We start from the raw sequence: 70,748 nt of genomic DNA, 5'->3' as shown, positions 1-70,748 counted from the left end.
TTCTGCCTGTTGGCAAGCTCTGACCAACCAAGTTCACAGTTCACCTGCGTGTCAATAGTAAGTAAACAAAATTATAAACACCAGTGTCTCTAAATGCATAATGTGGAATTAGAACCCACTGCCTCTTACTTTAATACCAAGCACAAGACCGCTAGGACACTAATTAGCAAAAAAAAACAAAACAATATGGATAATAATAGGATACATATGATGAAAAATATAACAAGCAGTTGATTTCATTATATTGACAAAACTGACGAAGCAACAAATTCATATGCATAGTCTCGCATCTGATATTTTACACGAATATTATCAACCAAATGAACCAATTTATGTTTTTCTGCAAAATACAGACACATAATAAATCGTAAACAAAAAAATGTCAGAAAAAATTGCCGATAATAAGCAAATTATATTTGTAGTGAATGGATATCTCATTCTTGCCAATCGAAAATTTGCAAAGGTCAATATGTTAACCTCAAATTTAAATCTTTCTCAAGATCTATCATGCAAAGAAAAAATGCAAGTTCACCTTCACAAGAGCAGTAATTAAAGCAGCACCGAGTCCCTCACACACACAGTATGTTATGAAGTCTTTCAGTACAGGACAATCAAAACCCACATGGAAGACTGCTTCTAGCAACAACCCCATTCATTCAACAACGACATAGCAATACCCATTTAAAAATCAATCGAAGTCAAATGATCCATGACAGGAAAAAACACGTTTTCTGTTTCAGTTAATGTTGATCCAGGGCAGAACAAGGAGAATCGATTCAGTGCATACCTATATCTCCAAGAGAAACAAAAGAGCGCGCTAAGTAAAAACCCTTCCGTAGGAGCAATTTGCGTGTTCTTCAATTCAATCCAAAGGGTCTTTTTTCAAACAGTGTAAACTTGGCTTAGATCTGTTAAAATGGAAAACTAGTTTCTTTCTGTTGATATTTTAGAGGCTTAATTATATTCCTTAATTATATTTATAAGTTAAATTGAATCCTTTGATTATTAAAATTTTTAATTGACTCATCTAATTATTTAAAAACATACATCTAATTATGCGTGTGTAAAATAGTAAAATATTTTAAAAAAATATATAATTTCATTTAACTTGTAATTTTTCAATTTTTTTAATACACCTATTCATGTATTTTAAAATTATTTGATAGAATAAAAGTCTAAATCTTTAAAGTTATCTTTGTAAACTAAGCAGTATATTTTCATAAGTTCTGTTTAATAATATTAAATTTAACATATTAAATAATTATTAAATTATTAATTTAAGGTAAATCATTTTTAAACTAATATTACATTATCTCTTATTTTAGTAAGATATAAAAGATAATAATTATAAAAAAAAATCATTATTTTAAAAATTAATAATTTTCCAATAATGTTGTATATCATTGAATTAGATCGAGAAATCAAAGTTTTGATTTAATGCTCTAAAATATTTAAGTAAAGTTTACAAAGTTAAATTCGATCAACAACTGTTTTAAAGCTAAAGTTTTAATCCAACTACTCTACCAACTCCAAGTGAAGTTTTTTTAACAAATCCTAACTTGCTGGTATTAGTAGCTGTTAACCTCTGTTATAAGAACATAATAGAAAACTTAAACAACATAAATTTATTCAAGAGGTCTTTAGTCCAAAAGCACACTATAATTTTTATGAGTTATCAAATGGGTCTATAGTTCAACAAATGTTGTGAAAGTAAAAGGACCTTGTTAAAAACATTCGAAGTGTAGAGACATTAGAAAATTCAACAAAACTATTTAATTTTTTTTTAAGAACTAAAATAATTTAACCTCAAGGTATAAATAACTCTTCAAATGGTTAAGATACACTTTGTAGAGGATAATGAAAAGTGGATAGTAATTAATGAAAATCAATGGTAGCAAAGTTCAAACAACCGTTTACTAATTTATGAAATTGCAAAAACTAACTTCCTCAGCTTTTTTTCATCATACTAGGCCGTATAAATCTTTAGTTGGTGTAGAGATATACTATGCACTTCAATGATGCTCTTTTGGAATGTCAAGTTCTTTAAATATTGGACTGTCAACTCCAACCCCCATGGCGTTTAGACCATTGTCAACATATATAACAGCACCTGTGATAGCTGATGCCAAGGGTGATGACAAGAAAGCAGCAGTGTTGCCAACCTCCTCTGTTGTAACAACTCCAAAGTGTAAGTAGTTGCAAACAAAAAGGTGGAGAAAGGTCATTTCAGAAAGGAAGAATCTCAAGAAAAACATTTACCAGCATGTAGTTCTTTCTGCAGTGGTGCATTGGTAAACGAATAGTCAATCATCATGTCAATGAAGCCAATTGCTTTTGCTGCACGGCTTCCCAATGGACCTAGCCATTGAAAAGAATTCAAGTCAACGTGTTTATCAATTTGTACTGAATTCACTGACATGCAAAAATCTACCTTGAAGGAAAGAGTTAACTTGCATTTAGAACACTAGTAGTGACATAGTGAAAAAGGGTAAAAGGAGATCAAAACGGACATTAGAGAAAATTATTAAAAGAAATCTCATGGTGAATAATATTTCAATGAATTTGGTTTTTAACCAAGCCTGATCTATGTAGCCAACATCACCTTGTGGGATCAGACTCATGTTGTATCAGCCCATAATTGGGTCTACTTTTAGTAAATTGTGTGAATTATGTACTTGAATATAATGTAGTAAAGCAGTCTCCCTTACGGTCATTCTATTTTGGAGGGAATTACATATCAACAATGTTGATAATATGACAAAAGCAGGGCTTAAAAAAGATTTTACGACACTTTCTTCTTTTCCATGCAATTGGCATCACTTGCGCCAGATCACCGATTTATATGCTGTTACATGGAGAAAAGGAAAGCAGACAAAATCATTAGCTAATGAAGTCATAAGAAGCCATCAATACCTGCAGATATAGTATTGACTCTGATTCTTTTCTTTCTACCAGCTTCAAAAGCAAGCACCTGAAAAGGCAGAAAACTTGGGATATAATTTCAAATATTCAAAGGGGAAGGGGAGAAAGGAAAATGAAGGTGACAAAAATAAACATATCTATTCGTGTAATATAGTAGTTTGAAAAAAAGAGAAAGAAAACTCACTCTTGTATCACTTTCTAAAGCAGCTTTTGCAGAACTCATACCACCACCATATCTGCATATAAGGCATTTCAAAACCTTGTCAATAAAAGAATGTAATAAAAATAAACATGTATATGAGATTTTAAAGCATATCCAACACACCCAGGAATGATCCTTTCTGAAGCAATGTATGTAAGAGAAATTGCAGATCCATCTACAACCAAAAGAGAAAGGTGAGAACAATACACTGAAGGATGAAGCAATAAAATGCCAACCCTCTTAGGTAATGAACATGCCTGGGTTCATGATTGGAAGAAAGTGTTTGAGTAAAGAAATATAAGAGTAACTTGATGCAGACAGGGCAGCAAGATATCCTTTCCGAGATGTCTCGGACAATAGTTTGCTGACCTAAAACAAAGTTGAACGTTAGTTAAAGCTAAAAGACATGAGGCAACAAGAAACTTCATTATTGTAATACCTCTGGTCCATTAGCAAGCGAGTGCACAAGTATGTCGATAGTGCCAAAATCCTTCTTGACAGATTCAGCAACTTCCTATAAGGTAAAACAAATCACAGTAGACTGAGTACAGCTAGTCTTTAAAACACAAACTGAGACACAGATCACAAAGTAAATGCAACTAAACAATGCATCCTGTGTTTCAAACATGAATTGTCTAGAATTCATCTCCATTATGAAAAATTAATAAATAAAATATAAAACAAAATCAATTAATTAACTAATCATATGAAATAATCATCAGGCTTGGTCAGAAAATAGTCATCAATTAATTAACTAATCATTTGAAATAATCATATGATTTATATATTCAATAAGATACATGAATAATTACATCGTGAAAGGAATTTATGATTAAATTATTCATGCATCTTATTGAATAAATTAGAAAAGCTTCAAGTCAACAGCCCAGATAAACTTTAGCATAGACATTGACCAGGCCATACACGAGTAGATTGTATCTCTTTGTTGGTTTACAAGCTTCTGGTGTACATGATTTTCAGATATATGAATAGATTGTAAGACCTTGGACTATTTTCTCTGTCTCCAGTCTTCACCAAAGAAGACGTTCTAAAATTTTCTTGAATAAAAAAGCTTAATTATGATTTCTGTCTCAAAATATATGTCCCAAATGTGAAGCGGTTTAGATATATGTCTTTCAACATTGAATTGGCCCCAATGATGTCCATTACCAGCCAAAGGATTGTTCTTTAGAATCATCTGATGTAAAGCTAATATGCATTCCAAACTGTATTAAAAAATGAAATATTCTTCGAATTGAACATTAATTACATGTTATAAGTCCTGCTTATATGGATTTTTGAAATATGCATTTATAATAATGGTTTCTGGTAACTAGCGATGTACATTTGTAATAACTTAAATCAACTTAGTTTAATAGCTTATTTAGCTAACAATCATTAACTCAAGAAAATATGAGAAAAGAAGCTGATATCCAGTAAGCTGCTCTCCTACCTAAGTCCATCTTAACACAAGAAAAAATTCATTTCAATATTTATGGCGCCAAACAAGCTGAGCTATTAGCTGAAATCAAATTCATACATACAAGTAGACTACACTGACGATATATTCAATGTTTAAGATAAATTTATTAAAAGCTCTTTAGGGACGAAATTGCCACTTGTTTCACAACAAAGGGATTGAAAGGGTATTGTAACAGTTGAGAAATACAGATGACAGAATAATTAATCTATACCTGTACAGTCCAATTTGTGGCTCCAGCATAGCGCTTGTTAGCTTTCACCTATACAATTTTCCACCAAAAAAATAAAAGATGATAAGTTTTGTAAATGTACTTTGTATATTTTGATAATTATTATGTACTTCTCTCTTACATCTTCCGGGACATCTTCAGGACTGTCATATACTGCATCCAAAGGATACACTTTAGCAATCTCCATCAATGAACCATCTTGTAATCTGAAAAATGATGAGTTCCTTGTTAGCAAAATAAAAGAGTTTCACATTTACTAACAAATAAAATCAATAGCACCAAAAGTTATACTTGCGTGACTCGTCAAATTTTCCACGTCGTAGACTGGACTCAAATATATTTAAAGCCTGCATGAAAATGTTCGAAGTTAGAACCTGACCACTTGTATATTACACAGAGATAACATGATTTCAGGGTAAAAGTAAACAATGTGCAAACACACTACACCAGAATCAGTGATATTTACTTACAGGTACCCATGTGCCGACAAGAATTTCAGCTCCTGCTGCTGCAAGAGATTTTGCTATTGCCCAGCCATATCCATTGTCATCAGCCACACCAGCAATGAAAGCCCTTTTACCTGCACATCACATAACATTCAGTGGAATGCCACAACGAATCAAAGATATAAAAAAGGTAGTAAGAAAAAAGTTACACTTGGCAATAACAAATTTATGAGAAAAAGGTAAATACTTAAGACATTATCATTGAGTTGTTATATTATCATACAGATGCTGCAGATGCAAAGGACTCCTTTCAACAGTTTATGGATACAGTCTAACAAGCAAAGCTTCTTATACTTTATCTAGTCTAGTAAACCAACTTTCAGCAAAGTTGATTTTGGAATGGGTAAACTCTTGAATAGGGAAAAGAGGCTATGTTATCACAACACAACACTTTTGACATTACTTCAGAAAACCATGGGAAGGTTCATTAAGGGCATATATTCTTCAAATCGTAAAGTAAAAAAAAGAAGATAGATTACAATAAAGATTAAATAAAAACACAGTATATGATGTTTGGACATCCTACAAACAAATATGTAAGTAAAAGCAGAATAGAAGTGAAACCTTTCAAATCAATTGGCAATCCTGCAACTTCCTTGTTTGAACTAGACTCGGACATTGCCTTTGTTATGATTTTGTCATATTTTACAGCACCTGATGTCATTGTCAACCCCTGCTGGAAAGGTTGTGCTGACGCAACATGACAAACACTTGCCAGTTTATAACATGAACCAACCTTAGATCTGGCTCCAAGAAGTGCAGGACCTACATTTGCAATCCTTTGTGATGAAGGAATCTTGGGTCTTGACATAGCAGTTGGCAAGTTGGAAACTGTTGTTGCCATCTTGTCCAAATGAAAAATGATGCAGAGAACCTAGATCTACACACAAAACTAACATTAGGAACAGCATATACTAGTATATTGAGAAATGATTAGTGTCTTTTCCATTTGTCTAAACCTTGTACTTAACAAACTTATGTTAACAAATAAACTCCGGATTCCAAATACAACTTGATAAAACAATTCAGAAAAGAGTACAGGTAGATAAAAAAATTCAGAAGTTAATACAGTACAAATGGTCATCAATTGAAATTTTACCTGCCTATCTCATACAATATTTGATTACAGACTTTGGTCCAACTTTTCACTAAGCATATCATAATAAAATTATCACAAAATAAATCTAGGAAGTTATCACTTAGCTTAATAATGCATTTAACTTTGTCTTTAATTGATTCACCAGTTAATGAGGAAAATTCTTGTTGTATCTTAATCATGCCTTTCTTGGAACCACTAACCATATCAGAAGTAATTTGTTTCGATGATTTGCTGTAATCATTAGCTTTCTTAGTTACTATAATTAAGATTAAGGTATAATTAAGATACAATCTAAATTTTCCTCATTAAATGTTTAAAACTGTGAATTATACATATATTTGGTTACTTAGAATATTTTATATAAGAAAACAAGTAAAAAAATTCCTAACCAATTAAAAGCATCAAACACAAGAAAGCCAATGGTTCTACCAATGGTCAAGCATGGTCAAGTGATTAAAACAAATCCAATTTCCTCGTTGATCAATTGGTTCAAAAAGAGACCAAGACCAGGAAAGAAATAAATAAAGGTAAGCTTTATATTGAATCTATATAACTCATCAAAAAATATATTGAATCTATAACCCCTCAACATTAAACCCCTTTACAACATTACTCTCAGACTCCAAAACCGTTTTTTTTCATCAATAACAAGAAAACATGAAAACACCACCTCAGTCCAATTACTAGATCCGTCCCACAAATCTCCACCATTGACCCACCCACATGTTTAAAATTTCCATTTGTCACTGTCTATTATGACAAAAGCCGTTACTTGATCGAATACCAAATGCAGAAAACCAATGGCAAGTCCATAACAAAGTGCCAAAAGCATGCATACACACACCCCATGATCAAATACAAAAACACAGTAACATTCTTCATACAAATTGAATGATTGATCAAAGCCTTGCTTCTCAAAAAATTGATCAAATACAAACACAGTAACATTACTTGACCAAATTGAATGATTGCATTGCATCTACCTCGCCTTGTAGAGACCAAACAAACAAGAACAAGAAGGTGGCCAGAGAAAGTGGGGGTGTTACCTGGAGAGAGAAACGAGAGAGAGTTGTAAGTGCAAATGCAAGAGGCAAGACTGGGCCTTGTGTGTTAGCTTGTGGGTAGATAATGGGGGCAGTGGAAGTGGAAGCCTAGGAACAACTGGGTCGATGAAAACAATGTTGTTGTGGTTTTATGTGAAGTAGGTTAGAGTAGTTGAGTTGAGCACTTTGGAACTCTCGAAATCGAATGCAATGCAACATTGCAACAACAGGCTCCTATGGGTTTAATTACGGAAATGGGTATTTTTAAAAATAAATTACCATAATAAATATTTTTTTTAAATTATGAAAATGAATAAATCATACTTTCATATATGATAATAAAGAATTCATATATCAAAGATTTTATTTTTTATTTGATTAATTTTTTTATAAGAATTAAAATTATATTTTAACATACAATTTCAATTTTTTTATTACTGAAAGTTAAAATCATATATAAAATACCATTTCAACACGTTTTTTTGTTAGTTGTTTAAAAAAAAAAACATGCTGTTCATATATGATTTCAACTTTTAGTGTAAAAAAATTTTGTAATGCAAAATCATATTTTGAAGCACGTTTTCTTTAAAGTAAAATTATATTTCGATTTATTTTTTTTTTGTATTTTTTTAAATTTATCCTATGGTAATTTTTTAAAAAAAATTACACTATAATGGTGCAAGAGCGTGCTCCTATAAAACCATTTTACTGTTGATTCTTTAATTAATAAAACCTTAATAAGCACTACATTAAGTAATTCTTTTAATGGAAAATGAATTGCTGAAAGGATTTAATTAATACACACCAAATGTAAATATTTTTTTACACCGTCAATCAATCATAAAATACCACATCATTAAAAATATTGAGTCTTATCCTAATTATCTTAAAATTAGGATAAAATATGTTTATTCACTGAATTTTGTTTTTAGTCTCCAAACTATTACATTTTGTAATATAGTCTCCAAAATTAAAGTAACTGAATTTTATATAAAAAGAAACAGCACTTTTAGTCTTTGGGTTTACTTCCCAATTTTTACATTTTTTTAATTTAAACAAACAAAAAACATATTTTTTTATAAAATTTAATAAATTACACAATATAAAAGTCTAAAGTTTAAAAACAAGATTCAACAAAATTACATAAACTAAAAATATATTTTACGCTACAAATTATATATACACTATTCATGAATTTTGGATTGATCAATTAAGAATGAAAAAAAAAAAAACTTTACACTGCAATTAAATTCATTTCTTAATCTGTTATCAGTGTTAAATGTTATACTTTTCTTTTTTTAAAAAAAAAAAACTATTTGCAATTTTTTAAAAAGGAAAACTATTTGTAACTATTGAACAAGAGTACATGATTAGCATGAACCATGAAACGTATCAGACCAGAGAGGAGAGGTCCAATGGACATCATTGGCCTGCAAATGGCATGTAGTAAGTAGTAACGTAGTATATGGAACCAAATACTTCTACGATCTATGCAATATAAAATGGAATGTGAATATAAAATTTTATAAATATAATTGATGTATACAAAATATTTTCTATTAATTCAATGGTTGAATTTTAAAAATATGTTACTTTATTCATTGGAGTATGCTATCTCATACGGGCATGAGTTTTTTTTAATGCATACTTTTATATGGTGATGAAACCATATTACAAAGTAAAATAAAAGATGATAAAGTCGCATGTGTTACTATTTTCCCGAAAACATCACTGTTAGTTGCAGTCTCCTATCCCATTTGAGCATGAGTTATTCTATGTAAACAGGAAGAAGGTTTGGATATCCAAACAGCAAAAAATGCAGATCACTGCGGATCCCATATCCACTATCTTGCTTAAGTCCGAAATAAACGTTACCTTATGGTCTATATGTAAGTATCTCTTAGAAATGCTATTTATTACCATCAAGCATAGTTCTTGTGTTATTGCTGTATTATGTAACTTATCTGCATTCTGAGGTTTGTGTAACTTGTCTCTCCGCAGAAATTAAACGAAACTTGCTATGGAAGATAGGGCATGTGCTTCCTAAAGAAATTAAACATTTCAAGAAGCATTCTACAGCATTGAAATCTCATATGCTGAAAGTGGAGGTTGATTTGACTGTGGGGTAGCCTCTCCCTCACGTACCCGCAAGCACACATGCACATGTATACACTCACATAAGAGAAAAATACATATACACTTCTGTTATGCATGTGTATCAAACTATCAATGTAGTTCTCAAGATGTTCTAGCTGTAATCAATGCCTTGTTAAGTAATTTTAGCCTGTGCTGCTAAGCTGCTTTTTATTTAAGGATTATTAATTGATAAAGAACTACTTTTGGGTGTGTTATAAAACAATCCCTAGCTTTAAGTTAACTTCTGAGAATAGACATTTTGTTTAAACTGAGAATTTGCAAATAAAATAAAATAACTTCTCATAAAACTTAAATTACGTTTCTTTTTAGAAAAATAAGTTGTTTTTAGATTATAAACATATAAGTTTGTTTATATAAAAACATAATTTCAACCCCAATTTGTCGTTGGGCACCAGAGGAACCCATCATTTAAGGCTGTTGCTACCTGCACCTTCGACTTCAACATGGTTGGTGGATGGGTGTGCAGAAAGGGGGGATGTGTGAAATATCAAGGGTATTTTGGGAGTTTAATTTTATTTTAACTATTAAGGTGGAAAAGGGTGAGAAATAAAAAGTGCAAGAAGTAACAGCCCTAATTCTATTGGGTCAACATTACTGGATGAGGCTCGGCTAAGCACGGGCTATGGGCCTAAACCGCTCACCTGACATAGTAAGGTTAGCTGTTCCGAATTTTTAAAAAATAATTATTTATTTTTTAAAATCATTTAATAAAATTAATAAAAATAAATTAAATTAAAGTACACACTAATGTATTATGCTTGGATGGACAAGGAGAATGAGATGTACTCCAATTTAGCGACATAAGGTCATTTATATAAGGCTTTTTTAAAACATTTAATCATTATTCATATAAGGCTGCCTAAGCATTTTTTATGGATGAAAGTAGATAGATAGAAAGGACATTCACAAGGATCCAAATTGATGGTTAGGTATATGAATAATTGGATATTCTTTGCTTCTTTTACCCCCTTTACATAAAACAAACATTTTACCCCATACTAGTATAACATCTTTGTATTGCATAGCAAAACTATGTTATGTCAAAATTTAAATTTTAAAAAAAGGATTAATTAAGATCACAAAAAAATTAAAATTCAATTGATCTTTAAAACAAAGGTTTCTTTAATTTGATATAATATTTTAAAATTAATTTTTTTTAATTAAATTAAAATTAAGAAATAACATTTAAAAAATAAAATATTACAAATGAAAATTAAAATTCAATGTAAAAGAAATAATGTAATTTAATAAAATTGAGAATAAATTTTAAAAATACTCTTGTTTAAGAATGAGAAATGAGATAATTTAGCATGAGAGTAGATATAGATTGAGAAACAACCACCAACAAATTGAGCATCTACTCATTAGCGATTATTGTCCTTATGTTATTATATTAGGGACCTATCATAGTTGTGAGCCAAGTAGATTTTTGACATGAGTGGAACTAGACTTAGCATATTGTGTTTCCTCTTTCTACTCAATTCAAAATCCAAATCAATGAAAGAGTATTCACAATCTGAAGCCTGATGTACTGGATAATTAATTCATAGAACCAAAGCATATATTCTTTAATTATTCTCATTTCTCAGTGTTCTGCTCCATACTCAGATTACATCAAGTATTAGTCACGTCTGCAGGGCTATAGTTTCTTAAAATAGACACATAAATGGCAAAGCCAAATTAGAAGAAACCCAAACAACTTATATCATATATGGAAGGAAATTCAGACGATCTTTTATTTTCCTGAAGACGTATTCAACTCTGCATCATGATGGTGATTGCCATCTGCCCATCTCAGTATTCTTCATTAAAGACAATATATGCTAGCCAGAAAGCACAGATGCAGTAGTCATCTTTAATTGCTGAAATCATGCATAAAAAGCAATGCTTTCAATTTTTGAAAATAAAAATTAAAAAATATTTTTAACTTACTAAACTAATCTGAACAGCATCCCCGGAGTAAAACGTAAAGCTTAATGGATTATAAGGTGATGGTGAACTAACTTTAATGTAAACTCAAGCTAATCACAGTATCATTTGTTACCTGTTGACTGGTGTATATGGTAACATGTATTAACTAGTTTTTTGAGGATAAGCCAATAGATGAATTGAAATGCTTTGAGTTATGTGAATCCATGCATGCATAAAACCCTATTGCATTAATTTGGAAAGATAGTAAATGAATCTGATTTGTTAAAACAATTTAAGTATGAACATTATGATAAAACATTTAAGGATAAACGATGCACAATTATAGAATGCTGATAACACATGTAATAATTACAAGCTGATAAAAAAATTAAATAGTTACAAGAAGGTTAGAAATTAAGTATGTTCTTGAAGAGTAGATGGAAACCATGCTTATTACCTCAACTGAATCACTAACAAATCAGTTATTTTTTAAGGTAAATAATTTATTATTACCTTGTGAATTTGTTAACAGATCAGTAAGTTTCTTTTTTTTAAAAGGATGTAAAATTAATAATGTATAGAAGTTTAAGTTTAAATTAATTTTTGCCTTAAATATGTTTTTAATTCTCTAAATTTAAAGGTTCTTTTTTAGTTTTTAAAATTCACAAAATATTCCTTTTAGTCTTTCTGTGTGAGTCAAACTTGGAATAATAGATTTATATTTTGTGATAATCTTTTATCATCAATTTTTTTTAATATATAATTTTTTTTATTTTATATTAGTTGCTGAATTTAGTGATCAAACTTCAAATGCTAAAAATAGTGACCGATAATTTGGTGGCAGACACAAAACCTAAATAGCCACCGAATTAATTTTCTAAAATTGCCACTGAATTAGCCTTCCAAAATTGCCACTGGATTAGCAACGCTAATTATATTTTTAACTTAGCGACAGACGATAAAAATAGTGACTGGGGGATTCACTGCCAGATTGAATATTTCTGCAGCTGCTATTATCAATCGCTAAATTTTTTATTTAGCGACCGACTAATGTTCTATTTGTGACGGATTTTTTGCTACCGATGACATGGGGTCACTAAATCTGTGACAACAATGATCAGCGACTTATATAGTCATTTTAGCAACCAGTTCTTCCGTTTCTAAATTTAGCTCTATTTTGTAGTGTAAAAAATCATTCATTGCTTTAATTTTTTTTATTGACTTGATTATTATGACAGTTTTAAATCATAAGAAAATTAAACCTTCAAATATAAATAGAAAATTAAATTCTAATTAAAAATTGTCATAAATTATAAATTTTTTATTCTTTATTTGACTCACAATGTGCAAAAAAATTAAAAACAATATTTTACGAATTTCAGAAAATAAAAAATAACTTTAAATTTAAAGAATTAAAAAAATTATTCAAATTTAACGGATTAAAAATACATTTATAATTCTTATTTTTTTGTATGTTTAACAAATCCACCGTGTGACTTATGAAAGTCTCATTTTTCGTGTTTGATTTTACGCTCAATAAAGGAGTTGATTTCAGGGTTATAAACATTTCAAATCAAATTTATTTTTGTGCAAGGTTAGCAAGTGCGTTTCTGCATGTTTTAAGTAAACTAGTCTAATTTTTAAGAACAAATCATGATGTTTTGGACACTTATAGATAATAGACTGTTTAACACCACCCGACCTTGCCGACAAAGTAAAAGGGCACGATTTGTTAGAACGTCTTTCATAGATTTGATATGATAGAAACAAACATAAAGGTATTTTTTTTCTTTTCTGAATAGAATAATATTAACACAAAATAAACAAGGGTAAAGTAATTTTGGTGGGTGGAAATACTGACATCATTTAAACAGTAGAATTGACTTTATTTCTGGATCCTTTTGCGTTCCAAAACAAAGGGCAAGGGGGCTTCAACTCAAATTTCATGAATCCATTGAATTCTTTTTGTCAAAACTTATCCAACTTCGTTTTAAGGGCAGTGGACGTGTGAGACATAGCTTTCAATATTATTTGTGCCCCACTCTTGAAGGTCCTAATAAGCATATTTTCTTCTTCAGTTCTTAGGATATCAAAATAACTCAAATCGATCGACTGGTCTTTCGAGTTTGGTACACCACTAGAAGAACTTCATATATTAACCATCACCCATTCAAGTAAAGTGCCCTTAAATGTACTTCAACCCTTGTTCCATGTCAATACATTTTTTTTTCTTCTCTTTATTTTCTTTCAACTTTTGAACTCAACAGCACATGTTACCATAAATACATGACATTGCATGATAAAAAAAAAGAATATATGACATTATTGGTGTTGCATATGACTCCAACGAAAACAAATTTTGAGGTGTTATCCTTTGATGAAGTTCATTCTCTTGGCAATGATACAAGTGCATTTCATAATTATTGTCGAGTCGTATTCTTACGGGCACAACAAAAGAGTTTGGATGGAATGATCATATAGGCTATATACAATTGAGAACTCTAATCATGAAATTTTGTTTTATTATTATTATTATTGCCATCATCAAAATCCACACACATGTAGTATTTTTCAACCATATCAACACATATGTTTCTGTAAAAAAAAGAGTATCAACAGATATAACATATAAGACCATAATTTCCTAAATATCCTTATATTGTTAATTGAACATTTTTTAATATATTTAATACTAAATTATAGGTAATAAAATAAATATAAATATACAAAACATATATGTATCTAATAATGTTTAAAAAACAACTTCTTAAAAAGCATGTCATTTGTTTTATTTGTACTAAATTAATTATCCGTTTGACGCAATATATTACTATTTTTTTATGACACGCAAGAGATTACTAAGTAATAAGCCTATTTATTAAATCGTTATGAATATATGTGTGTGTAAAATTTCAATTTTATGCAATAAAAATATATGAATTATAACCGTCAGGCTCAAGCAAAGGGGATGAAAGGCAAAGATCCAATAATCCAGGGGCATGTGCAAATGAGGCCACGCGCACATCTTTCAAACAATTGCATCAGGTGTCAACTCATCTTTATACACGTAAGTGTGTTTAGTTGAGATTATATTTTTAATAATTTTATTTACTAAACAATAAAAAATAAATATTTAAAAATAAGTTGATTAGGTGAATTAATTAAATATACATTCAAGTTAATTTGCATTCATCAATATCTTAATATAATTCTTAATTAAAATATGAAGGATATTTATAAATTTTATAATTTATCGAGGTCAATTTAATCATGCAAATATTCATTATGGCACAATTTATCATGAATTGAAAATATTGAAAAATAAAATTATATAGTTGATACTATAAAAATATTCATTTCGTATTAAACCTTTACTAGGGAATGATATAGTGAGAATGCTTATCCTCTTTATGACAAATATTCATTTTTTATTCACTTATGAAAAAAAAATATTGAATGTGAAACAAATTTTATAATCACATTAAATGAGAGTATTCTTTTTTTCAACGGACAATAAAATGCTATCTGATTAAACTAATAATTCCATTAATTGATATACAAAATAATTAATTAAATACTCAACAAATTATGCATATAATAAAAAATGCATATTTAAAAAAATTTATTTATACTTTAGGATGTATTCTTTAATTAATCAATTATTTCAATTTAAACAAAGTTATTTAATTCATATTTTAAAAATCTTATTGAATTAGTTGCTTATAATGTTAAAAAGAATTATTAAATATTTCTAGTTCACATTTTAATTTTTATTTCTTTTTTAAAAAAAAAACTTGTGCAATACACAAATACTTGCTATTTTGCAAATATTTCAGAGGTATAAATTTTAATAGAAACAATTAAACATGCAAGGTTTTTCTCGGTTAAATATTCGTACATATTTTGCATCCGGGTAAATGTTCACACATTTGTAATGTAACACATATAAAATTGAAGATCTCCTGAACAAAATGGCTACTTAAAGTTAAAACCTTAAAGGTAATAAAATGATTTTTAAAAACATGAACAAAAATAAGAGTAAATCATATTCTCATCCAAAATTTGCATTCACTGTCCCGGGCCATGCAAGGTAATAGCACACAAAGCCGAACCGATTCGGTTCAGTTCGACCCGGTTCGCTGCGCTTAATGCATGGGCCGGTCGACCCGGTTCTCACATTACTGCTCACACATTAAAATTATTGATGGAACCCATACGTCTCCGTTTCCCAGAATTCTTGTCGGAGAATGACACGAATTCGCCACGTGTCCTCATCCTGCAACCTACGTGTACAACATCGATAACTCCACCACGTGTAAATGCGGGTGCAGCATTCGAGCACGATAGCCGAGCGTAGCGGAACAAAACCCTTCGGAGCGAGAGGCGTACGACTGTAAGAAAGAGGGTACAGTATATTAGCGTAGTACCGGGTGCAGCAGATCGCGCCCCGTGGCGAAGACGAGTACAAAACAAGTTTTACCAACGCGGCGTGCCAGCTGTAAGGGCCGTGAAGTCCGTGATTGCGTGCAGGATGGGCCATGGGGACCCACCTATTCCCTCAGTCTCGCTACACTACACACTTCCCATCTCATTAATCATATACTAATTTATCTAATGTTCCAAGTATTATTACTATTTTTTATTTTTTAAAAAATATGAGTTTTTGTATGCAGATGGATGAACTATCACTTACCTGTCATGCTGGCCAGTACCCACTTCCTTCTTGTCAGCAATCTCACTCAATGATATACCTTTAAATTTTATTTTTCTAATATACAGTGTTACCAGTTTTTATATTTTGTTCTGTTTTATTTGTTCAAAGGAAAATTAGTTATTTTTCCAGTGAAAACATGGTTTAACTCAAATGTCTTCTTGTTTGTTTTTAACACGGGATGTTTTTTTTATATGTTTTAATATAAATTTATGGAAAATTTAGTTTATATTATGTAGTTACAGTTTAATTTTTGGGAAAATTCTATTACTCAGCATTTCTATCATAATCAAATAAAGTTGTCTCCAGCAAAAAAATACTCTTGTTCTATAACAGAAAAAAAAAATGGTTTGAATTCAATGTTCTATTCAAGTTTTGCAGGTGAACATTTCTGTATCTTCATAAGCAGGGTTTTAGATTTTATTCGACAAGCACGCGTGCTGAATGAACTTTCATTAATTGTTAAAACTAAGTTATACCTAATGTTTCTATTCCACCTTTGTTGGTGAACATTTCAGTTTATTCATATGCAGGGTATACATTTTTCTTTGACAGCCATGCTTGCTGAATGAACTTTCATTAACGACAATATAGTAGTTGAATAACATTTCCAATGTTTCGACAAGACGTTATATATGTTACCGACACCATTAGCTTATAGTCACTGTAAGAGTAAAGCTATTTTTCCAACCATTGAGGATAATATATATATATATATATATATATATATTTGCACAATGTAGTAAAGAAATCACATTCCTTTAAAAAGATATTATATTCCTTTAAGCAAGAAAAGCTTTCCATTTATAATGATATAAGCTCTATTTCTTTATCCAATAGTGGGTTTTTTTTTCAGAACCAATAATGGGTTATATTTTTTAATTTTATAGAGCCATTTAACAATATACTTACTAACTAAAATGTGAGGTAAATAGAGAAAGAAAATGAAATATTTGTACTACAAATCAATCGCTTAGTTATTCGATCGTTATCAATTGGTTGACTAAAAATTATGTAATAAATGTTATTGGTGTTTTTCAGTTTTATTTGAAATTGAAACTTCTGCCACAGTACATTAATTGAACAATACGCGTTCCATTCTAAAATCAACATTTCTTTTTATATTACCATATAATCATAATTATATAAATGAACATTAAAATAGTCAATAAAATAATTTAATGATATGAAATAAGTGATGATCCAAAAAAAATTATGTGGTGACAAAATTTCTATAAATAAATTTGTGGGAGCAAACTTATCTTAAAGCAATTTTTTATAATTTATTTTATATTATGGAGCAGTTTATAACTACATATATATTATATTAGTAATTTTTAAAACTTTGTGGCGGCAATTGCCCCATTCTTATATAATTGAATCCGTCTCTCGGATGGAATTTATGTAAATTGCATAGAAATTCATTCTTTGTTAATTAATTTTTTTCCTTATAATTTTTTGTAAGAAAAAAGAATTATTCTAAAATAGTTGTCATTTTAGTTTTTTAATGTAATATTAATTATCTTGGTATATAATTGTCCTATTAATGGTGGATAATCTATAAATAAATTAATAATAATATAAGGTTAATTTTATAAAATTATCATTTTATTTTATCTATTTATTATTTTTTCTTTATCTATGTAAAATAACTTATTAGGATAATTATTTTCAGCGGAGGGAGTGATTATCAGTCAATTAGTAGTATATAATAAAATTTAAATATTTATTATAAAATCAAAAGTTAATAAAAGAATTAAAAACTTAACTTACGTATAAGAGTATCTTAATCCATAGTATCAAATAGATCAATAATTTTGTATTTATTCAAATTAAATTTTTCCATAATTCTAGTTTTAATTTTTTTTTACGCAAGTTTAATTTTTTTTTAACATACCATGAAAATGTAATATCGCAACTCAAATATTTAGATACAAAAAAGTCCAAACTATTAATTACACTTCATTTGTTATTTTGACAGATCGCCAGTTATAAAACTAATATGACATTAAATTTTTATATGAAGTCAAACTTGATGACATTATTAAATTAGCTTTTTCCAAAATAACTTAAGAATAATGGTCAATTAAATAGTTTTATTGTATAACTATTTTCAGTTTAAATATAATTTATATTTAAATTTATAAAAGTATAAAAAAATTATTTAGATGGAACTTAAAATTAATTTTTATTCATTAATAAGTACTATTTTATGTGAGTCTCCTTAAATAATTTGGGTCCACTTCCTCTTAATTAGGCTAATAGTAATGCTTAATTAATTATGATAACATAGAGAGTATTAAAAGTAAAATGCGTTATTGACATTGTCTCTGTCAATTGTAAGAACGAAAATGCTAAGTCTTTTGGAAAAAAAACTACTTCTTTTAAACATATAATTAATTAAACATATAATAAGAATGAATTATAGATTACAACAACTGATTAAACTCTTTCACTCTGTAATCTTTAAGTAAAAAATAAAACACCTTGTAATTAAATTAAAGATTCCAACCTATAACTAATTTGCAATATTTCTTCCTTTTTATTGAGTAAAAATATAATTTGTGTCGTTTTAATCCCTAAAATTGTTTGTTTATATAAACTAACTTTTCAAAGAGATGAGTTAGTTGATAACTTCGAAAGAAGAATTTCCTTGTAAAATAATAATCGAGAGTCAATTTGCATAAAGAAACACTGATCTTGATGACCAAATAGTACAATTGCAGTTTCTAAGAGACCAAATTACACATTTTTTTAATTATTTTAATCTATAAGACACATGATCATTTTTAATTAGTAAATCAATAAAATAAAATAAAATAAAGAGTGTTCGAGAATATGCTTGATATCTTCAGTTTAAAAAAATATTTAGTTTATTTTAAAAAATTTATTATTTGTTTGAAATCTTTAGGATATGATATAAATTTAAAAATATCATGAATTTGTTTAGATAAAAATAAGGATTTGATCTTATCTTTTTAGAAGATTAAGAATTTGATTTTAAGACTAAGATAATGTTAGTATTTAAATTTTGTATTACACTTTTTCTCTACATATACAACTCATGAATAAAATTAAATATTCTAAAAACTTCTATACAAAATATACCTACTTCTTTCTTACAAATATATCACTTCACACACAAAAGAAAAGAAAAAAAAAACCATCAAAACTTGGGGGATAAGCCTAGGAGAATATTACCACTTTTCTCTCTCTAACTCTCACATCTTTGAGAGTGAAAGACTTGCGGATCAATTATGCCAATACACAAACCAAGGAAGTGAGATATTAGTAGTATTAATATAAGGAGCATAAAGTCTAGTGAGAGACCGAGAGAGAAAACAAACTAAGGTGGAGTTATGAGCTTGTTGTGTCTTTATGGTAATGTCCTTGTTTTCCTCTCAACAGTTAAATGTTACCGAGAATAGAAGCCAGCCGAATAATAAAAGCAGCCAAACCGGCACATAGAAAGAAAGAGACTCACTCTCACACAATTGACACAAAACACAAGCACACACAAATTTCCTTTCTTTTTTTAAAGAAGAGAAGCAACACGTAAAGGAGAGAGAGAAAGAAGAGAAGATGAAACATAGTGCTTCCTCCACTGATATTCTCTGCTTCTCCATTCCCTGAACCAAAATTTTCAATTTTTAATACATATAAACTTCTGGGGTTGTTTGTTGTTGTAAAAGTTGAAGGCTTTTGGGGGGTGTCTGATCCATTAGGATCATCATCATTCATCAGCACATGGCAAAGCCAGGGGTGTTGGAGTCTGATCCAGGGGTGATGGTGAAGAAGGCCAAAGAGTTGAAGAGGGAGCTTCAGAGGTTGGTGAAGTCTATTGTGCATGATGAGGATTGCAGCACTGAGACCATTGATCAGGCCAAAGAGACTCTCTGTGTTCTCAAGGAGTTGAAGCTCAGAAACAGGTCTTCACTGTCTCTGAAGCTTCACAACAAGAGTGTCGCTTCTTCTTGCCCTGATGAATTCAAGTGCCCTCTTTCCAAGGAATTGATGAGAGATCCTGTCATTGTGGCTTCTGGTCAGGTTAGTGTCACAATTTTCAAGTGTATAACAAGAATTCTGAATCTTCCAACAATTTTCTTTTTCTTTTTCTATTAATCCTCTTATTTAGCAGGTACTAGTAAGTTATAATTTTTAAGAGATTAAATGCATTTGTTTTTTTTTTTCATTTAATACCCTTAAATGAAATGTTATAAATATTTGTAAAAAAAAAAAGTCTGAAGAGTAATAATGATAATAACAATTTGATGTGTTTATGGTTTCTGAGAAAATGCTGGAAACAGAAGGAAAGACAAAATACAATAAAACTGGGGTGTTGTTATTATTATTGCTATTAATTTTAATAAATATCTTGGTGCCTAGAAAAATGAGTTGATGAATTATTCTGGTGTGGCATAAAGGGGTAGAAAGTTCTTAACAAAAATGTTTTTTTTAATTTCTATTTTCTTTTGGAATTAAGTTTAACTAAAGTGGAGATATAGAATCTGATTTTGGCCTTTTGTCCATCTCTCTTTTCTGGAATTTCTGTACTTTATTCCATGTTAAGTGACTAAAAGGTATGGGAAAGATAGAAAAGGAATATATTCAGCTCTTTACTAGTCCAGTGCAGAACCTCAGAGATATATATTTTTTTAATTTATTTAATGAAGTTAATAATATAGTTCATATTATCTATTTTAACAAATGTGAAGATAAATCGTTTCAGCATTTGGAATTGTAGTTTTCTCTTTGTCTTTCTGTTTCTTCTTGTTTATTTTTTCTTCTTCAATCAAAACAGTTTTTAACCTGTTTGATTGTTTTGCTTTTACATTTTGCTGTTCAATGTGAGTGGGACTTGCTGGATTTTATTTTGGAATTGTTTTACATTTGCTGTCAATGGAAGTTCAATGCCAAGTACTTTTTGTTTGATTTGCGGAATTTCTGTGATCTTCCCTCTATTTATGTTGTTAGCTTTACTGCATTCATGTTTCAAATGTATGTTTCAAGAAACAAAAAAGAGGAAAAAGAAAAAGGAAAAGGGCAATTTGATGATATGCCTATGATAGCCATTGTGGATGGAAAGAGAAAGAGTGGGGAGGTGAAAAAAGAATAATATTCTCTGTTCATAAATGTGATTCTTGTGAGTGAGTGAGTGGCGGTGGTGATTGTATCTTTGTGTAGAACTTTTGACTGGTTTTCTCAAAAGGGAATAATTAAATTCTAGTGTTCTTGGCCTTTTTCTTTTTCCAAATTAGTACAGTGATGTCTTCCACCACCGTGACTACCTTTTTTTTTCCCTTTCTTTCTGTCCTAAGCCTTTTTCTGTGCAATGATATTTCTGAATTCTGATTGGTTTTGAGTGAATCATTGATGGTTTGGAACAAATTTGAGATTGTGCAGATATTTTCCCTGTCTAATTATGAACAATGATTCATTTTGTTTCCCTCTTTTGGTTGCTAATATGTAGCATCGTTTGGTGTCAATTATGCAGACATATGACAGACCTTTCATTCAAAAATGGCTAAATGCTGGAAATAGGACTTGCCCTCGTACACATCAAGTCCTTTCACACACTGTGCTTACACCAAATCATCTAATAAGGGAAATGATTGAGCAATGGTCTAAAAACCAGGGGATTGAATTGTCGAATACTGTTCAATATATTGATGAGGAAGGTTTAAACGAAGCCGACCGTGAGCATTTTCTTTGTTTGCTTAAGAAAATGTCATCAACACTTTCTGATCAGAAGACGGCTGCAAAAGAACTGCGCTTGCTGACAAAAAAGTATCCTTGTTTCCGGGTACTCTTCTGTGATTCTGCAGATGCCATTCCCCAATTGCTTAAGCCAATTTGTGGCAGTGATTCTTTTGGTAGTGTTCACCCTGATCTCCAAGAAGATGTAATCACAACACTCCTCAACATCTCTATTCATGATAACAACAAAAAGCTAGTGGCTGAAACTCCTATGGTAATTCCTCTCCTTATGAGAGCATTGAGATCCGGAACAATTGAAACGAGGAGCAATGCCGCAGCTGCGCTTTTCACTTTATCAGCTCTCGACTCAAACAAGGAACTCATAGGGAAATCTGGAGTTTTGAAGCCGTTAATTGACCTCTTGGAAGAAGGGCATCCCTTAGCCATGAAGGATGTTGCTTCAGCAATTTTTAACATATGTGTAATGCATGAGAACAAGGCAAGAGCCGAGAAGGACGGCGCAGTGAGGGTGATTTTGGCAAAGATAAATAAGCAGATTCATGTTGCTGAGTTACTAGCTATTCTTGCACTGCTTTCAAGTCACCAGAGGGCTGTTCATGACATGGGAGATCTTGGAGCTGTTCCTAGCTTGCTGAGGATCATCAGAGAGAGCTCATGCGAACGCAACAAGGAGAATTGTGTAGCAATCCTTCAAACCATTTGTCTGTATGATAGATCAAAGTTGAAGGAAATAAGGGAAGAGGAGAACAGCCACAAAACAATCTCTGAGCTAGCAAAGCATGGAACATCAAGGGCTAAGAGGAAAGCTAGTGGAATTCTTGAGAGATTGAATAGGGCTGTTAATATCACACACACTGCATAATGTCTCTTGAGCCCTCTCTCAAGGTACATTACATCGTATATTCTGCATTTGTCTCCAGAAACTCTAAGTTGTTTAAAGTTAAAATCAGTCAGAAATTCTGTCTCTTCACCAATTTTTGTACATTCTTTTTTCTTAACGAAGTCATTCTCATGTTCATCAGTTAGTGACCAAATAAAGTCATGTGCTCTGTCTCTAAATTATTCAAAATCTTCTACAGGACTCTCCAAGGATGTTTGGGCTTAAAACTTTTGGTTATGTTTATAATATATTATCTCTATTTTTACTTTGCTTAGTGTTATGGAGAAGATCATTAAGATAGAAAAAAACTAGTTTAGTGAAAGCCTTTATGGTTTCTTACTTTCATGGTATCACTGCATTGCACCTGTTTAACTAACCATGACAAATGCCAACTTGTACAATGCTTAATCAATCACGTTCCTTGCTAATAATGATGAATAGGGGGAAAAAAGGATCACTGGCAATAACTAGTTTCATACTTCCAATTCTGGAAATTTGGTTAGATAGAATAATTTGTAAACCTATTTTATTTTATTTGTCAATGTAACAACACAATTCTATTATTTATTCATTTATTTCTTAGCTAATTCTCTCCTCCTGAGAGATTGAGCTTATCTATACTGGCTGATTGTTAATTTATTTAAAATAAACATTTTAAATGGATCTTAATATCTTAAGAGATTAATCCTAGGATACCGTGAATTAAAAAATGATTTAATTTTAAAAATAGTATAAATAATTTTTTTAGACCATAAGTATCCATCGTTGGTGGGATTTGTCTAAGAACATCAGTCTTAAATCAAATTGCAAATATCATAAGACAACTTGTTGTGATGACCACGAAATAAATCATGGCTGCTACGTAGGTAGGTGGCTGAAATTAGAAAGGTATCTCTTATTCCTCTTTCCATTGGTAATGGTTGTAAAAAGAATGGGAGGAAAGATCCATACGCAGCAAGCAACAAAGAAAAGGATAAAAATGTGAAAATGAATGGAAACAATATCACTTCACAAGTCACAAGGGACCAAATTTACTTAGAAAAACAGATTGAAAAAAACAAAATGATTGGAGAAAACATCACTTCACGACTCACAAGGAATCTATTTCTCTCTTGTTTCCATTTGGTCTTAGTTCATGTACAGGACATAATATAGAACTCATCCAATCAATGGGTACAGGAATAATTGACATTCCCTCACTTAAGTTCAAGTTAGATTTATGTGTGGATGTAAATTATACTATAAACCTGTTGCAGTCTTCGTCTTTATTTACGTGTTTTAAAAGGGCAATTCACCATTGAAATAGATTTGGAAGAAGCTCACGAGGAGGGAAAACAAGAAAAATGAAAAGAGAGAATATAATGTGGAGTTTAAAATTCAAAGGTAGAAGAGAAGTTTAATAAGAAATAAATTAGAGTGAGAATAAGATAAAATAAACATGATGAAGTTTGTGGAACGGGTTATGATGGATAAAGATTTTTTTACATGGGTACTGAGACTTTGGATTGGACAGATTTTCCGTGGAAGATAAATGTCATGTATGACTCATATTTTATGAGCGAATAGATGCTTGAGCAGAGAGTGTGCAGTATGGTACAGGAATGATAATATGATATTGCAATATGTATGTAGGTTTATATCATATATACTGATATAATCCTATTTGCTTATAAATAATAGAAATAATCCTTCTACTCCAAAGGATGTAAGCACTTAGTGAAATTAGTTAAATCTCGTGTCGGTGTGTGCATGTTGTTATTCTATTTTAGAATTTTGGTTATTATTATTATTATTAATAAATAATATATAAATTGTGGTATGAAAGAAAAGTTGTGCTAAATGTTGGATTAAGGTGGAATTGTATCTCTTTTATTTCAGGTAGTCAAAATGTTGATTCTCAATTTGCAATTCATTTATTATTGAATGAGGATTTCTTTTGTAGTATAAAGGCTTGATTTAATTTGGTGCTCAAATTATTTTAAATGATTTAATTTGGTCCTCAAATTTTAAAAAAATTAATTTGATTATCAATTTTTTAAAAAGTGAATTAATTTGATCTTTAAATTATTTTAAATGACTTAATTTGATTCTCAATTTCTTAAAATTTTGAAAATGAAATGGATTTATTTTTAAATAATTCAATTTAATTTTCAAAACCAAATTGATTCTTTTTTAAAAATTGTTAAATTAATTTGGTCCTTAACTTAATCCCGTATTAGGCACCCAAAGACCCATTCCCTTATTATTTTTTTTTTTTTAACGTGGCTCATAACTTTCACTCATTGACTCCCTTTTTTAGCCCAATTTTATTTAATACCCATAGGTACTTTTATCATGCCACTTAACATTACCAAATTACTTAATTAAATATTCTATAATTTTGGATTAAGAGGTCAACCCATTCATTTGGGTCCGAATGCCCCTTTCCAAGGCATTCGAATTTAACTTTTAAGCCATGAAGTGAAATACCAATATTTAATTCTCTAATTAATCAAACTTTTTACCTTATATGGGTTGTTTGGCTTCAGATTTTTTTCCCCCACAAATGGTAAGGTGATTAACTATAAGTGGTGAGCAATGTTATGAAACCTGATTCAATTATTGGCCCGGTGGAAGTAGTGGTCAATAATCCAACCAGTGGACCATTAATTAATACAGTTTAATCTGATATATATTAAAAAATTCAAAATTATAGATGAACTCTTTACTGGATTTGTACTGCAAATCCACAGATATGATTGTTGCCGGCAAGCTGTTTGATACAACTGTTCTTCCAAATCTAGTTTCTTGGAACACCATGATATCTGGTTTTGACCATAATTAAATGTTTGAGAAGTCATTGGAGATGTTTTGTAGGATTCGTTTGCTTGGGGTTGAGCCTGATGAGTTTAGTTATGGGAGTGTTCTTTCGGCCTGCTGTGCTTTGCGAGCTCCAATATTTTGCAAACAAGTTTATTAACTTGTTATGAAAAAGGATTTTCTTTCCAATGGTTATGTTCAGACTCGAATAATGGATTTGTTTTCCAAAAATTGCAACTTCAAGGAGGCACTAAGGTTTTTCTATGATGCTTCAAGCAATAACGTGGCATGTTGGAATGCTATTATTTCGTTGGCAGTTAAAAGTGGAGAACGCTGGGTTGCTTTGAATCTGTTTCGTGGAATGTGCCATGCATCTCTAATGCCGGATAGTTATACATTTCCAAGCAATCTAACAGCATGTTGTGTGCTTAAAGAATTGCATATTGGGAGAGGAGTTCATGGGTGGGCAATCAAATGTGGTGCAACAGATGTCTTTGTGGAGACTGCTATTGTTGATTTATATGCAAAATTTGGATGTATGAGTGAAGCTTTTAGACAATCTTCCCAGATGCAAGTCCATAATGTGGTCTCCTGGACTGCTATAATTTCTGGGTTTGTCCAAGAGGATGATATTATTTTTGCACTAAAGCTTTTCAAAAATATGAGAGCAATAGGGCAGGAGATAAATAGCTATACTATGACTAGTGTACTTTCTGCATGTGCTAAACCAGGGATGATTAAGGAGGCAGGTGAAATTCATTCCTTGGTATTAAAATTAGGGTTGAATTTAGATGCTAAGGTTGGTGATGCTTTAGTCAACATGTATGCAAAAATAGGAGAAGTTGGACTATCTGAGTTAGCCTTTAGTGAGATGAAAAATATAAAGGATCAGAGCCTATGGGCAGCCAAGTTGTCCTCTTTCACACAGAACCAAAATTCTGAAAGGGCAGTTGAGTTATTCCTTGTGTGTAATGTTAGGACTTAGGACAAGGAGTGAAACCTGATGAGTATTGTATTAGTAGCATGTTAAGTATTATGAGCTGCTTAAGTCTAGGGTCACAGATACATGGTTATGCTTTGAAGTCTGGGTTAGTCACTGGTGTTTCCGTTGACAGTTCACTTTTAACAATGTAGTCAAAGTGTGGTTGTTTAGAAGAATCTTGTAAAGTTTTTCAGCAACTTCCTGCCAAAGACAACGTCTCATGGACCTCCATGATTTCTGGTTTTGCAGAGCATGGATGTGCAGATCGAGCTCTTTGACTATTTAAAGAAATGCAATATCAAGAAATTGTACCTGATACATTATCTTAATCTCAACTCTAACTGCATGTTCTAATCTTTGTTTCCTAAAGACAGGTAAGGAAATTCACGGTTATGCTTTCCAGTTGGGAATAGGAACAGACACAGTTGTTGGTGGTGCACTTGTAAACATGTATACAAAATGTGGAAACTTGAATTTGGCGAGTGCAGTGTTTGATATGCTGCCCCAAAAAGATGTGTTTGCTTGCTCTTCCTTGGTCTTGGGATATGCCCAAAAGGATCTAATTGAAGAATCATTTTTGTTATTCCATGATATGCTCGACTAATGTAACAGTTGTTGGTGGTGCAGTTGAATATTGCCCCAAAAAGATGTGTCTGCTGTGCAACCCTGGAATCCCCTGCTACATAATGCCTCAAACAAAATATTGCAGCTTCTAATTAAGTGGCTGTGGTTGTAGTGTGGGCGCAGTCTAGGTACAAGAGGAAGACAGAGTCTTGGGAGAGTTCTTACCCAGGGAAAATCTTACAAAAGTTAATGTAATGTAATCTCCTGCTATTTTAACTCTCCTTTGTGGTGTTTAATGTAACTTATAGTGTGTTTGGATACCATCTAGAATCAATTCTAACCCCCCAAATCATGGTGAAAACCTGAAAAAATTGAAGCAACTATTTTTTGCTTTGGCAACGTGGTTTTGGAATTGATTTTGGAAAAATTGAAAGCTAATCCAAGCACGCACTTAATCTTCTTTCTTTTTTTAACTCTACGGGGGTTTTCTAGATTTATTGCTTCCTAACTTGTAGGTTGTAGCAATGACATGGGATAAGCCACCCGTGCATGCAAAAAAAAAAACACCCATGGATTTGCCAATACGACTTTCTTTCGACTCTTTACTACTGAATATCATCTCGTCTTTACCAAAAGACCTATCTATGTTACAACGTCGTTAATTCACTGATAAGTTGTGGGATATGTCTAGCATGTTTCTATTACACGTCACACACAAGAGTGAATTGCATGTGCAAGAATTTATTTGCAACATCTTTTCATCCTTTATTTTTACATGGTTCAATTACATATTGGCAGTTGAATAACGCAAGTTTTCTTCCAACAAATCTTATGTCACATTTCTTTGGAAGTAAATTGGGCAAATATGCTCCATAAGGAACACATGAAAAAAAAATAGTTCATTATGTGGGTGAAATTGATTGAAACTTACGTCTGTGCAGAGAAAAGCACGAATTTGGAAACTTTGATATCACAAATTCACAATTTTGAGCTTAAGAATATTAACATAGGGAATTATAGAAATGTATTCTTCTAGTAAAAATCCTTCTTAAAAATATATAACCGATAAATAAAATTTTTAACTGTACATATAGGCACATAAATAAAAGAGAAATTATGCATGTACATTCAAAATATCTGACATAACCCTCATATTCGATAATTGAGTAGTTGAGAATTTTCGGGTTGGGTTTAAAGCAATGGTTAATAAATCCCAACTACTCAATTTTTGAACTTGAGTGCTACATTAGATTATTTTTATTTGCATGTATGATTCCTCTAAATGAAAATATGAACTCATAAGTTACAACAGATCAATAATTCAACTAACTTTTACTTGAACAAAAACTTTCATTCTTGCTGTCCTGGCAAATGTCGGATGGCAATAACTGCTTCTGAATACGAGCTGCAAGCTGAGAAACTTTCTCATCCTCTAAATTAAGGCGTCGCCTTAGCAAACTCTAAAAACAAGGAATTTTATTATTGATTAGTACTCCCAAAACATAATTATTTGTATCTCATATCAAACTTTGAAAAGGAAATGAAATATTACCTCAGAAGCCCATAAGCAATCATATGCTTTACGAGGAATTATGTGCATATGCGTCTGAAATGTACATTTTATGGCAAAATAAGCCACATTTCAGAATTAGCAGTGATGTAGAGGGAAAAATAAATGTATGATTCCATAAAAGTGCAAGTGACAGTATGATCTAAAATCTTACATGATATATTACTTGGCCTGCAGCTGCCCCATTGTTGACCAACAGGTTGAATGAACCTGCAGAGTTCAAAACATCCTATGAAACTACATTGCATGAGATATAATGTTATATAAAAGTATCAAAATAGTAGATGATCAAAAGAGCTGATATGAAAATGACAACATGCAGGGTAATTATAATTTTCTCCAAACAAACAACAATAACAAAAGCTTGATATCCTTCATTAAAATGGATAAACAACCAAAGATTCATAGAAACCACACAATGAATCAAGAATCTAGTAATGCACTGAAGTTAATGATTTTTCCTCATTGTTGCTAGAAAAGCCATAGTAAGGTATCCATAAGATATCTACAGGCAGGGTTTCAAATTTTATTTATTTTTAAATCTAAGCCATATAAGATAACAACACATAGCAGAGTTCAGGTAAATGTACAAGTATTGAAGTACATACTGCAGCCAGTAGCCTTCATGATTGCATTGCTAATGAAGGGCACTTTTGAACACATTGCAGCTACCACCTGTATCATAGCCAATCAAGCTAGGTAAATAAGAGCACTGATACATGTTTGACAAATGAAATAAATAAATCAATCAGGACACATGCCTTTAACTTAATAACTAGAGAGAGAACACCTAGCAAAACAACATAACAACCAATCATGTTTCAAGACAGGGACAGCACAAATTCATATTTGTAACGTGCAGCATTTTTGGGTAAATAAACAGGGACCATTGTTTCATATTTACAAAATATTTAAATTGATTAAACATGCAGGTACACCACTTTGCAGATCTTACTATTGCACTTTACAGTACAGAGCAACAAATTTAGCAGAGTTTTCAAGCTTGATGAAATTGAAAAGAAATGCTGAAACATTCATTAAATCAATAAGATATGAGCCTCCATTATTTGGTTTCTTTGTTCATCCCTCATCATCATGCCCTATTTATGCATTTTCTGTCTCATCACTAGGATCTTGTGTTTAAAATCAGACATCAGAGACAAATGAAGAAGATCCTATTGATGCAGATTATAAAGTACCACAAGGTTCACAATCATTTCAAAAGAAAAACCACCTCACTTCTCACAGTCACTACCTTAGGGATTAGAATTACAACTTAAACAAGTTATTTCACTGATTAAGTAGAGATACCAGCAAACATGCATGTTATTCTTTAACTTTAAACAATAATAAATATGCCTATCTTCATTTGCCTAATTATTGATAACACAAATAACATAAATCACAAGAACCTGCATAAAAGAAGTTCTCCTTATGGAGAAAGAATTTACTATCGACTTAAAATTATAGTGTAAAATCAGTAAAGAAGTTACAAAATAATAAATTCAATCTTCTTGTAACTATTGAAAATTACTTACTGATGGAGGAGTGGCATCCAGTGAAGGGAAATGAGATTTTGGGATAATGAGAGAGTGCCTAGTAAACACAATGTAGAAGTCAGAAGTAGATAAACAAAAAGCACACCATGCAGTATAGTTGAAAAAGCAAATGGAATTGGATTGTACACTTGTAGGCAAACATGATTACCATTTACCAAATCAAACAATATGCCATTGACAAACTATGAAATTATCCAACATTCATCATATTTAACCATGGCATTCAAAATGGATATTTCAGAATTCCTCTAAAAGACAAAAACTTTACTTCACTTTCCTCTTACTTTTCTACCAAATTAAATGGCACGGTTAAGAATATTTTGTTTTGAAATGTATCACTAGAAAAAGAAAAGGCAGTATGGCATTTTTGTAATTAACTTGAAATAAAAACTACCCATTTATTTACTCTTCTTCCCTTTTTTCTACCCATTTATAAAAACTATCCTACTCTGTTCTTCAAAATTTTGTTCATGATTCTATTCTCTTGGGATATTATTTTGCTTAATGAATTATTATGATAGATAGGCTTACCAGGCTAAGTAGTTTTTGTTTATAGTTTGTGTACCAGCCATGGCTTCAAATTGAGTTGTGACATGAAGGGAATGTAAGGCGAAAAATTACAGGCATCAAATATTAACTGATAGAAGCACTACTAAGTACTAACCTTCAATGTCACAACGCAACTACAAAACTGAAAATACATGTCTCTTATTCACTCCATGTATAACCATATGTTCATAAAATAGTGAAATAACGAAACACAATGCCTCACAATATACCTATATGGAATTGCACCTAGAGACATATGATACCTTACCCATGACTCAGTGGACTTGTATCCAATATGCAGAGGCACATGTCATCTTCATAAAGCTGTTAGTTTGACAAAATAGTAAGAAAAGCAGGGTCAAATTATGAGAAAACATGGATAAATTGTGTACCAATTACTAGAAAAGAGTAATGGCAAAAAATAAGTACAATGATTGAAAATACATACATATTTGGATGGAAGAACTACAAAGAGCATGATTCACAATTTCAACTAATTCCTGATGTCTAAGCATTAAAGCAGTAAAAGCTAAGGTAGTCTAGTCCTATAAAGTTACCACCATGCAAAACACCCAAGGAAGGGTTAAACCCATTATCCACCTCTGTAGACTGTAGTACGTAACCTTACCTTGCATTTGCAACCAGGTTAAATCCACAATTAAACCTCACCTCTAGGTCACATGTTGGCAAGGCTCCTTTTGCTCAAAGGCTCAAAGCATCAAGCTGACAATGGAAAAATCTAGTTTGATTGTGCAATGCTCAAAAAACTTTTGCTTGAGTGAGTACTTGTATTTCAAGTGTTTATACTTTTAATCTACAAAATTCCATCTCTAAATCCTTTTCATAATAGCTGTAAAATTTTCAAGTTCTTGAAGCAAGGTTTCAATTATTCCAATTCAATGATGACTCTCCCTCCCCCCCCTCTATAATTTGTTGAACAAATCACACTTCAATATCAAACTCCAATCCATGATGACTCTCCAATCAACAAAATTTTGAAACATTACCACAACCCCTACTGGATTAACTGACCTTGTTCCATGTTTCCAATTTATAATCAATAATATTTCATTCCATCAATTAAGGCATCTATAATTGCATAGCATCTATAAAGCTTGCACCATCAGGCTTAGCTATTATTTTTCTAGCAACATAGTGTTACTGTTAACACACTCTATTTATTCTTGTTTTGACGACAACATGAGCCAGTAAATACATTTAGTGCTGCTCATGTAAGTTAAACCAACACATCACTGAGGGCAATTGGTTTAGCAGCTTTAGAAAAATGCAGAACCACCTACAAGTCTATAACATTTGCAGAAGAGAAAAAAATCATCACACTTACTATGCATCAATAATACAACACGTGCTCCAGCTTTTCTAGATCAATAACATCAAATTTCTCCTTAAACGATAATTATGTCAATGATTAAAATCAACTTAGTGCAAGGAAACGGTAACTCAGGATCATTTTAATCTCAAAAAACATTAACTCTGTAGGTTCCGAAAACCTTTCGTGCAACAAAATGAGGGTTTTATTGCCTAATACTAATCGTTGACCAATATTCCAAATTTTCTCCAAAAAAAAACTGGTGTACCTTGACAGCTGGTGATTGGTCACGGATAATCTTGCAGAAAACGCAATCGTTTTGCAAAGTGTGGTTTTGGGTATCAGAATCAGAAGCACAGGCCGAACCCGTAAGAGAAACCCGTGGACTAGAGGGAGGGTCCGGTAGTAAGCGGGTCGGGTTGAGGTGGGCGCACAAAACGGCAAGTCGTCTGGCTTCAACGGACATCGTAGCTTTCTGAATCAAAAAGGCTATCTATGTATGGTTTTGAGCGAGCGAAGGGGGCATTGCATGGTGGTGTTTGAGATTAAGATTAGGGAGAGGAAAATGCAACGATGAGTAAGTAATAGTATGATTCGTTGTTGGTTTTTGGAGTTTTGTGTTGAGTTGGTGTGCACGCACGGCTCGGCTTATCCACACGCGGGGACGATAGATGTGGTGTGGTGGGTGTATGGTCATTGGTCAACCATTCTTCCTCCTCCTATCTCGTTCAGTCCTAAGTCATATGTCAATGTCAATCATCACAATATTTTCTTAATTACCACTGTTAACCATTATTATTTAGGACAAAACTTATAAACACTTCATAAGTGCTGTTCTCCTATAATAACATATCACATGCCAATGTTAAGTGAACAAATGGACAAATATGTTAGTTTATTTCCTTATTCTTATTTCTGTTGTCATCTATGTGAAAAGGGTGTCCATTTAGTTACCCATTCTCTCCCTAAATTTGCTTATCTTTTCTTTTTTTATGATTTTGTAGAAAAAAAAATGGCGATTTACTTACCCAATCTTCCTCTAAAATTTGTTTCTCCTCTCTCCTTCATGTTGTGATAAAAAAAAGTGTCAATTTAGTTGCTTTTGTATAACTCATAGAATACTCAATTTTATCCACATTTTTAACACTCTAAAGGAAAAAGGGTCATGGGTTGAGTGTCAAGTGGAAAATATATGGTTACATCTTTTGTAAAATACCATAATTATGAGCTTGCAACCCCAAGAGCAAGCATAAATTACCATCATAGAGGAGGGTTCCTATTACTAAAGTTAAAATGGTGAATTGATCTGGTATACGCCAAAAATTAATTTTTGAGTTAATGAGTCAACAAGTTTGAGGAAGAGAGAATGTTGGTAGCACTGCTAAAGATATTAGCAATCATTTGAGCTCTAAGAGGATGAAAGAAATGGAAGAACGTGAGACATACACCTTATAGTTGGGTCACCCTTGAGAATCAAATGTCGCGACCCATTATTCTTATGGTTGAGACTTGTGCAAGAGAACTCAGGTGTGTGAGCGTCTGGGTTGTGCTCAAATCGAAGACCCTTCAAGAAATGAGTTCAAGAGAGGGGTGATATCAAATCAAAGACCCTTTCAGAACCACACAAGAGAACTCGAGTTGTATCAAGTAGAAGTAGGAGACAAAGCGACAATGATGCCAAGGTTTTGGAAATGGAAATTTGGGGAATATGAAGCCAAGGTTTTCAATTTTGGTTGGACTTGGAAATTGAAGACGAGAGAGAAATGGTGTTGAGCATAAGTGCGATAGAAATGAGGATAACAAAAAAGACTAAGGAGACTGTGTTTATCTGTTTGCTCACTTAACATACCTGAAAAAAATAGTTCATGTGTTATGTTATCATAGGAGAACAACACAAACAATACATAAAGTATTGTTTATAAGTTTTGCCTTATTATTAAACGAATAGGGTGAAAGAATGTGAATTGTGAAGTAAATATAAGTATTATTGTAAAAAAAGAAATATAAGTATTTATTTTCTTTTAACTAAGTTTGTTTGCTAAATGAAATGTTAAATGACAATTAAATAGTTTTTAGTGGGATAACTCATGTTCGATTCTTTTTTAATACAAATTTTTTTGAATTAATAACAATTACGTATTACGAGTAAAATTAAAACTAATTTATGATTGAATGGGTTAAAAGACACACCTAGTGTTGATAATAATGGAGACATAAAAGACATTTTTATCCTATTTTCCATTCTCAGTATGTAACTTTTTTTTTTCTTATACATTGATGAGAGCATAATTTTTAGAATAAATTATATTGATCTCCCTTGAAGTTTAGACTTATTACATTTGATATCCCTCCATTTTTTTTTTTACAGAAATCCCCCCTGATTTATTAGCTTTCATAGCACGGACTACCCCTCGCCTCAAAACTTCTTAACTCCGTTAACAGAAGCACACATGCTACTGGCACACGGGTTTTTATTTTTTATTTTTTCTAGAAATGTCCCCATCCCCTTTCTTTATTTGCTCATGATTTTCAAGCACATGAAATGGAAGCCACCATCCAAAAATAGTCATCCCCTGTTAAACCTTGATTTGGAATTCACTTAATGACTATTAACGAAATAAATTATAAGATAAATTTCAAAAATAGATCAAGATAGGCAATGAAGAACGTGAATAAAAACATATCAAGTTCAATACAATACAAATTCTTCAAAACTTGAAAGATTAAAAAAAAAAGTCATTTGCTCAACGTAAATTTCTTCAGTGGAATTACAAGAACAAATGAAATGTGAGAGTAGTTTCTCAGTGAGTGTATTAGATGTTTTTATATATCTCATACTCCATGTGAATATCCACTTTTATCCAGTATCTTATTAAAAAAAAGTATTTTGAGTTTTTTAAAAGAAAATAAAAAAGAAACAGAAAAAGAAAAAAATCGGAAAAAATGTGATAGGACTCAGTCAACAAATGAAATGAGATGCAGTTACAACACAAAGTTTGTTATTAAACATATCATGGTGTAGTGGAAAATACGTTGGTCATATTCAACAAAGTGCCATAGTCATTAAGCTGAAATTTGTCTATAAAAGAGATGCCGCACTTCACAATGGAGGACGAAAAAAATTGGGAGAAGGCAGAGAAAGAGAAAAACGAAAAGAGAAAGAAAAACTAAGAATGGAGGAAGAAAAAAATTGGGAGAAGACAGAGAAAGAAAAAAACAAAAAGAGAAAGAAAAACTAGCAATCACAGAAGAAAAAACGATGTGTGGTGTTTAAGTGGGTTCATATTTCAACCAATCTTTCTAGCATTTTTATTGTTTTTGATAGATGTATGTTCTTTCTATCTTGTCCCTGCGAGTTATTTTCTTTTGATAATATCTTTCAATATAGGAAAAAAAATATTTGATGAGGACTTCGTGTTTTAATAAATTTATCCGTGCTCCTCGTCGTAACTCCGGTTGGGACACTCCATAGATAAACCAATAGCAGATTACAACGAAATAGGTACAGCAACAAGCCAATAAAAAAACTATTCGAGAACATTAAAATTTGAAAGACTACAAATCTAAGAACCCATAGAAGAATTGAAAAAAAAAAAAACCCATGAAAAATGATTCATGCTCTCACAAATATATATTTGATTTTTAAGAAAAGGTATTTTAAGCAATGACGTTGTTCAGAAGTTCCTTTTTAACATTTTGGTCTCATGTTTGAATGTTTCCTTGTTTTGTGTAAACAATCTTCTTAAAATAGACTCGTGTGAGATTTTGAAGTTTGAACGTCCCCTCTAGATTCCCACGTAATCCTCAACTCTTCTAGAACCATGTCGTTGCGCAAAGTTCCCCACTTTCCACACCCAACGTCCCAATAGAATCCCGCCACGTCAGCAAGATCCCCAACAGAACCACACCCTATAAAACCCTCTCCAAAGAACAAATGACAAATCACAGCCGAAACGTGCGCCCGTGGCCCGAGACACCCGACGCCACCACCGCGGGGGGTTGGTTGCTTCTCTCCTCGAGGCACCCTGTCAACCATGTACGGCGGCGACAGCGACAACAGCGACGGCGGCAGCGATGACCTGCGCCGCGGCGACACGCTGGACTTCCGGAACCTGAAGGTGGTTTCCGCCGTGGGGCGCGGCGCGAAGGGAGTGGTGTTTCTGGCGCGGCAGTACGGCGCAGCGGCGGGTGGCGGGGAGTGGGTGGCGCTGAAGGTGGTGTCGAAGGCGCTTCTTAGAAAAAAGAACAAAAACGGCTATGGCGGGTGCAAGAGGGTGTCGTTCGAGAGGCACATACTGCGTCATTTGGATCACCCCCTTTTTCCGCGGTTCCGTGGGGCCTTCGAGACGGAGCAGCTCACGGGGTTCGCCATTGATTATTGCCACGGTGGGAATCTGCATTCTCTCAGGAAGAAGCAACCGGAGAAAACGTTCTCTGAAAAAAGCATAAGGTACCCCTTTTAATGCAAAAAACATATAATTCTTTTTAAAAAATTATGATGATAGCGTTATTTTTAAGTAGTCATGGTAATTTTAAAGGATATCTCAATATGTTATTATTCCCCACGTTGATTTTTTTTTTTCTGGGACAAATTCTCTTCGAAGTGGTTGGATGCAAAAGAAAGACACTTTTCTCAGATTTCAAATCTTGATTAGACTCAGTCCAGTTTTTTATGTCTTTTTTTTTTTAATTAATGAAGCTAATGATTTTGGAAAATATTGGGATTAGGGAGGAAAGGCTTAAAATTCAGATTAATCTTTTGAAAAAAAAAGAAAATTTTAATTTTTTTCTTCCTTAATTTATTCTCACGTGCGGGGAAATTGGGAAAATGGAAAAAGTGTTATTATAGGTATTTATGTGTGATTATTTTTTTTATATGATTTGTATGTGCCAAATAGAACGAAATTTAGTCATTTTCCTCACTCTCAAGAACGGTGAAGTATGAATGATTATGATGATTTGATACAATTTTTTATTTTCCATGGTGAAGGTTTTACGCAGTGGAATTGGTTCTAGCATTGGAGTATTTGCACAACTTTGGAGTAGTGTATAGGGATTTAAAGCCAGAGAACATCATGATCCAAGAAACAGGTCACATAATGCTTGTGGATTTTGATCTCTCGAAGAAGCTAAAGCTAAAGTCAAACTCATCAAGTTGCAACTCGTCACCGAATTCTGACTCGTCATCAGAGAAGGAGAAGAGAAAGCGACAAATATCGCGGTTCAATTGTTTTTGTCACACAGGAATGTCCTTGTACGACTTGGATATTCCAAGTCAACTCGATACGATCCCGACACGTCAAAGCTTATCAGATTTGTTGGAGAAGTCAAACTCATTTGTGGGAACCGAGGATTACGTGGCACCCGAGGTTATTTTAGGTCAAGGACATGACTTTGGAGTTGATTGGTGGTCATTGGGAATTGTTTTGTATGAGATGCTTTATGGGGCGACGCCGTTTAAGGGCGCTAATAGGAAAGAAACGTTTCAACGAATTATAACCAAAGAGCCATATTTGATGGGCGAAACGACGCCATTGAAGGACTTGATCATCAAGTTGCTTGAGAAAGATCCTAATGGTAGGATTGAGGTTGATGAGATCAAGAGTCATGATTTCTTTAAAGGCGTCAAGTGGGACACGGTGTTGGAAATTGCACGTCCACCATATATTCCTCAGAATGATCATGAAATCGAGGATTTGATAGGATTTTCGAAAAAAGACGTGGAATCTTTTGTTCATGGGATATTTTTCCCCAAGAATAAAAGGGAGAAAGATAAAACAAATGAAGGAGATAAAAAGGGGAATACAATTGAAAGTCGAAAAGACGAGGATAATAATCACAATAATAAGAATGTGTGGGTTGATAAGTTGAATCAAGATTCCATTAAGGATGACAATTTTTTAGTTTTTTAATTTGATGATTTTTCCTTACATATTTTTGTTCATCCTACATGTAAGTAAATCTTATGTTTCGGTAAAACTTTGTTGCCTTCTCTCTCTTTTTCTATTGACAACAAGATGATATAATTAAACTAAAGTAGTTGACAAAATATTTAATCATAATCAACGTGCAAGTATGGTTAGAGGCATATTCTACACAATGTTCAGCATGTAAGATTCAATTTTTTGGGCATGCTTACCCAAGTGGTTCGCCAATGTTTTTTTATTTTTTTCATGTTAACATTATTTTGTGGAAGCGATCAAATTGTTAGTGTTGGTGTGGTAGATGACAATTGGTTTGATAGATTATAGATATATAGCATAGTTTATTTTAGTAGTTGAATAGACATAATGTGTGGTTGATTCAACGTTATGTTGCGTTGAAAATTCACGGTGGTCTTAAAGCTAATACAATGTGGTGAAAAAAAATGGGCGTCGATGATAGTGTTTCATCCAAACATGCTGATAACAAGTCAGTTGCCCCTGTAATTAATATAATCCTTTGATCTCTATCATTGAATTTTTGTTGTCTAAAATTGCAACCTGCTCTCCTTTCATACTGAAATCGCGATGAAGGTAGATGTGGGTAAAACAAAAATGAAAATTCTTGAGGTGGTCGTTGAAATTCAAATGTAACATTTTAAAAACTAAATAAAAAATTCAACCAATGGAACATCCTGTCATAATTGGTTAATAATTGGCTGCGAGATCAATTGTGTATATCATATTACGTCAATATTACCATATAATTTTATTGGCATAAGATTAGAAAAAATGTTTCTCAAACATGTTATAACTATATATATTTTTGGGTTGAGATGACATATCTTTCATGAAATACTTTTATATGAGTCAGAAATAACTTTATATTATATGTAGCAAATTAAACTTTTTTTGATATCTAACGAATTAAAAAATATTAGAAACACATTCTCTCATATTTTTTTAACACACTCATGTTGATTGAAACTTAACGCAATCATTTTGAAAAGGATATTCAGCCAATAGTCCATACATTAATTGATAAAAACAAAATTATTTGATATAGCCAGCAACAGCAATGACTCATCTTCATGGCTGCGCAACCTGGCCAACGTTTGTTGGTAACAACAACATCCAACTGTGATGCACATTCTACAATCTCCTTTCTTTTCCTGGTAGACACATTGTATGCTATCTCAGCACAGTATGTTCTGATGTTTCATCAAGAAAATAAACAAAGTAAGGAACGTAACTTACCAACAAAGGGGTGATCAGAAATTTACATGGAAACTAAAACCAGTTACTACCTGTTGTGCATCACCAGAAGTTCCAGATCCTTAACATTGTGGACAACAAACTTCTTGAATCCAATTTTTCATCAATAAATTTGTATAGTGACGGGTCTTCTTGTCTATGAACCGTAACCAATTAATGTTTGGCATCAAAACTCATCCTTTGGACTTTCTTCTTACACGTGAATCAATACCCTTCGGCCTTTGCCAATTTGGCTGCGTACAACAATTAATAAAAGCAATATAGTCTACATATTATAATTCCGTGGAACCAATGATGCTCAAAATTAAATAATCGACTACCATATACAACATATATAGCAGCTAAATTTAAAGTCATTTTTGTAGGAAGATTACATCAAGAGGAAGCTAATGTCCTCGAACAAACAAAAGGACTATTGCACCAACTAGCAAATGAAATACGTACCACTAGATATTTTGGTATTGAAAACAATCCAAGACCAAGATAACCTCTTTAAAGACAGCAAAACAAGTGAGCTTCATCCTCTACCCCATGCGAACAAAACACACCTCCTCCATCGGGTATATTTACACCCCTATGCTTAAACCTGCACGAGTTGATAATCTACCTTGAAGAAGTCTCCATGACATAGCCAACATCTTGGTAGGACACACTCTTCCAAAAAGATATAGACACACTATGTGTGTCTTCAGCTACCTGTACTTGATGTGAATACAGAATTTTTATACTGTGCTGCGCAGTAGAAAAATTTATACTTGATGTGAATTCAGTTTTCTCTTATAAAATAGAATTATAATGATATATGTTATTGGCAACAGAAGTTTATCCTACTATACCATTTACCCATAATAAGTGATTGCCATTATTTAACAATGGGAATTTTTTTGTCATATACGTATATTTGAAATTCAAGTTTTACCGAACCTTGAAAACATGCACCCATGAAAAATTCAACAAATAGAAAGGTATTCAATAGAAAAAAACGTAGAAAAGTTTTATTAAAAATTTTCTATTGTTACATGTAAATAAAAGAAAACAATTTCTATTATCAATTAAAATAATAAATTATTTGGAAAATTAAAATGTGTGTGTATATATATATATATATATATATATATATGTGTGTGTGTGTGTGTGCTAACATTATATCACGACTTTAAAATTTAATCTACACGGAAATTATCAACAAAAGTTTTTAATGTCTTAAATTAGAATTTTAAATATGATCGAATAATTAAACTATTAAAAAGTACTTGAGTATGAAATTGAACAACTTGTGTCTATAATTGCCTCATCAAAATGACTTTTGGTGTCTCATATATTACACGGGTAAGTATAATTTAAAAGAGAAAATAAGAAAACGTCTAAAATAATATTGATGGTGTTGATGTTTAATTGACAAAAATGTATTATTAATAAAATAAAATATATTGTATTAACTTGTTTGAAAATTTTCACTATAATAAGTCACAAAATATTTCATATAGATTGACTCATTTAAGTTTTTTTTTCTTACTTTATCCTGAAATTTTTAAAAAAATATTATTTCTTTAATTCAGTTTTCTTTTTTTTTTAAAGGCAAATAAAATTTTATTAAGCTGGGCACGAAATGTAACCATAATTAAGCAGAAGCAGAATAGCGATTACATTAAGGAAGCTATAATGTCCCCACTAGACATTTTGGTATTGGAAACAATCCAAGACCAAGATAACCTCTGTAAAGATAGCAAAACAGTAGCCTCATCAAAATTTGCTCCATTAAAAACAATCTGATTCCTTAGATATATACCATAAACTCCTGCAGGTTGCATGCCAAATTACCTGTCGTAGACCATGCAAATATTTTTCTATGAAAAAGAACCCATGTTGAATAAAATGTTGGGATACTTGGTTATGTTGTACCATAGAGATTCCCACACCAAACCTGATATGTCAGATTCATCCTCTGCCCCATCCAAATTAACAAAACACACATCCTCCATAAGGTATATATACTTTATCATCAAATCAGAAATACACAAAATATATGCACCATATGAAATTAATTATAATTAAATCCTTTGGTCCTTCGGCTGTCCGTCAATTATCTCAATATTTTTTTTTACATTGTTAGATGATTTTCAGACTGTATTTCGATCTGTAAATTTTGATTACAGAAATTCACAAAGAAGCAAGTATATATTTTTAGTTGTTCTTTCATATGGAATTTAAATTTAATTTCTTTTTTAAATTATTCAAACACTTATTGATCATTGATTAATAAATAAGCAAGTTTTACATACTTTGGCTAACCCCCACAATTATATTGCATCCTTAGAAACATTTAGTCATGATTTGATGAGAAGTAAATCTTTAGTTGTGGTGAACAACACGTTTTTGGTGTTTCAATTGACTTATCTCTCTTCTTCATCAATAGTAATATTATCCAAAGCTAATTTGAGTGGAAAAAAGCGAAACTTGAGATTCAGATGTTGTTTCTTGGTTTTTTTCCACAAGATTGTCCTCCACTAATACCCATAGAAGTTCCACTATTCAAGGTGGGGTTAAAATGACAGTGACTGAAACATAGGAAATTTATAGGGGAATGGGAGGATAGGAAATTGAAAATTAGCTATTGTTGGGTTATTTTGTGTGTTTGGTGTAAGTCAGGGATTTTTGGAAATTTGGATTAGTAGGAGATTGGTAGTTTTACATGAAATTTAATCAACGATTGGGATGGAATTGGTTTGAATCCATTGGATGAAAATAAATAAAAGAAGAAGGTGACGATTTGGGATCTGTGAGTAAAAAAATTGGATGGGATTGAACTGTACGTGAGTAGAAGAATGAATGTGTAAAAACTCAAAAAAAAAAAGAAAAAAGAAAAAGGAATGAATGTAAAAAAAAAATTGTTACTCATATTTATATACAACAGATTTTACCGTTTGAAATTGAACATTATTTTTCAGTCTTTTTTTACCGATTAAATATTAATATTATCGTGTATATTTAAGCACTCTAATTTTTCTCTCAATTATTATGTAAAATACTATCTATCGATGCAAATTGTCCAAGTGTCCTAAATATAATAATTATATTAATAAGAAATATAAAAAAATCACATTAAATATTATTTTATTTATATACAAATATATAATATAGTATTAAAAAATTCTAATAATGAGAGTAAATTTTGTATTTGTGAATAGTTAAAAATGACAAGAAAAGTATTATCCCTGGCTAGGAGGAAAAGAAAAAGGTGCTTCAGTCGTCCTCCAAATACGCTCTACGGAAGTGAGTTGTTGTTGAAAAAATAACTTCAAAGATGTTAGTACCTCAGATGCACTTTTTTCTGTACCCGTTAGTTACACTTAACACACTCACAATTTTTTGTTTCATTCATTCACAGTTTCACACATTCGTCGTGTCTCATGAGTTTTCATTTTCTCTTGTTTTTATAATATTTTTTTTTCGTTTTTCTTTTCAATAACAATACTTCTTGTTTAATAATAACTATAATTAATCGAATTCAAAATTTAATTACACTTAAAATTCTCATTTCTCTCTAAAAATGTATTCTAAAATCAAACTTACTTATTTTTTCATAAATTCAATATATGTTATGCATATTAGAATGATAATACTGGTATTTAAGAAGAGAAGTTATATATCATTACTTCTGTAAATGGAACCAAAGCTTTTAAAATATAAATATGGTGACCTGTGGTCATCTAAAAAAAAGGAATTTGAAATCAAAACTGAAATTAGAAAATAAAAACAAAACATGAAATAAATGCATGGTCATCGAATTTGAATTTACTGTAATTAACTTTTCATGCATTCATGCATGCAGTTAATAACTCCATAAACATTCAGAAAAAAATGAAGTTATTAGTAGTATTTATATTTTATTTAGGTAAATTAGTTATAAAAAAAATACTACAAATGGTCGAATTTTTTATTTAATGGTTATAATACAATGCACTAACTGGCACTACAGTAACTATGGTCCCTCCCAGTCATATTGCATAAACGTCCTCGATCCCTTGAAGTAAACTCCACACATAAAGCCTTAACATTTACACAAGTATCATTATTTCCACATGTTGATCCTGCAGTGGCACCATGCACTAGTGACTATTGCATCAAGTATATATAGAAAATAAGGAAATAATAGCATTGATGGCACTTAAGAATACCAGTGACAAGAACCATTATTGAAATAACCACCAGGAATGTCTTTTCTCTGCGAAAAACTTCTTTATAACTAAAAAAATATAGGGTCCTCTTCTAACTGACTCAAGGATATTAATTATTATGAAATGTTCTTATTTTTAATTCTTTAATTTATGTCCTAAATAAAATAATTAGAATCCTATAGTCTAAAGTCTATTTATATAAAAAGGTCTAAAGTCTATTTATAAAGAAATGCACAGTTATGTTTTCTGAAGTTGCCCGTTTAATTTCTGTATGTGTTGGTTTGTTTGAACTTTTTTAAAGATGATTGTTACTGATAAAAAAGAGTTGAAGACTTTTACTATGTGTGGATAAAAGATTATTATTACAACAATTTAAACTTTAATGTTTGAATATACTTTAAAAGATTACCAGGGTTGGCGATGAAGTAAATCAATAAACTTAATGCTTTGATTAATTAACTCAATAAATTTAATGGATAATTAATTAAATGAATTGAATTTAAATTAGAAATTAAGTTCATTAATTAAATACCGCCAGATGCATGAATCAACGAGTCTCAGATTAAATAAATAAGTTTTGTCTCATATTTGAGTTTTGATTACGTATTTTAATCAAAAGTCTCATATTTGAGTTAATTATGCAATTAAATACTTAAAAGAGATTTTTGTCAATAGTTAGGCTCCAAGAAAACTCTTTCCAATAAAAAATGCATGTAGTCTAGAAAAAAAAAATAAGTTGAATTTAAAATATGTATAATTCAATTCGTTTAATTTATAAATTGGTTCGACATATATGTTTTGAATCAAATATATAATAATATTATATAATTATTTATACACACTTTAAAATAAAATATTTTTTTCTGAATATATTATTCAATCATAATTAATAAAAAAATTATATTACAATATAAAACTTTTTTTCCTGAAAATATATAAAACATATAATATCATAAATAATAGTGATTTATTTTTAATAAGATTTAAATCGTGCTAACATCCTACCAAAAAAAATCATATCAACGTCTTTTTATCTACTCCTTATGTTCCATAATATTTTTTTTAAAAAAAATTAAACTTTCTTTTTATAATTTTTTAACCAGTACTCTTAATAAGAGCAATAGTGAGCAAAACTCTATTTATTATCTTTGGTAAAAGAAAAATATTAATGTCCAAACTAATTATTTTAAGTTGTTTCACACATAAAAATAATACTAATGAATGGAAAAAATATTAATTTTATGTCATCATTAATTTATTTATAAATTTTATAACTTAGAAGTAAAAAAAATAATTAATATTATATTAAAAAGGATAAAATGACAATAAAATTTATATGATAATTTTTTTTATATATGATAATTATAATGAGATGATAAATGGAGGAAGTATATATCAATTTTAATATATTTCCTCGGGTAGGAAATAGCGAGAAGATGGTAAAAAAAAAAATAGCGAGAAGATAGATAGATATGCACTGTTATTAATTTCATCAACTCATCACCAAATTCACTTTGTTCCTTCCTACTTCTCTCTCTCTCTCGTCTTCACCAATGGCGTCGTCGTCACCACCACCTTCTCTGTTCTTCCTCCTCCTCCTCGCTCTCTTCGCCGCCACGGCATCCTGCCTCACCTGCACCACCCAAAAGCTCACCGACTCCAACAAAAAGCTCTTCTCCAACTGCCTGGACCTTCCCTCACTCGATTCCTTCCTCCACTGGACCCACGACCCCGCCAACGCCTCCCTCTCGGTGGCCTTCGTGGCGGCTCCGCCCAATCCCGGCGGCTGGGTGTCCTGGGGGATCAACCCCAGCGGCACCGGCATGGTGGGGGCGCAGGTGCTGGCCGCGTACAAGGCGGAGGGCACCGGTGCCGTCACCGTGAAAACGTTGGACCTTAAATCTTACTCTGCCATTGTTCCGGGGAAGCTGTCGTTGGACGTGTGGGACATGAGGGGGGAAGAGGTCAGGGGTGTGATTAGGATTTTCGCGACGGTTAAGGTTCCGGATAAGGCGGAGAGTGTTAACCAGGTGTGGCAGGTGGGGCCCTCGGTTACCGCGGGGAGGATTGACAGGCATGACTTTGCTCCCCCCAATATAAATGCCAAGGGCGTCCTTAGCTTCAACGGGTCGCAGAGTGGTGGTGGTGGTGGTGGTGCCGTCGACCCCGTTACCATGAAGAAAAATGTGAGTTTTTTTTTTTTAATAGGGTGGGGTGTCCAGGTGAAATTCTAATTATGATAGGGAGAATAAGAATGAATGTGGGTTTTGTTTTAATTATGTGTTTGTGTTCGAAAAATGGGTGTGTGAGTGTTTTTTTTTTCTCCTGGAGGGAGGGGAATGGGTTAATTTTCTCGTTTTGTTGAAGAAGAGTGGTGTTTTTTTTTTATTATTGTTTTTTGAGATTTCTGAAAAAAAAAAAGATTTTTATTTTTCTGTGATTTTGGAAAATGGTTTTTTTTTTTTTTTTTTGTTTAGTTGAAGGCGAGTGTGAGTTTTTGGTTTTTATGGTTTTTTGTGATTTCAGAAAGGAAAAAAATATCGTTTTGGTCCTGTTTTCTTTGACTTGTTTGCAGTTTCAATTAAAGAGTGAGTTTGTTTGTTTGCTGACTCTTTTTTTATTCTTTTTTAATATTTTTGGGTGCTGAAGAAATATGTTGATCTAATTTAAGTTATCAGATGAATTGAGATCTTTACAGGGAAAAAAAATAGTTTTATTTGTTTGAACGGAATCTGAAGAAGGGTTCAATTTTAAGTGAAATTGGATGGTTAAATCTAGAAAGGCTTTGTCTTTTGTTGGATGGAATTCGCTGACTATCATGTTCTTCTTGGAGGTTTTATGTGGAGGAACATTGAATTATTTAAGAGAATGTTAAATGTGATCGATTTTCTTGAATGGCAGATTCATGGAATTCTAAATACTGTGAGTTGGGGAGTTCTGTTTCCACTTGGAGTGATCATAGCAAGGTACATGAGAACTTTTCCTTCTGCAGATCCAGCGTGGTTCTATCTTCATGTTGGTTGCCAGGTATCGTCTTACGCCATTGGGGTTGCTGGCTGGGGAACTGGCATGAAACTTGGAAGCCAATCAGAGGGGATTCAATACAGTGCTCATCGCTATATTGGAATCTTCCTCTTTTCGTTTGCAACTCTACAGGTAAAAAAATAATGTCTAATATTCTTCAATTACAATCCATTAGTTTATGCACTCACATGACAAAGGGTTTACACTATCGTCTAATCACAAATTGTCATATATAGTAGTAAATTTGTTGAGCATGAAGTTTGAAAGGAAACTAAATTGTCATGTAATAACCTAAGTAGTGTTGATGGAAACTATGTTTGACAAGGATGTTGTCTATTGTATCCCTCCATGTTTTGATTTTGCAGATTTTCGCATTGTTCCTGAGGCCAGTGAAGGATCACAAGTATAGGTACATCTGGAACATCTATCACCACAGCATTGGATACAGCATAATTATCCTGGGAATCATCAACATCTTCAGGGGGTTTAGCATCTTGCATCCTGATCAGAAATGGAAATCAACTTACACTGCAGTGCTCATTGCACTTGGTGCAGTTGCCTTGTTCTTGGAAGTGATCACATGGATTGTTGTGTTGAAGAGAAAGTCTGGCAAGTCCACCAAAACCTATGATGGACACAACAATGGACAATCTAGGGAAGACCCCCTAACCATATAAAAATAAAGTGAACAAATTTGGCTTGAATGTGTTCTACTTCCCCTTTCCCTTCTTTCCCCCCCTTTTTTTTCCTTCTATTTATATGACACATATGATATCTTTGTATAATGCTTGCGTATAAAATATAAAATTTTCATTGTGTCTTTAAATAGGTTTAAGAAAATTTTTACCATTGGAAACTTGTTCACATGAGGATTGGATTATGTTGTCTCTCCGTGCGGGTGTTTCTTTAATCCCCTTTTAGGTTTCAATTAATAATTGCAACAAACCTTTGTTCTCAGCCATTTGTCCATGCTCGTAGTATGGAAGCCAGTTTCCAATGTTAACACGCAAAATATTCTTTGATAGACAAGGATTTAATTCAATTCAATTTTATACTAAAATAACAATGAACTCAGAATTTGATTGATACCTTTTGAAAGTGTAGGGTGCAATTAGTAGCCATGCGAATTGCGAATCTTATCCAGCTAAGTTGGCAACAAAACTAGGCCACAAGGCAATCGCTATATATAATCATAATCAATCACTTAAATAGATTCCCAAAATATTGATCTCTTAGTCATATGTTGATGTAACAATTGAGCAGCGTGTGGTTGATGGAACAATTGAAAATAAAGTAAAGTGACATGTTCATTAATTGAAAAGGTAGCTATATATTAAAATTCAAATAATTATTATTGATTATAATTTATTATAAATTCAATTATAATTTTAATAGTTGATTTTTCGATCTATGAAGAGGTAAAATGCTTTTTTTATTAATATCAATAATTAGTTTCACAAAAAACATGTGGTTAAGATTGATTTGGAGATTCATTTTAATCACGTCATTTATAATTAATTACACCAAATTAATTCTATCCCTTTTTTAGATAAACTTTGCGGTTAAGATAATACAGATATAGATTTTAATCAAGTCTAGTGATTTAAATTAAATTTTATAAAAAAAGTAATTTTTATCAAAATCTAAAATAAATGAGCAATAAGATTATTGGATGAATGCCACGTGGTTTTAGAACCTGGACCATATTCAATCTTGATTCATGTGTCAGTACCACAGACCATTTGATTTTTACAGTTACTTGAAGTTCATTCCTTGACATTCTTCTGAACTAATACTAATAAATTACCTTAATTTGGGTTCAATTGGTAAAGCCATACTTATTTATATATGATAGTGGCTCCCACCATGCATGAATCAGATAACTCATGATGCTAATTAGACTAATCAGATAAGTCTCTGCAATAATTTCACATACTTTATTACGCTAATAAAGCATGCAAATATGGAGCAAATTAAAAAGCCACAGTTCTACTTCAAATTATCAACTAGTTCTTGAAAACTTTCTTTTAAATTGTCGGAAGTTATGAAGGTGGAAAGGCCTCATTGGCTAGGCTAGATTTTGAGGGAACCCTTTATTTGCTAATTGACCGCAAAAGTCGCACTTTTGCTTAACGTTATTTACCAAACCATTTTTAAATCACTTTTGGCTGATGAAAAATCCATGTTGGAGAACTAAATTGATTATATTTAGTGGAGTCTTTCATTTGAATTATATTTTTTGTTTACTAAATTTTAATTCAAAATCTTATTTAAGGAGATTGGATTTTAAATTTATTCCGGTTAACGATTTGTTCATAACTAACCATATTTTAATTGATATCAATTTGATTTCTTTAGTTCCCCTAAAGTTATGGTCCCTCCCGGACAGCAATGTTCGTAGGACCCTTATCCCCACAATTGCAACAATGCTTTCTCTTTCTTTATTCATGCTTTTACTGCTTTCCCTATAATCATAATAACTTTGTTTTATGAGATTCCCATGCGATGTGATGCATAATGCATGCATGGACCTCATTCTCATTACTTGGAACTTAAATCGAAATAAACTGAAGAAAACTAATCACTACGTACCAAGATGAATTTCGATTAAATTTGAACAAAAATTTGTCAAAATCCCTTTTCTTTCTCTTCATTCTTCCCTATGAGAAGCGCAATGTTTCGTTGAACATCAGCTATGAATTTCTTACGATCATCTTCTTTAAAATAATCGTGTATATCTAAAGCTTTAGACATCTCATTATAGTTTGAGTTGCTTTTTTCATTTTTTATTATTTAACTTGGATAACTAGAATTAAATATATCCAAATAAAGATTCCTGGCGCGTATAAAAAATTAAATTAATAAAGTAAAGAGATATGGTAGTCATCTTATACTTGTTGTCTAGTCAACCCACCCATATGATGAAAGTTTCTTGGTTTCGAAGAGTTTAATTTGTTATATATAGTATGTCCTAGCACATGGAAATTGGGCGTGCAAAACAGAGAACGAACACTATCTCCCTTTCAAGGTTGTGTTTTTAACTCCTTTAACTAGGAGGATCGCACTTAACCGTACTCAACACTTGCTAGGATTTCTTTGCTTCTAAAAATTGTCTTCTTTCCATGCCAAAATAAATAAATAAAATAAGTGCGGCATGACCTTCCATTTTGGATCCCTTTGTTTTTTTTTGTGTGTGTGTGTGTGTAAATTGATCCCTTTGGTTTAATTAAATGAAAAGATATATTTGACATTTATTAAGGAACCAATTTTTTTTTGTTAAAAATATTATTAATGTACTTATTGTAATTTTTAATGTATTTCCAATATAACTTTTGATAAAAATTTATTAGTGATTGTTTAACCAGTTTAGTAAGACTCGTTTAAATTTTACTTAAAGAGACCATTAGGGAGCATTTGGTATATAAAATAAGTTTTTAATAAAAGAAGTTATATTATATGATCGTATGCTAACTTTTTTTTTTAACGAGTCATTGTTACATACAACAGAGTAAATCATATTGTATAAAATAATAATTCTAATAATTTATTAAACGAAAAAAATGCAAATAGAATGTAATTCATGACGTTACAGTAATGGTAGGATGATTGTATAAATAAAAATAAAAGTTATTCTTAGCTTGCTTATTTTATGAAATAAAAAAAATGGAATTATAAATTGCCACATTCATAGGTTTAAAGTCATACAAAATAATGCTACTTGCTAAAATGATTATATAAACAAAAGTTTTTTTAAATAGAAATAAAATTTTATATTCTTGCCAATAAAACAAAAATTCACTCATTTTAGACAATCATTTATTGTAATATTTTATTACGTGCTAAGTTTTGCTAATTTTGATTTTTGATGTAATCAGTTTTAGTAGGTGTTTGTTATAACGTGGATTTATACTACGTCTAATATTTAAAAATACATATAAATTTCTGTGTAGTTGTTTCTCAAAGACTCGGATCCATTTTAATTTAATATAGAAGTAAACATGTTGTAAATATTAGTATATGATAAATAATTTTTTTTTCAAATAACTACTTTCATTGATTATTTGATTTAAAATTATACATAATAAAAAATTTATACGTATTTTTCTCAATAAATATTCCAAGGAAATAATTGGTAAAGGTGATTTTATATACAAATTTGATTAAATAAATGAAATGAAATTGAATGTATTCTGGTTCTAGAAGGGAGAAAATGGATAGTGACACCATTACTACGTCACTCTTCGCTCACTTTTGTTTGCTTCATTAATATTTATGTTTATCGAGATTCCTAAAACCAGACCGGATCGGCTGGTTGAACCGGCCTGAACCAGTTAACTATTTATAGTTACTTAGCATACGCCCAAGAAGCTCTCTCTGCAATGCTTTAACATGGGTAAAAGTAAGACTCTTATTTATAAGAGCACTAATGCAATTCATCTAGCAGGTCACCGATGTGGGACTTCGGAATACGCATTGACAGAACCGTTGAGTGTTGGTTTTGTTTTATAAGCTGAGAGATATATTTTCACTTATTACACCAGCGATGTGGGACTTTGTATTTGGCAGTTGGCACGTGTTGAATATGTAGTGCATTTTTTAGGCCATTAGATAGCCAAGGAAATGCAACCTTTTAACTTTTGTTATACTAACTGTGCACTTCTGCGTTGAGCAGCAACCTCTGAATCTTTTTTTTTTTTCTTTCTAAGAATGAAATGTGGACCAAGCTTTCAAGTTGAACCATGCCATCCAGTACAAAGATTTTTTTTTTTTCACTTTATGAGTAACTAATACTTTAGTTTTTAATTGAGTTGTTTTTTTTATTAATTTTAATTGTGTTATTTTAAATTTACGTTAGATTAATTACACAAACATATAACTAACCTACTTACTGAGGATGCTTTATTAGTTTATTTTAAAATAATTATGTGTAATTTGCTATTTATTATATGAATGAAAGTTTACAACTTTTATGTGTTGGATCACTGAACATTAAACTAATATTTTCACCCATTCAATGATGAATCCGATTTTAAAAACATTCATGATGTTCATGGCTCAATTATTGTAACGTCTCTATTGAATGAGAGATTATAAATCAGACTCTTTCAATTTTTTAATAATTATGAGAAATAAATAAAAGAAGAGAGAGAATATAAAATATAATCTGTAACAAAAAATACATAATATAAAAAATATGATAAAGAATAAATATTAATTTTATTTCCTAAATTATTTTTCATTTAATTATAGCAATATTTTTAATAATTTTTATTGACTTATTAATTTTATATTTAAGTAAAATGAGAACAGTGAATGCAATTATGATGATGAGAGTTACAATTATTATACGTAGGAGTGCATAGATAGATATGAGTATTTTTTTTCAAACACATTTAAATGAATAGTATAGTAATTTTTAATCAGTAAATGAAAAATTGAAGTTTTTTGAAAATAGTTGTGTTTTTTTTTTTTTTTGTTTTATATCAGAGAATAAGAGTGTATCCCATTTACTAACGTGAGACTAATCTCCTATCATGATGCATGATTGTCACTAAGAATTTTACACAAGAAAATCAAAGATGAGTTCTCACACATTAAATAGATACTTCTCACTAGCTTATTTGAACGGTGTCTTACATGCTCCAACCCTTTGGGTTGATAATAGTTGCATTAAAGTTGCATAAAGATCTTCAATCTTTTTAGTAGATATATAGATTAATTTAATTAGTTACAAGTTAATTACTCTTATAATCAATCATGTTACATAAAACACAATCTATTCATGTAAGAGTTTTGTTCTTTTGAACATTACTCCAATATTAATTAGTTTTACCTTTCTTCATCTTTCTCTCTTCCACTTCTCCATTTTTCCCATTTTTTTTATTTTCCATTTGCACTCATTCATTCATGATAAACATGAGATTTATCACTTTTAGTGTCAGCATGTGATGTGTTTACACGCACAATTTTTGCTTCTAGCATTCCTCTTCCAGCAGAAGCCGAAGCCTGGGCTCTCCTTCAAAGTCTCAAGTGGGCTCACCATATGCAGCTCCACAGCGTGGCATTTGAAACATATTGCAAAACGATTCATGATCATATATCATTTCTGGCATAAAGGATTTATCTGATCTTCATAGAATTCTAGCTAATTGTAAACATTATTTTCAAATTATAAAAAACTCCAGGGCGAGTTTAGTTCAGAAGCAAGCTAATCTTGTGGCTCATAAGCTATCTAGGGCATCAATATTTTATGTTGGCATCCATGATTTTGATTGTATTCTCACACATATTCACAATGTTATCCTTAATGAAATAAAATAATTAATCTTGTTTTCCGTAAAAAATAAATAAATCCGTAAATGAATAATATAGTACGATACCCCATATTCTGCTTATTATCATCGTACTTGTGACGATCCAGGTGTATAATGCATTGATTAGAGGTTGTGTTCATTGCTGTTAGCCTGTTACTCAGATCAAGCTTTGGTATAATATATGCACATGCTGAGGAACAATGTCATGCCTACCAGTTATTCCTTCTCATCTTTGATCAAGGCTTGCACTTGGTTGATGGATTCAGCTTTTGGCAAAGGTGTTCATGGGCATAATTGGAAACATGGGTTTGATTCTCAGGTGTTTGTGCAGACTACTACTTTGGTTGAGTTTTATTCAACTTTGGGTGATGTGGGTGGTTCAAGAGGGTGTTTGATGGTATGCTTGAAAGAGATGTTTTGCTTGGAAGACGATGATTTCGGCTCATGTTTGGGATGGGGATATGGCTTCTGCAGGTAGATTTTTTATGAGATGCCTGAAAAGAATATAGCTACATGGAAATGCCATGATTGATGGGTATGCAAAGTTAGGGAATAATGCTGAATTCGCTGAGTGTTTGTTTAACCAAATGCTTGCAAGGGATATTATTTCATGGACAACCATGATGAATTGCTACTCTCGGAACAAAAGATATCGTGATGTGTTAGCACCTTTTCATGATATGATCAGTAAAGGAATGATTTCTGATGCAGTGACTATTAGCACTGTCATTTCAGCTTGTGCTCATCTATGGATGCATTATGCATGGTTGACCTATTGAGCAAGGCTGGTTTACTCGAGGATGCTTTAGAGATGGTCTGAAACATGACACTTGAACCTAATTCTTTTATTTGGGGTGCCTTATTGAATGGGTGTAAGCTTCACAAAAATATGAAACTAGGAAATAGCTCAGTGCAGTTCAGAATCTGATGACAGTGGACTTTACAGTCTCCTTGTTAACATAAACATGTATTCTGTAAATAGGTGGAGTGAGGTCGCAAAGATTCGAACAACCATGAGGGATCTGGGTGTAGAGAAGACATGTGAAGGGTCTAGCTGGGTTGAAATCAATAAGAGAATTAATCTATTTGCGGCTACTTATATATATCACTCTTCTTATAGTCAAGTTCACTTATTTCTAGCTGAACAAGATGACCAACTGAGGCTAGCAGGTTAGAACAAGGATGGATATTTTTATTATAAAATAAGGGTTCAGATTATAATGCAATTTGTGCAGTGAAATAGATACAGGCAGGCACTTGGTAAATATGATACCCACCATGTAGTCAAATCACCCATTCTTTTTTTGTCAGATTCAATCTTGTTCCTTAAAACAATATCTCAACTAAAATATAAAAGAGTCGCCTGACTTCTGTAGTTAATGATAAATAATGCAATTTTTTTATGCAGTAATGACAAATAATACACTTTAATTTAACGTTTACCCAAACCCCTTTTCACGTCCCTTTGTTATTTTAATAATATGTGTATGAGACCATACCTATTAAGAAATTAAAAATAGAACTCCTACCCATCAAAAGCGCCAAATACGTGATAATGGAACATACTACTAAACATTCATGCAAGAGTCTAAACCATCTCCCCTTTCTTTTTCTTTTCCAAGAAAGGTGAGATAAGGGTCCCAAGCCCTTACAATTTAGAGGTTGAAATAAAAAAGAAAACAAAAAAAATAGTAACCGTCAAAACATGGGAAGATAGAGAGTAAAAAACAAAAATTTACTCTTGAAAGATCCAAAGAAGTATCCAATCTGAGTTTAGGTATAAGCTCATCGAGAACAACAAGAAGGACCTTGCTTTGATCCTGCACCATTAACTAGGCTTACTCGATTCACAGACAACTCAGCCTTATAAGAGTCAGAGTTCAAGACTTTACGGCTGATGTTGTTGTAAATTTCGCGGATAACAATCTCAAAAGCTGTTTGGACATTGGTAGCATCGAGTGCAGATGTCTCCATAAAGAACAAACCTTCTTCTTCTGCAAGACTTTTGCCCTCTTCTGTGCTCACCTCTCTAATATTCTCCAAGTCACATTTATTTCCCACCAACATTCTTGCTACGGTGCTATCATTTTGAGCTGCAGGTTAATTTAAGCAAGAATCAAACTCTCCATTCCAAAATAATAAGAATTGAAGTTCTTAAAGGCATGTAGCGGGATGATAATCATGACATAGCAAAAATAACAATGCAGGTTTTAAAAGTATATCTTTTCCATATGTTTTTGATTGACCCCAAAAGGACCAGCAGACCTAACTAGTCCAGGCAGTAAAAAACCCGCTTCTGTCCTCAAAAATGCAAGCACCATCATTTTGGCACTCAGGATTTTTTACTTCAGTTTAGTGTGTTAATAATGAAGTGTCATCAATTATGAAAAATATCATCAAATTAGTCTCTAAATAAGAGTTTCACTACACTCTTTACTCTTAATAAGACAAAGGGGCAACGTGATGACACGAATATTTTTGAGAATTAAGGTGATGAGCGATGACACTTATATATTTGGTGGGTGAACTCCTATTTGATTCTATATATGCCAAAGTTAAACATAATATGCTAAATTTGAGGCTGTGATGTATCTATATAATATCATAAGATAGGCTCTGAGTTCTGACAATGTGCAAAATATCCCAGAAATGTGTCAGAAATATAACATTATTAAGCAGTTTATACAGTCCAGAGTAAAGAATATGCAAAAATAGCATTCCATCTTTACGGAATACGATCCTCTACAGCTGTAATATAAGTGTAGGGTCATTCAGTCCCATCTTTTGCTGTTTAAAATTTATAAACTTCATTTTGGTTTTATAATTTGATGCATAAAAAATATATTGTGATATAAGTGTAGGGTCATGCAGTCCCATCTTTTGCTGTTTAAAATTTATAAACTTCATTTTAGTTTTCTAATTTGATGTATATAAAATACTATTTTGGATGGTGAAGATTTGTACAGTTGAAATTTCAACTGCAGAGAATCAAATTCCCCATCTTTACAATAAAGTCAGGAATCAGGCAACAGTCAAATTGCCTAGCAGCATTTAATCATGAAAAAAAAAATACTTGTTTTTGTTGCTCGCTTTGGGAAAGCCATACAAATCCCTCATTTACCGCAACAATGATGAGAATTGAGAAGCAAGTGTTGATAATTCAAGGGAGCCATGCAACTTTGTACTAACACAAAGTGGGGTCATGGAACTTTTATCAGATATAGTACCCTGATATAATATTAAGGTCTTGACAGCAATTACGGGAATAAACAAATACCCAACGATCACAGTATCCCTGATTCTCTAATAAACAAATTCAACGGCATTATTAATATTCAATGATTTCCTTATTTTAGGCCACTAATGGGGAAAATTTCATTATTCCAATCTACGACATAGAGGAACCAAAATCAGGTGGATATCTTTCCAATTTCAAATTAATATATCCTATATCTAATTCCAAAAAAATAAATCCTGCATCATCCACATAGATGGCAAAGATAACATCTTACTACTACGCAAATAAATCAGCTTCAACATCCTCATTCATAATATGCAACCGTTCCATGTAAATCCAAATTGGGTTGCAAAAATGGAACACATGTCAACCATGCAAGTAACAATGTCTAAACTCTAAACTGCTTCTTGAAATTGCAGAGAAAGGAAAGAAATAAAAAACGCAAACCCAACTCTAATATTTACACTCCATAATTTTTCTCCTTCCTAATCATTTCAAATGCCATATTTCCTTTTCCTCCAACAATAGCCCATTGAATTTTTTTTAAAAAAAAAAACTTAGAAACCAAACCTAACAAGCCAACATAAACAAAACCATTAGAGTCAGAACAGAAGGGGTCGCGAAACCTAAAATACCATACCCACTTAAGAGTAAAAACAAAAAGTATCCCTCAAGCCCACATCCAAAATCCTCTGATCCAATACTATAACACCCATAACCAAAGACTACAAAAAACTACAAAGGGCATGCATAGAACGATAATTTAATCACATAATAACATCAATCATATTAGTCCCCAATCAACGGAAATTACAATTGCACTCCTCAAATCCTAAAATTAATCGCAAAATTGCCCTTAAATGGTCAATTTCTTCCAGTCAAATTAGTCCATGCCACAATTCTTAACTACACTGATACCACACAACGCACATTCAGGGAGGTCAAAAGTAATTTCCATAATTAGACACTACCACGACCGATCTTGCCATTTTTTTTATATAAAAAAGAAAGTTTAGGTGAGTCAGGCCTCAGGAACTCGTTAAGACAAGACAGGCCTAAAGTTCAATGGGTGCTTACAGAAGTATTACTCACCAACAACCTTCTGACATTGGCAAGGGAAATCAAAACCATATTTTTGTGAAACATGAGTCCGTTCCTTACCAATTCAACCAAGTACCAACTTTCTAAATACATCTGAATAGTATTATTTTACAACCAAAAGTTTAGCTGAGTTGGATCTCGAGAGCTCATAAAGGTCAAAACAGACCTTAAGGCTGTTCAAAGAGTGCTTACAGTTAGAGGTACTTAATTACCTCACATACGTCCTTTTGAGGTATGAACTGGACTAGGACCAAGCTTTGTAGGGAATCTGAATAGTAGAATTTACTAAAGAGATAAACAAACAACATCCAATTCAAAAAAAAAAAAAAAGAAAAAGAAAAGAGTAAGAAAGTACTACTCACTAGTGAGTTCTTGGAGCCATCGCTTGATGCTGTCGAAGGTGCCCCTCCTGCTGATATCGTAAACAACGAGCGCACCAACAGCGCCTCTGTAGTAAGCAGAGGTGACAGCTCGAAACCTCTCTTGTCCCGCAGTGTCCCAGATCTGCGCCTTGATCTCTTTGCCGTCGATCTCGACGAGCTGCGTCTGGAACTCGACCCCAATGGTGGCCTTGGAGTTGCTATCGAACTCGTTCCGCGCGAACCGCGAGAGGAGGTTGGACTTCCCCACCGCGGAGTCCCCAATCAGCACTATCTTGAACAGGTACTCCTCGCCGCCTTCACCGTTCTCCGCCATTGGGATTCCGAGGGAGCGAGTGAGTGTGTGTGTGGGGGTGGGTTCTTAAACGGTGTAATGAAATCAAGAGTGGGTATCACGTTGGCGTGTGAAAGGAAGAAAAAGAGTTTGTGACTTTTGTGTTTGCGTGTGTGTGGATAGAAAGAAGAAGGACGTGAAGCGAGTAATGAGGATTTTTATTTATGGGTTTTGCGGCATGCCGCGTGATTGGTGGCGGGGTTTGGGGTTTTAGTCATTTTGGAGGGGAATTTTGTGTCTCATGTTGTCGTTTCAAAACGAGGTCACACTTGTGTAAATATTAAAACAACATTATCGTTTTGAAGGGAAAACACAAAGATAATAAAGAAATCAATTTTGGAAATTTTTGTACAACTTCTTTATAATGTGTGTAAAACGGACTTCACCTGTTCACACAGTTTTATTGACAAAAAGATAAATAAATACTTTAAAAATTGAGGAAAAACAAAAGAAATTGGCTCTTTTTTTTCATATATTATTACCTTTTTTTCCTCTCCATGCTATGGATATGATTCGGTTCTTAACTGTATTCACTGGTGATTTTATTTTTCACAAATTTTTTTTCTTGATTTTGAAAACATGCTACATCTGGAGGAACAATTTCAAAATCTAAAATGCGATTCGAATGGGCCTACAGCAAAAGTTGTCGAGAAGATAGACCTCTTTGATCACAACAAACTTAAAGAGAAGAAGAAAATGAAATTTTTGAAGTTAAATTTCATAGAATAATATAATGATGCTACAAGCAAGAAATGTATTAAGAAAACTGCAAGCATCCTTAGTAAAGTTGCTTGTAATAATCAAAATACTTTTACAGATTTTATGGTTGTTTGTAAAGTCGCTTAAATGTGACTTGTACTCTGAAAAGCTTAAAGTGTGCAAAATCAAGATACAAACCAGAAAATTGTCAAAATCATTTTACTCCTCTCCTCACTCTTCTTTCTCTATATAAAAACACACGCACGTTGTTATTTTTATGAACATGGCATTTTCATAAATGCTTAATTTCATGTTAGGTCATGGGTTGATCAAAATAATAAGAACTTTTCTTTCTTTAATTAGGGGGCAAATGTCCAACCGAAACGCCAACGTTGCTTGGTTGCCGGGACGTAGAATTTAGATGGTGCAGCGAATATAGCCTAAAGGAGTGGTACACGACGAGTTAGAGATCAGTGTTTGTCTGGGATATGCACAACAAAGGCACGACAATAATACAAAACTTTAAAAAAAAAACCCCGAAACTAGAACTACATTTGTGTGGTTTTTTAGAATTAAACAAATTAGGCTAACACTCCGCTTAAGGTTTCATATAATTACAGATGACCCCCACTTTTTTTTTCTACACTATCTCTTTTAATTCTGAGCGCATTAAACAACACCCCCTACAAGAAGGACGAAAGTAATGATTAAAAAAATAAAAAATATTTGTATAATTACATAACCTTAGGAAGTATTGCTGTAAAAGTATGCAAGAATAATTTTTTAATCATTGTATAATTATGCATACTATGCACAAAATTTCTTAGACCAACAACGATCACATTCCAAATAAAATTAATCTTTAATTTAATAAATTGAAATTTATTAAAAACATCCATGATCTCTAACCTAAAAATAATACAAAAATAATAATTCTTAGAATTGATATTAACGTGGATCAAATATATAGTAATTCCTTAGCATTAAAAAAAAATCCGGTAACATGTTAATAAAGTGTTATTGTTGTTAATTATATCAAAGCTTTTTGTAAAAGACAATACCATTACAAATTTTTTTGAGACATTTTACAATTATATTGTAGTGCTATTATTCCTTTCTCATATACTTAGCATCAGTTTACGCGAAGAACCAAAATCACTCATTTTAGATTCGCATGGAATGACTAACGATCTACTTTAAGTAAAATTGGCATTGCCATCAAAATATAGTATATTATTATGAAATTCGTGTAAAAACTATTTCAGTAAAAAAACAGATCGAATTGGTTTCCAACTATTTTAACCGGTTCAATTTTATATTCAAATAATCAAACTCATTTAAAAACTGATTGAAAACCAAATTGGTTTTAAAAAATTGATTCTAAACTGAACAAGTTTTTAACAAGATTTAAACTAGTTTTAAGAGCCGAATTGATTTTCAAATTAGTTTTTGAACTATTTTTTTCAAAAAAATAATATTTAAATAAAAATCAATTCGGTTAACCGAACTGATTTTTTGTAAAAACAATTCAGTTAATCAAATTGATTTTATAAAATAGTGCACTCATTTTTTCTTCAACTACTTTGGGAAAAAAATCAATTTGATTTAGGTTCGGTTACAATCCGGTTCAATTCGAACCAGTTTTTTTTAACACCCCTAATTCAACATATGTAAACTTTCAAAGTTAATCAAGAGACTAATTAATCTCCAAAGTAAAGTGAATATATTAAATAAGTTAGGGAGTTGATATTCTCACCCTGCATTTTGTAGGTCCACTTCTTAACCTAAATGACATTTCTGTATTCAGAAGAAAATGGGTAATTTATGTTCCCCTGAAGCATAGGAAATGATACTTCTTTTGAGTGGTGATATATAGTTTGCCCCATGGAAGGCTGCAGCTCGCAGAATATTAAAAGGTCCAAAATCAATAGAATAGGCTTTTTGGACGCCATCAAGGATTGCCATCATCATAATATTTGCTGTTTTTCTCTCTGCTTCATACTTCTTTAACATATTTACCTGCAGAACAGCATGAACAAAGAAGAATCATATTACATTTATATGTATGTACAGATTAGTAGTCCAATTATATAGGATCAATTGACACCATATGCCAAAATTTGGCAAACTTACACCTTTAATAACTTTCTACAAATGTTAAATTTTATCAGTATAATCATGGGTTCATAATATTATCTGAATAATCTTATATACCAAATTTCAAAAACTTAGACATTCGTGGATATATATAATTTGATAATAGAAAATTACTTATATTTTATATACATATCTATGTTGAAATAAAATATAGTGGTGTGACAGTCTCGATTTTTAAATTTTGTGAAAAAAATTAAGTTCATAAAACTTAACATTTGTACAAAATTATTCACAAGTGTATATTTGCAAAGTTTGATACCAAATTCTATACCTATATAGTGTGTATGTGTTTGAGAGATAGAGAATCTAGGAAACCCTTTGGATTCCAACCAGCAAATGATCACAAAACCCAGGAACACACACTCCAATGCACACACACTCCAATGCACACACACATTACATAACATACCTCTCCAATATCAGTGCCCAAAGCAATCCCCTCTGCAATAATTCTTGAAAGAGAAAATGCATCTCCAAAACCCAAATTAACTCCTTGACCAGCAAGAGGATGGACTGTGTGGGCTGCATCCCCAATAAGAACCACACGTTTCAATGCATAGGAATTGGCATGCCTTAAAGACAAAGGAAACACCATCCTTTCAGATGCCAACCTTGTTACTTTTGGAGGAATTTCAAAGAATTCATTAGTTGATAGTGTTGCATCCGTTTTAAACCAAGAGAACACGTCTCGAGTTCCTGATAAGCTTGATGTAGGATGAGGTCCATGTCCATAATCTAAAGCATAATTCACATCCTTTAAAAATTCTTCCTCGGTAATTGACTTGCGGTTATTTGACTCTGTTGGGCTCATGGTCCAAACAATATTGCTAAACTTATCACCCATGGGTAAAAGAGCAATTGGACCTGTTGGTAGAAAACGTTGCCATGCACATTCATTTTCATAAGTATGCTCCACCGTGCAGATTATTGCATTCTGGGAGTAATTCCATCCAGTTGTTTTGATTCCTGCTAACTCCCTAACATGTGATTTTCCTCCATCAGCGCCAACCTTCAAAACAAGCATCTTTGTAAATAGACATTAAATTAGAACCATCAGAGGATTGCTAATTGGCCTCCAGCATGTAACATAGGCTACTGCCATCACATTTAAATTACACGTTTAAAGCAATGCAACATAACACATTTAAATTACCACCAACTTTGCATATATGCTACTGCCATCACTAAGCTGCAGTTCTGCACCATGACCTTGAGCAGATGGTGGTTCTTTGGATGTTGGATTCTCCTCCGCCATAGACATAGAGCTTGTATTCAAAGTCATTGAACTTAACCTCAAAGGATAGATTGTTGTCTTGAAATCAGAATCCTGTCAAGAAGTTTGCAGTTCTCGATGTAACGCAAGTATATGCCCCAGAATGACAAATTTTACTCAGATAATTAATGAGTTAAGCAAGGTTTTTAATGGAGAAAAATGGAAGCAGCCTAAACATAGCTAGACCTAGTGAGTAGTGACTTAATGATTTTGCCTTGGCATTAAAACATACTGAACCAGGTGAATTACATAAAATTTTAGAACATCCAAGGATATGAAAGTATTTCATCTCATTCACATTTAACACTAGTGTTAGCAAGCTTACTATTCAGAGCGTATTTTATTACTGAAAGACAAGTGAAAGCAGAATATTAAAACTTGAAACCTTCTAGCTCATGAATCAGTTATAAATGAACTAGGCCTACTTCAACCCCAAAAACTACTACAATTATGAATAATATAAAGAACCTCCAATTTAGAACATTGTCCAAGCGGCTAAATGTTTATAAAATTACTAGCCAAGTAATTACATATTGTGTATCAGACAGAAAATACAAATTTATACCTTTACACATGACAATAAGGCATTATGGAGCACTTTATTCTCTGCCACGCACCTAGTGATCAAGTTTTTCCAATTAGAAATGTGATAGATGTTTTGCAAAGATGTTTACTTCATGATGACATGTTCACACTTACCCTAGAAAGTCTTTATTTACATCTCTTGCATGATATCTAGCATACCCCAAACCAGTATAATCCCAGACCTGCAAAGAGATACAGAACAATTCATGAAATGTTGAATAATGGGATAAAAAGTGTAGTCAAAGAAAAATGTTAAAATATGTGATTATATGGTGGTGCAATAGAGGGCGAGCCCTGGTGCAGCGGTAAAGTTGTGCCTTGGTGACTTGTTGGTCATGGGTTCGAATCCGGAAACAGCCTCTTTGCATATGCAAGGGTAAGGCTGCGTACAACATCCCTCCCCCATACCTTCGCATAGCGAAGAGCCTCTGGGCAATGGGGTACGAAGTTTTATATGGTGGTGCAATAGGCAACAATGGTGTGTTTATATGGCGGAATTTTGACCTTCCACCATCTGCCATTAAAAACACTGACTGTGATTCACAAATGTTAAAATCTGTGAGCAATTACTTTAACCAAATGCTTATAAAAAAATATAATAATAACCAAATGGTTCACAAGTTGTAGTTTTCATCACTTGAAATTCAGCCTTTGCACTTGATCTAGCAGCCCTAGATTGCTTCTTGCTTTTCCACAAAATCATATTCCCACTAGAACATAGTATCATGAAGTAGAGTGTCTATCCAAGAGAGTGCTAGCACAATCAGCATCTGTATGATCATCACAAATCTCCATATGCCCCTTATCTCCATATCGCAAGCCTCCCTCTCTCAAGAGCTCCTTTGAGTATTGAAGTATTCTAACATCAGCATCCTAGTGAGATTCACATGGAGAGTTAAGGAATTGGCTTACCCTGCTCATTGCAAGGGAGATATCTGGCCTTGGCACTGAGGTAATTTAACTTTCCAACTAACCTTCAATAATAAATATTATCTAAGCAACCATTCATTGGTTTTATCAAATATCATCTAAAAACAAAGTCATCTACTGGAAATTTTCAGGGCTGATGAGATCAGTATGAATGATTCTGGATCTTGTGACCCTGGACCCACCTTTGTTGTGAGAAGAAATACATGAAAAATGTTAATGCAGAGCAAGGTATTGCAGGAATTGACTGGACAGTTAATAGTTGCAGAGGTTAAGAAGAGGAATATTATTGTGAGTAGAGCTTTAACAGCCCTGCTGCTAGGAAAAAGGAAAAGACAACTAATGCAGGCCAACTTACAATAAGACTAATAACCCTAATATCATCTGTAATAATCTTAATCTTAAAATACGGTGGGCAGTTCCTTTTTGGTTATGCATGTTTTAAGCCAAACAAAACAAATAAATAAGGAGCTTACCAAGACACCAAAGGTAACACAGTATGCAAAGGCCAAAAATTGGAAAACAGCAAGCACCTGCTGAAGGGTACAAACCCTTCATGCACCTTGCCTTAGCATCTTTGGTGAAGTTGACATCAATGATTAAATTATAAAATGCACTATTTCACTTCCTTTATTTTGGACAGAATTATCCATCTGGCATGTCATCCATGGAGTAAGTAAATTGCAAGACTTCATCATTGTTCAAAATACAAGTTGAGAACCTAGTCTATCAAACTAAATCCCAACTACTCACTCTCTCAAAACAGTAGACAAACAATCATATAAGTGATATACACATAATGGAAAAACATGTCTATTTTGCTCAAAAGCATGCATATTGAGCTATTCATGAAAGCAAAATTAATAACTAAAGTTAATGGGTGAGAGAGAAAAAAGGTTACCTGCATTGTATTAAAATAAGCACGTCTATTTTGCTCAACATATTTCCATGCACCAGCATCTGAAAATAGACAAAAGTATAGTCTCTACATAAAACATGTTTTCATCCTTATCATAAAAGCAAAAGTCCAAGTACCTTTGATGCTACAATTTCATTCATGTAACCTAAGCAGGGACTTTAAACACAATAAAAGCAAAATGACACCATGTTGAAGCAATGGCATTCACCCGTCCAATTAGTCATTATGTTTACTAATTACTTTTATTTTATGCTAAGTGAAACGGTACATGCAGAGAGACAGTCAGTGCAGAAAACTTGTGCTACAACTTCTTGAGCACACCAACTTTGAGGTCATGATAACTTGACAGTTATATAGATAAAAGTGAAACAATAGATTGTCCAACATAAGAGAATATATTGTGATTTGTGAGTGACATGAATAATCAGATTAGCATGTAGTTAAAACTGCATTGAGCCAAGAGTAAAGAAAGATACACAGCTAGAATATGTATTTTACATAAAAAAAATTATTCAGGGGAGACTCAATCCTCTCATATGCACATGGTTGTGTTTGAAAAAAAAAAAAGAAACAAAAGGACTGCTGTGCATCACTGAATTGAACTTTAATGAGGAACAGGAATGCCATTCAGATCTCTTAAGAGGTAGGAAACAATGCTTAGATTCCTACACGCCTTCAAGGTTTGACATATTTATGATTTCTGTGTTGAACATTGAATATTGTGTTTCATGACTAATTTAATTAGACTTAGACCTTGATGATTATTACTAATTACTATTCCTGATTTATGAGGACGAGCCTTGGTGCAGCGGTAAAGTTGTGCCTTGGTGACTTGTTGGTCATGGGTTCGAATCCGGAAACAGCCTCTTTGCATATGCAAGGGTAAGGCTGCGTACAATATCCCTCCCCCATACCTTCGCATAGCGAAGAGCCTCCGGGCAATGGGGTACGAAGTTTTTTACTATTCCTGATTTATGCATGTAAGTGTGAGTCAAGTTTTTAATACATATTATTTGTTCCATTTTTTTTTAGTTGCCATAGTGACATGTACAAATAGGGCATTTTCTTTTAATAAGGTCCTCAGGTTTCAAAATCATTATGTTAAGTGATGTTATATTCTCTATAGCTGAACCAAGTTCCAATTACTACAAGTGCATTATTCACAATTAACATCTTTCTCTGTGTTCCCTTATGCTTTGAAGTGGTTTTTCATAGTTCACTATTTAGGTTTTTGAAAGAAAGAAGGAAAACATTTTTTGGAAATGTGCAGTTTATACAGCTCCTTTGTGTATTTATATTTGGCTAGTGGAACACCCTCATATTTGAGGATGTCCCTATTCCTGTAAACTTTAATTGGAAAGGATAATGATTGTGGCTTATCGTTGCAGTTCTGTTTATTGCTGTTTCAGGGGAGTTTCCATTTCTACTATGTAGAAGAACTTAGCAGCCATGTTATATTCTTGCTCTTTATTTTACATATATTCTTGCTGTACCTTGTTTACTCTATATTGGATAATAACTCATCCTTCACAGTAGGACTTTCCTCCTTTTCTCTTGTAAAAGTTTGCCTTTTCTTCTAAAGAGACAACCCAAAAAAAGAGAATTTGAAATTGAAACCACAATGATAGTAATTAATGACTAACAAACCTTAAGGACTTGATACCTTGGAGAAAAGAAATAGAAGCAGGAGTTACTGTACTGACTCTTGGATCAGGGGGATCTTCCTTCTTGATGTGCAAGCTACTTCCAAGAGCTGGATTGCTATCAATAATTGCAACACTCAACTGCTTTGTCATTGGATTACTTGCTGGAATAAAAAAATATTAGCCAGATTAAGAGGTTATAACATTACTCTACAGCAGCAGCATCATAAATTAGGTAATTATTTGTGTTCATTGTATGCTTGTCTTAATGCATGTTCGGATAAAAGCTTATTATAAGGAAATAATCACTTTTGTTGACAGCTTCTAGGGAGTGGTTTTGAAAAAAGGAAAGGAAAAAAAAACGATTTTCCAGATAAAAGTGTTCCCAGACATCATGTTTTTTTTTTTACTATTTTCCACTCTCTCTCTCTCATTCATTTTTTAATACTTCCCTTCATCACCATTATCATGCTTAGCCCGCTTCATGACAAATTACAGAATACAAAGTACAGACATAAATAATTATTACCTACCCAAGAAACAAGATAAAGCCATGCCAACCATGCCTCCTCCAACAATAGCAATATCATATTGTGGAATAACTTTGCTAATAGCCTGCTTCTTCTCATGGTCCTGCAAATTTTCAAGAATATAATTTTGCAATTTTCATTCAATATAAACTAAAATAATATGAAAATGCACAGAGATGCAAGGTGTGGAAGAAGTGATGACACTAGACAAAGATTAAAAAAAAAGCTGGAAATGAGTAATCACAATCATCCCTTTAATCAATGTTACAAGAATAAACTACTGAAAGATAAAATAGAAGTAAAAACCAGAAATTAAAAATATGATGCTACAAGCCTATAATCCACCTCAAATCATTACAAGAAAAGGATTGTATCATCATGTCACATAGTATTCCCTTGGCTGTGGCTTGATTTAATCACAGAGCTTGTTCAAGGAAGTGAGGGCAAGTGGCGCAACACAGTAATGATTTCAGTCTTTGTTAAACTCATAGAGTTTGTTGATCATGGGGGTGAGGGCTAGTTGCCCAAGTTAAAAATGATTACAGTCTGTTCATGCATAGAGAAACTCATTTGAGGGAGTAACGGCCAGTTGTCCAACTTTGGTTTTTTGTTTTAGTTTGTTGTTGATATGGCTTCAAAAGTGTTGGAGCAAAAACAGTGGTTGAACAAGATAGTTGACTAGCATCACAGGTTGTAACCCCAAGAGCATGTATAACCTTGATTGATTAATCCAACCTAGTGAGTGCATGTCTGAATATAAATCCAAATGGCCATTTGCTCTGAGAAAATGGGGCAGCATATAGATTCTGAGTCTGAGGAACAGTTGGAATTCCCAAAATCAATTCTACACTCTACTGTGAGCAGAATTTCCGAGAGAAGCACAATTTTTTAGCTTTTATGTTGGCGAGATAATTGATTCTAGGTAATGTTTTAAATATTGGTCGCGATTGTGTTGCAGTTTCGTCATGTTTGTCGTTATCACGGCAAATTGTGGCCGATGCGGTTTTATAACCTTGATTCTGGGTGTCGGATCCACAAATTATCTATATTTATACAACAATAGTGATACTACTACTTTATCATCCAAAAATAATCAATTCTTCCCAACAGACTTTTAAATATCATTCCCATATACAAATCGGCTAACTATCTCAAAATCAATGCTACCAATCCCTACCCTGAGTTGGTTTGGCATTTTGTCCATTCCAATCCATACATAGGGACGAGTAATTAGTGCAGCAGAATTGAAAGATGAAAAGAAAAATAGAATTATTGAAATGAAATGTTTGTTTGCTTACATTGGAAACCTCTGGAATAGAGCAACCAGCAACTTTCACACCCTCAGTACTACAAAAAGACTTTCTTGGAACCTTGAGAGCACAGATATTTGAAACGGTCTTCTTTATCACTCTGTTATATCAGTCACACAGTTAAACCCAAAACATCCCCAGAGAGAGAGAGGATTTGAATGGAAAATTTGCGGCAAAGGGAATGAGAATGAAAACAGTGGAAAATGGAAAAACATGTTTACCGGTTCATTTTGTGAAGAGCGAAAGTGGAACCAGGAGCTGGAGCTGTGATAGCTTAGAAATGCTACAAGAAAGGGTTTGTTTTTGTTTTCTACGGCATTCGATTCCAAACCATGGGGGAGAGAGGAGCTATGCTGTGTGCTGAATACACGTCGACACACTGCAAATCACGTAAAAAGAAGACATGTGTATTGTGTTGTGTGAGGCTATTGCTATATTCACCTCTCTTTTCTACTTCTACACCCCACATGCCCTTGCTTTATCCTGCAAAGTGTAAATAGAAATTTCTATTGTGATTTTATTTTTAAAAATATATTGTTCATAACATAAGATTATTATTTATTAAATTTTTATTTTATTTTACTATTTGATTTTTCTAGATTTTTACATTTAATATTTATTATTAATTTGATTTCATTAAATGATGATGTAATTGACAAAATTAATGTGATTAATAAAATATCACGTCATTAGTTTCACAATGAAATAAAAGTTAGAATTTTAAGGAATTTATGTTTGATTGTTGTTTGTGATTATACTGAATCATATAATTTTATATGAATCCTATTAAATCTCATCAGCTTTACTACAGTGAATCCTATAATATTTCATATAATTTTAAACAACATGTACTTTAGTTTAAACAACACCATATATATAGTCGTTCGTCCACATGTATATGCTTTCGAACTTGTTCATAATCATATATTTTTATATTTCAGCTGGCGATTCAATTTGCCAGCTTAATTGAACTACAATATCTTTAAGACCCAGTCACCCACGTTGCATTATTTGTTGCAAATTCAATACATTGCCAAAATCATACCTGTCAAATTACTGCTTAAAACCAAATACACCAACAAAGGATTAGAAGCACATTACTCATCATCACAGGATCCAGAGACTTTATACGAAACGTGATGTAATCCTGACTAGAAGTAGATTGTTTGATATAAGTTACGGAGATTTGAATGACGTCACTTTCAATAAAAAAAGATAAGTGAGAGTAAACGTTACTTCTAGTGAAAGAAGATAAGTCAAGATAGACGCAACAAATATTACTTTGACAAATCTAAATCAAAACGTGTCACACTTACATGGAAAACAGAAAAAATTGATGTCACTTGTCTACAGACATAACATAACAACTTTGATTAATACTAATCACTGAGACAAAGTCTTCTTATTGGTCGACGTATATTTTACTCTTTTTTTTTTTAGTTGCAAAGTTTTTTCAATTGCAGCTTCTATGTTCAAGGGGTGATAGCAATAGTTTCCACAAAAGGGTAATTTGATACCAGCCAAGCAAACCAAGAATGCCACTTTTGGCATAGCAGAAGAATAGCTTCTAATTAAGTATAAACGCTGATTTTTGCAGTATTTGAAGGTCCTGTTTTGTTAGAATCAAGAGGGAAGAAAAAAGGGTAGAGTTCATATATCTAACATAACAAGAACTGTATAACACTCTACACCCTTTACGATTGCTGCAAAAAATAGGAAAGTTGTTCACTGCAATAGCCAAACACTGATGATGAGCACATGATATCTCAAATAGGTCCTTAGTGCATTGCACCAAAGCATAAAGTGTCACAAATGGGGACAAGGCAGATTTTCCCTTCCCAAGCCCTTCCTCACTCGGCACCACGATAGAGCACATCAGAGCCCCAAGCTTTTTGTTAAAAGCATCAGGGTCACTCACATATTTTCAACGTTGAAATAGAATTATACCAAAAGATGTATCAACCTCACCAAAGAAACTCCTTTCACTATACCTTAAAAAGCAGTAATCGTACCAAATCCTAGCGCGTAGACTTTGTCTTGGTCTTCGCCATATGTGGTGACAACAAAGCCGGTGGAGGGAACTTTGAGGGATATTTTCATTGCCCTAAAGGGTCATCAGCTTTTGCACCCCAAGTGCATATACAGGAATAATATTAAGAATATGGTTTTGTATGCGGAATACATGATTTAATTTCCTTATGAAGAAAAACGAATGTGGGGTCATAGTGGAATTAATGTTGAATTTGAATCCTTCAGCAGACATTTCTGACATGCAAGCTTCCGCGCCCATACCATGATTGCCGGTGGAAGTAGCAGGAGTCAATATAATGAGTCCCGATCATGTTTCGTAGACTTTACGTAATAATGGAAAGTGATAACGATATTCGTTATATGATGCGATCAAGCTCATAATGTGTTTGGATGGATAGAATGTTCTTTAGAGAATATACTATGAAAATATCTAGAAAGCTTCATGTCCACTTGAGTATTTGGGAGCTAGGGAAGCAGTGATCATAAATTACAAAAATAATTAAAATACTGAAGTTTTCATTTTAATTGGTAGATTTTTTTTTCTCTATTATTTCCAAACATGCTAGAAGTATATTTTGACAGAAAATATATATATACAAGATACTTGTACTTACCACTAAAAAATAGTATTAATGTAAACTTAGGTTTATAAGATTATTAGGATAGGGTTGTTATATATAATTTAAAATATTTTT

At 32.3% G+C, this 70,748-nt stretch overlaps 9 protein-coding genes and 1 pseudogene across 12 annotated transcripts in view; 4 read left to right on the top strand and 6 right to left on the bottom strand.

The window, feature by feature from the left end:
• The window catches only part of LOC100811012 (signal recognition particle 9 kDa protein), a 3,348-nt gene extending 2,403 nt beyond the window's left edge, over positions 1-945 (bottom strand). The window contains exons 1-2 of one of the 2 annotated variants that reach the window (XM_003532207.4): positions 788-945; positions 1-44 (exon numbers count right to left, since the gene is read on the bottom strand). The exon at positions 1-44 is cut by the window's left edge and continues 134 nt beyond it. The gene's annotated coding sequence lies outside the window, so the exon portion shown is untranslated. Of the gene's footprint in view, positions 45-532 lie in introns of both variants that reach the window. The other variant, XM_006586150.3, reaches the window with a different exon arrangement.
• Positions 946-1,758: 813 nt separating this feature from the next.
• LOC100810475 (enoyl-[acyl-carrier-protein] reductase [NADH] 2, chloroplastic) lies at positions 1,759-7,696 on the bottom strand. Its single transcript, XM_003532206.5, has 13 exons — positions 7,488-7,696; positions 5,907-6,222; positions 5,307-5,416; positions 5,128-5,183; positions 4,958-5,042; positions 4,819-4,866; positions 3,564-3,638; positions 3,382-3,493; positions 3,248-3,299; positions 3,107-3,158; positions 2,914-2,971; positions 2,260-2,358; positions 1,759-2,167 (listed from the first exon to the last, which is right to left on the bottom strand). Exons 2-13 carry the CDS (start codon positions 6,184-6,186, stop codon positions 2,013-2,015), a joined length of 1,182 nt encoding a protein of 393 aa, XP_003532254.1. The 5' UTR covers positions 6,187-6,222; positions 7,488-7,696; the 3' UTR covers positions 1,759-2,012.
• An 11,755-nt stretch (positions 7,697-19,451) lies between these two features.
• Positions 19,452-23,126, top strand: LOC100809408 (U-box domain-containing protein 9). The gene is made up of 2 exons (XM_003532204.5): positions 19,452-20,310; positions 21,758-23,126. The coding sequence occupies exons 1-2, from the start codon at positions 20,011-20,013 to the stop codon at positions 22,841-22,843; spliced, it is 1,386 nt and encodes a 461-aa protein (XP_003532252.1). The 5' UTR covers positions 19,452-20,010; the 3' UTR covers positions 22,844-23,126.
• Positions 23,127-25,871: 2,745 nt separating this feature from the next.
• On the top strand, positions 25,872-27,246 carry LOC100814226 (pentatricopeptide repeat-containing protein At1g74600, chloroplastic). Its single transcript, XM_006586530.1, has 2 exons — positions 25,872-26,628; positions 27,017-27,246. Exons 1-2 carry the CDS (start codon positions 25,872-25,874, stop codon positions 27,244-27,246), a joined length of 987 nt encoding a protein of 328 aa, XP_006586593.1.
• Positions 27,247-28,254: 1,008 nt separating this feature from the next.
• LOC100809942 (adenylylsulfatase HINT3) lies at positions 28,255-32,938 on the bottom strand. 2 transcript variants are annotated; one of them, XM_041017692.1, is made up of 7 exons: positions 32,483-32,938; positions 31,153-31,208; positions 30,315-30,372; positions 29,367-29,451; positions 28,931-28,986; positions 28,759-28,812; positions 28,255-28,666 (listed from the first exon to the last, which is right to left on the bottom strand). In XM_041017692.1, exons 1-7 carry the CDS (start codon positions 32,678-32,680, stop codon positions 28,532-28,534), a joined length of 642 nt encoding a protein of 213 aa, XP_040873626.1. In that variant the 5' UTR covers positions 32,681-32,938; the 3' UTR covers positions 28,255-28,531. The 2 variants fall into 2 exon arrangements, with proteins under 2 accessions (XP_040873626.1, XP_003532253.1); XM_003532205.5 differs by having other exon boundaries at positions 29,385-29,451; positions 32,483-32,935.
• Positions 32,939-35,109: 2,171 nt separating this feature from the next.
• Positions 35,110-38,438, top strand: LOC100813693 (serine/threonine-protein kinase OXI1). The gene is made up of 2 exons (XM_003530799.4): positions 35,110-36,664; positions 37,205-38,438. Exons 1-2 carry the CDS (start codon positions 36,249-36,251, stop codon positions 38,124-38,126), a joined length of 1,338 nt encoding a protein of 445 aa, XP_003530847.1. The 5' UTR covers positions 35,110-36,248; the 3' UTR covers positions 38,127-38,438.
• Positions 38,439-45,009: 6,571 nt separating this feature from the next.
• Positions 45,010-47,438, top strand: LOC100808863 (cytochrome b561 and DOMON domain-containing protein At4g12980). The gene is made up of 3 exons (XM_003532203.5): positions 45,010-45,774; positions 46,490-46,744; positions 46,978-47,438. Exons 1-3 carry the CDS (start codon positions 45,142-45,144, stop codon positions 47,287-47,289), a joined length of 1,200 nt encoding a protein of 399 aa, XP_003532251.1. The 5' UTR covers positions 45,010-45,141; the 3' UTR covers positions 47,290-47,438.
• Positions 47,439-54,476: 7,038 nt separating this feature from the next.
• Positions 54,477-58,154, bottom strand: LOC100808333 (ras-related protein RABA5b-like). Of its 2 annotated transcripts, XM_041017636.1 has the most exons (3): positions 57,628-58,154; positions 57,478-57,533; positions 54,477-55,019 (listed from the first exon to the last, which is right to left on the bottom strand). In XM_041017636.1, exons 1-3 carry the CDS (start codon positions 57,959-57,961, stop codon positions 54,999-55,001), a joined length of 411 nt encoding a protein of 136 aa, XP_040873570.1. In that variant the 5' UTR covers positions 57,962-58,154; the 3' UTR covers positions 54,477-54,998. The 2 variants fall into 2 exon arrangements, with proteins under 2 accessions (XP_040873570.1, NP_001240985.1); NM_001254056.1 differs by lacking the exon at positions 57,478-57,533 and having other exon boundaries at positions 54,712-55,019; positions 57,628-57,961.
• Positions 58,155-60,378: 2,224 nt separating this feature from the next.
• On the bottom strand, positions 60,379-68,406 carry LOC100807800 (ubiquinone biosynthesis monooxygenase COQ6, mitochondrial). The gene is made up of 10 exons (XM_003532201.5): positions 68,244-68,406; positions 68,011-68,122; positions 66,716-66,815; positions 66,203-66,346; positions 64,522-64,580; positions 62,808-62,875; positions 62,674-62,725; positions 61,989-62,162; positions 61,245-61,844; positions 60,379-60,697 (listed from the first exon to the last, which is right to left on the bottom strand). The coding sequence occupies exons 1-10, from the start codon at positions 68,249-68,251 to the stop codon at positions 60,482-60,484; spliced, it is 1,533 nt and encodes a 510-aa protein (XP_003532249.1). The 5' UTR covers positions 68,252-68,406; the 3' UTR covers positions 60,379-60,481.
• A 1,187-nt stretch (positions 68,407-69,593) lies between these two features.
• On the bottom strand, positions 69,594-70,122 carry LOC113002339 (cysteine-rich repeat secretory protein 55-like; annotated as a pseudogene).
• Positions 70,123-70,748: the final 626 nt, after the last annotated feature.

This window comes from Glycine max, chromosome 8 (assembly GCF_000004515.6).
Source record: "Glycine max cultivar Williams 82 chromosome 8, Glycine_max_v4.0, whole genome shotgun sequence".
Classification (NCBI taxonomy): Eukaryota; Viridiplantae; Streptophyta; class Magnoliopsida; order Fabales; family Fabaceae; genus Glycine; species Glycine max.
Note: the sequence above shows the minus strand (reverse complement) of the source record. Positions and strands in the feature narration are given on the sequence as shown.

Coding starts and splice junctions, on each gene's coding strand:
- LOC100810475 (XM_003532206.5), bottom strand. CDS start 6,186: ATGGCAACAACAGTTTCCAACTTGCCAACTGCTATGTCAAGACCCAAG. Junction 3,639..4,818: donor CCACAAATTGGACTGTACAG/GTATAGATTAAT, acceptor TTTACCTTATAG/GAAGTTGCTGAATCTGTCAA. Junction 3,494..3,563: donor CGCTTGCTAATGGACCAGAG/GTATTACAATAA, acceptor ACTTTGTTTTAG/GTCAGCAAACTATTGTCCGA.
- LOC100809408 (XM_003532204.5), top strand. CDS start 20,011: ATGGCAAAGCCAGGGGTGTTGGAGTCTGATCCAGGGGTGATGGTGAAG. Junction 20,311..21,757: donor TCATTGTGGCTTCTGGTCAG/GTTAGTGTCACA, acceptor TCAATTATGCAG/ACATATGACAGACCTTTCAT.
- LOC100814226 (XM_006586530.1), top strand. CDS start 25,872: ATGGATTTGTTTTCCAAAAATTGCAACTTCAAGGAGGCACTAAGGTTT. Junction 26,629..27,016: donor AGTTGAGTTATTCCTTGTGT/GTAATGTTAGGA, acceptor TCCTAAAGACAG/GTAAGGAAATTCACGGTTAT.
- LOC100809942 (XM_041017692.1), bottom strand. CDS start 32,680: ATGTCCGTTGAAGCCAGACGACTTGCCGTTTTGTGCGCCCACCTCAAC. Junction 30,373..31,152: donor ACAAGTCCACTGAGTCATGG/GTAAGGTATCAT, acceptor TGTGTTTACTAG/GCACTCTCTCATTATCCCAA. Junction 28,987..29,366: donor CAGTATGTACTTCAATACTT/GTACATTTACCT, acceptor TGAACTCTGCAG/GTTCATTCAACCTGTTGGTC.
- LOC100813693 (XM_003530799.4), top strand. CDS start 36,249: ATGTACGGCGGCGACAGCGACAACAGCGACGGCGGCAGCGATGACCTG. Junction 36,665..37,204: donor TTCTCTGAAAAAAGCATAAG/GTACCCCTTTTA, acceptor TCCATGGTGAAG/GTTTTACGCAGTGGAATTGG.
- LOC100808863 (XM_003532203.5), top strand. CDS start 45,142: ATGGCGTCGTCGTCACCACCACCTTCTCTGTTCTTCCTCCTCCTCCTC. Junction 45,775..46,489: donor CCGTTACCATGAAGAAAAAT/GTGAGTTTTTTT, acceptor CTTGAATGGCAG/ATTCATGGAATTCTAAATAC. Junction 46,745..46,977: donor TTTCGTTTGCAACTCTACAG/GTAAAAAAATAA, acceptor TTGATTTTGCAG/ATTTTCGCATTGTTCCTGAG.
- LOC100808333 (NM_001254056.1), bottom strand. CDS start 57,961: ATGGCGGAGAACGGTGAAGGCGGCGAGGAGTACCTGTTCAAGATAGTG. Junction 55,020..57,627: donor ATGGCTCCAAGAACTCACTA/GTGAGTAGTACT, acceptor ATTAACCTGCAG/CTCAAAATGATAGCACCGTA.
- LOC100807800 (XM_003532201.5), bottom strand. Junction 64,581..66,202: donor TTCTATTTCTTTTCTCCAAG/GTATCAAGTCCT, acceptor GTCTATTTTCAG/ATGCTGGTGCATGGAAATAT. Junction 60,698..61,244: donor TGGGCACTGATATTGGAGAG/GTATGTTATGTA, acceptor GCTGTTCTGCAG/GTAAATATGTTAAAGAAGTA.